At 46.5% G+C, this 71219-nt stretch overlaps 2 protein-coding genes across 7 annotated transcripts in view; both read right to left on the bottom strand.

Moving 5' to 3' along the window:
• Window positions 1-7278: 7278 nt before the first annotated feature.
• Window positions 7279-41701, bottom strand: LEMD1 (LEM domain containing 1). 2 transcript variants are annotated; one of them, XM_012459337.2, is made up of 5 exons: window positions 41620-41701; window positions 40410-40532; window positions 37105-37169; window positions 10022-10098; window positions 7279-7760 (listed from the first exon to the last, which is right to left on the bottom strand). In XM_012459337.2, exons 1-5 carry the CDS (start codon window positions 41699-41701, stop codon window positions 7562-7564), a joined length of 546 nt encoding a protein of 181 aa, XP_012314760.1. In that variant the 3' UTR covers window positions 7279-7561. The 2 variants fall into 2 exon arrangements, with proteins under 2 accessions (XP_012314760.1, XP_012314763.1); XM_012459340.2 differs by lacking the exons at window positions 10022-10098; window positions 37105-37169 and having other exon boundaries at window positions 7560-7760.
• Window positions 41702-57018: 15317 nt separating this feature from the next.
• The window catches only part of BLACAT1 (BLACAT1 overlapping LEMD1 locus), a 21711-nt gene continuing 7510 nt past the window's right edge, over window positions 57019-71219 (bottom strand). For 2 of the 5 annotated variants that reach the window (XM_064360280.1, XM_064360279.1), the window contains one exon: window positions 57019-63157. In XM_064360280.1, coding sequence (XP_064216350.1) covers window positions 63020-63121 — 102 coding nt within the window. In that variant the 5' untranslated portion in view covers window positions 63122-63157 and the 3' untranslated portion in view covers window positions 57019-63019. Of the gene's footprint in view, window positions 63158-65309; window positions 66854-67029; window positions 67163-71219 lie in introns of those variants that run through there. The other 3 variants (XM_064360283.1, XM_064360282.1, XM_064360281.1) reach the window with 3 other exon arrangements.

Consider the following 71219-nt stretch of genomic DNA (forward strand, 5'->3'; position numbering starts at 1 on the left):
CAGGAGAAATCTTGGCATAGCATGCTGTTTTGGAGTGAGGGAGATGTTTCTCTTTCTTTATATAGATCCAGGCAGCATTGTGTCTGAGACCAGCACTATGTCTGCCTCATTGTGAGCTGCTGGGAGGGAGGTATGACTATGCCCTGCACAGGGGTCTCAAGGTGGAGAATCACTCTGAAGAATTACAGGTGAGGGCCTTGGAAAAGGATGAATCCTGAAGCAGGAAGCAAAGCTAGTTGCTTCAATGTACTTTTGATGGGGTTAGCACTTTGAACTTTCCTAGGATTCTGGGAGTGATTGATTTAGCATTTGGTGTTAAGGTTCTTCTCTCCCCACATTTCAATTTCCTATACATTTTCCCTGCCATGTAAAATGTCAGAAAAACCTGTTACATGTAACACAGCTTGTGTCACTGTATTGTGGAGAATGTAGGGACAGGGCAGCAACAGGAGAAGGGGCCTGGCCTGTATCAGATCTCTGCAGAGGTCCGCTTGGTGGCAGTGATCCTGGGACATCAGTCAGCCCCAGTCCATTTACCTGTTTTCCCCAAATTACCAGGGAAAGGTGAGCCTTAAAAAGAGGATCACGGATGCAGTGGCTCGCATCTGTAATCCTAGCATTTTGGGAGGCCGAGGCAGGTGAATCACCTGAGGTCAGGAGATCAAGACCAGCCAGGGCAACATGGTGAAACCATGTCTCTACTGAAAATAACAAAAATCAGCTGGACGCGGCAGTGCATGACCGTAGTCCCAGCTATTTGGGTGGCTGAGGCAGGAGAATCACTTGAACCCGGGAGGCAGAGGTTGCGGTGAGCCGAGATCACGCCTCTGCACCCCAGCCTGGGTGACAGAGCAAGACTCTCTCAAAAAAAAAAAGAGTATCATGAAACACTTGGGTCACATCACAAATACTAACAAAACAGGGCAAGTGAAATCTTAGAGTTTTCTAAGCAGAGAGGTTTTAACGGTTCCCCGTCACCCCCAGTTCCCCTGCTCTATTTGCACTGGGCAATTGCAGCCACGCTGGAGCTATTTCAGCCACCGGCAGGCAGCTCCTCATTCCTTCTCTGCTGCTTTTGCTCCAGTAGCATTGCTCCATTCGCTGCCCGTGTCAAAGGCACCCACATTGGGCTGCCCACATCTGTTGCTGCCAATACACTGCAAGAGGGGAGGGACCTGCCTCTCCCCTGCCCCAAGTCCCTCAGGGCATTCAGCACACAGCTCCTTGGTTTGGCCCCTCCTTAGAAGCCCGCCTCTCCAGCTCTCAAGCAGGAGCCTGTGGCCACTGGCACGGTAGACAATCAGGGAGGCAGATATTGTTAGTCCTTAGAAGAGTTCCTTTTCTTATGCATTGGCCTCCATTAAAGTTCAAACTTTTCTTTAGCATGGACCATATTTTCCTTCCTATGGTCCCAAGACCCTCCGTGATCTGAATCCCACCTTCTTTTCCAGCCGCATCTCTCCCCACCCCCTTCACTCTCGTGGCTCACTAAAACTGCCATGCTATCTCTCACATACCAGTCTTTGTAAATACTGCTCCCTCGCCTGGCAGACTTTTCCTTTAGCCTCGCCCACTTTTCCCTTATTTGGACTGAGTCCTACTCATCCTTCTGGTTTCAGCTGTGATGACACTTTTTCTAGGAAGCTACCCGTGTCTACTCCCAATATCGAAGAAGGTTGCTCTTTTGTGCTCCCAGGGTGCCCTATGCCACCATCAAAAGGATGTCACTTAGCACTGTAATGCCTGCTGACTTTTCCATCTCCCCTGTCAGACTGTGTGTTCCCTGAGAGCAGGAACTATATCTTATACTGATTAAAAATTTTTTTTTTTTTAGAGACAGGGTCTTGCTCTGTCACCCAGTGGGAGTGCAGTGGCACAATAATAGCTCACTGCAGCCTCCTGGAAATCCTGGGCCCAAGCAATCCTCCGGCCTCAGCTCCTGAGTAGCTAATTTTACTTTCATAGAGTCTTGCTATGTTGCTTAGGCTGGTCTTCAACTCCCAGTCTCAAGTGATCCTCCCACCTCTGCCTACCAAAGCACTGGGATTACAGATGTGAGTCACTACGCCTGGCTGGTTTTGTCATTTTATTACAAGGGAACAAGGGGTGCTAATCAATTGTATAGATTTTGACACATTGCCTGGGACCAAACTTGTATGCCTTAAGTCTCTTCTCTTTTTTTGAGACGGAGTCTTGCTCTGTGACCAGGCTGGAGTACAGTGGCACGATCTTGGCTCACTGCAATCTCCACCTCCTGGGTTCAAGCCATTCTCCTGCCTCAGCCTCCCAAGTAGCTGGGATTACAGGCACACGCCACCACACCCAGCTAATTTTTGTATTTTTTTTAGTAGAGACAGGGTTTCACCATGTTGGCCAGGATGATCTTGATCTCTTGACCTCGTGATCTGCCCGACTCGGCCTCCCAAAGTGCTGGGATTACAGGCATGAGCCACCGTGCCCGGCCCCTGAGTCTCTTCTTTTAAGACAAGGTTTTCTCCAAGAGGGAACGCGTCCCCATTACACTTAGGTTCCTGATAGGCTTAACTCATTGGTCCTCTGACCTGAGTTTTAGAGATTCCTCCTATATATGTATCTAGTAGAGATAGGGAAAAAACAAAAGATTTTTTGTGTGTGTTTATTTGTTTGCTTTTTTTTTTTTTTTTTTGCTGCTGTTGTTTTGTTTTTTTTGAGACAGGATGTCACTTTGTCACCCGGGCTGGAGTGTAGTATTGAAATCACGGTTCCCTACATCCTCGGCCTCCGGGGCACAATGATCCTCTCACCTCAGTCCTCCAAGAAGCCAAGACCACAGGCACGCACCACCACACACGGCTAATTTTTGTATTTTTTGTAGAGACAGGGTTTTGCCATGTTGCTCAGGCTGGTCTCAAACTCCTGAGCTCAAGTGATCTGCCCGCCTCAGCCTCCCAAAGTGCTGGGATTGCAGCTGTGAGTCACCACACCTGACAACCAAAGTGTCTTTCCTACTCTCACCCTCCACCACACTTCTGACACCAGATGTGTGGGTTTTGTCCCTGCACACCAAGCAATTCTGACACCAAATTCTCCATCAGACACCAACAGGATGCCCTATAATTTAAATTCGATTCCAACACCGTCTGCCTGGACACAGCATCAGATCCCACAGGTTCAGAGCTCAGTCTCAGAAGAGTGCCCCCCACTTCCGATGCCAGTTACGAACCTCACATTGTGACCTGTCCTTCTGATCAAGCAGCTATAAATCAAGGTTCCCAGCACCCTCTCCTTGGGTTAGATTAATTTGCTAGGGTGGTTCACAAAACCAAGGGAAATACATACACCTTCCCTGCATGTATTGGTTTAATAATAAAGGATACAGATGAACAGCAAGATGGAAGAGACACACAGGGCACAGCATGTGGGAAGGGGCGCGGAGCTCTGTGCTCTCTCCAGCTCTCCACCCTCCAGGCACCTCCACAGGTTCGGCTATCCAGAACCTGCTTCTGAACCCAATCCTTTTGGGTTTTTATGGAGGCTTCATTATGGAGGCATGATTGATGAAATCATTGGCCTTCGGTGATCCACTTAACCTTCAGCTCATCTCCCTTTCCTGGAGGTTGCAGGGATGGGACCGAAAGTTCCAACCCTGGGATCCTGCCTTGGTCTTTCTGGTGATCAGTCCCCATCCTGAAGCTGTCTAGGGGCCCCCAGTCACCAGTCATCTCAAATAGCATACAGAAGACACTCTTATCACTCAAGGGATTCCAAGGGTTTTAGGAACTATGTGCCAGAAACCAGGGGCAGAGACAAAATATGCATTATTTATTACATCACTATATCACAGCATCTGATAGGGACAGGCCACCACAATGCTTCGCAAACTTTAATTTGGGTAGGAATCACCTGGGATCCTGTTGAAATGCACATTCTGCCTCAGTAGTTGGGACAGAGCCTGAGATGCTGGTACTGCTGGCTGGGGACTCATACCTTGAGTGGTCAGACACAAAAGTAATTGTATTGTGCAGTCTCTTTAAACTGATTCCAAGATTCTGACATAAAAGAACTGGGAAAAGTTGAAAATAATAGAGGAAACTTTCTAGGAGTTTTATTTTTTATAATGTTTGGTTTTATTAAGAACAGACGTTTCGGTGGGGCACAGTGGCTCATACCTGCCAACCCAGCACTTTGGGAGGATCACATGGGCCCAGGAGTTTGGGACCAGCATGGACAACATGATGAAACCCTATCTCTATAAAAAATACAAAAATATTAGCGAGGTGTGGTGGCATGGGCCTGTAGTCCCAGCTACTCGGGAGGCTGAGGTGGGAGGTTTGCTGGAGCCCGGGCGGTGGAGGTTGCAGTGATCCACCACACTCCAGCCTGGGTAATAGAGTGAGACCTTGTCTCAAAACAAACAAACAACACAACACAACAGAGTTCCTTTTCTAAGCACGTGTGGCCACCACCATAGGTTGGTTCTGCTTAGTCCCGTGTCCAATCCTCTTCTCCCTTGTCTGTCTAACACAGAGGCTGCTGAGGCTCCAGGGCCCACTTTCTCAGCCTCCCCTGCTGCTCAGGATGAAATATGTAATGTAGAGCTGGAGAAGAGACGTGGTTAGTCTTAAGGTCCTGCCTTAAATGACAATGTGATGGCCATTATCTGGATTCTTCTTGGAATGTCAGTAGCTCCAAGGTGTCAGGCCAGTGTCTGGGATTCTCTTAGCCCAGATTTGTCCCCTGGGAGTAAGGCAGCTGCTGCAGCTCAGTCAGACCAAACCTCTCTGAATACCACCAAAAATCCTGTCAGTTTCACATCTTGTTGATCATAGTTTTTTCTGTAGTTGGTTTATTTGAATCAGAGTTATATTACATTTTTGGTAATTTTAAACAATATTGAACAACTTAAATTCTAGACTTTTTTTTTTTTTTTGAGACGGAGTTTCACTCTTGTGGCCCAGGCTGGAGTACAATGGTGTGATCTCAGCTCACTGCAACCTCCACCTCCTGGGTTCAAGCGATTCTTCTGCCTCTGCCTCCCATGTAGCTGGGATTACAGGCATGTACCAACATGCCCAGTTAATTTGGTATTTTTAGTAGAGACAGGGTTTCTCCATGTTGGTCAGGCTGGTCTTGAACTCCCGACCTCAGGTGATTTGCCCACTTCAGCCTCCCAAAGTGCTGGGATTACAGGCGTGAGCCATCGCACCCAGCCCTAGGCTTCTTTCCATGAGATAAAAATGAATCTCTATTTGTTTAAGCCAGCCTTATTAGAGTTTTATGATCCTTGCAGTCAAACTGTAATACAGTATGCAATTTTTCAAAAATTTCTTCTTCTTCTTTTGTTTTACAGACAGGGTCTTGCTGTGTTGTCCAGGCTGTTCTCAAACCCCTGGCCTCAAGCGATCCTCCCACCTCAGCCTCCCAAAGTGCTGAGCCACCACATCCAGACAGAATGCAATTTTTTAAAATTAATATTTATCTTTATATTCTTTCATTAGCAAACTGAAACACACTGCTTACAGAAATCTTTAAAAATATAAAAAAGTAGAAATGGGGGAAAAATTAGAGCCCCAGTCACCGAAGTACTCTTAACATTTCGACATATTTTCTTCCAATGTTGTGCAGTTTTGTTAATATGGTACAACAAATTTGTGTCCTTTTTTGTTTACCATTAAAATAAGAACCTTAAGGATTTCTTTTTGTAGTGATGAAAATGTTCTAAAATTTATTGTGGGAATGGTTGCATAACTCTATGAATATACTAAAAATCATTGAATTGTAACTCTAAGTAGGTGAATTGTGTGGGATATAAAATATATCTTTTCAGGCCGGGAATGGTGGCTCAAGCCTGCAATCCCAGCACTTCAGGAGGCTTAGGTGGGTGTATCACCTGAGGTCAGGAGTTCAAGACCAGCCAGGCCAACACGGTGAAACCCCATCTCTACTAAAAATACAAGAAAATTATCTGGGCCTGATGGTGGGCACCTGTAATCCCAGCTACTTGGGAGGCTGAGGCAGGAAAATTGCTTGTACCCAGGAGGTGGAGGTTTCAGTGAGCCTAGACCACACCATTGCACCCCAGCATGGGCAACAAGAGCAAAACTCCATCTCAAAAAAAAAAAAAAATTATCTCTCTCTCTGTATATTTTTTTTTTAAGAGACAGGGCCTCGTTCTGTTGCCCAGGCTGGAGTGAAGTACTGTGATCACAGCTCACTGCAGCCTTGAACTCCTGGGCTCAAGCAATTCCCCTGTCTTAACCTTCCACAATAAGACTATTTAAAACTTTTTAAAAAATGAGCATTTTCTATATTGTGATGTACTTATTGTTAACATTTTTAGCTATTGCATCATTATCTATCAGGAGGTTGTACTTCCATTTATTAAACTATTCCCCTACTGTTGGATATTTGGGTAGATTTTATGTTTTAGCTACCATAAGAATTGCTACAGTAAATTTCTTGCTTGCTTGCTTATGTATCTTGGTGCTTTTTATTTATTTATTTTTTTAAGACGGAGCCTTGCTCTGTTGCCCGGGCTGGAGTGCAGTGGCACGATCTCGGTTCACTGCAACCTCCACCTCCTGGGTTCAAGCAATTCTCCTGCCTCAGCCTCCCGCGTAGCTGGGACTACAGGCGTGCGCCACCATGCCCAGCTGATTTTTTGTATTTTTAGTAGAGATGGCGTTTCACCATGTTGACCAGGATGGTCTCGATCTCTCGACCTCAAGTGATCCACCTGCCTCAACCTCCCAAAGTGCTGAGATTACAGGCGTGAGTCACCATGCCTGGCCTCTGGTGCTTGTTTGTACCTAGAATTAGCTCCTCCCATATTGTGCCAAAGTGTAACATTGCTTCAGCATTTATTGAGTGCTTGCCACAAGTCAGGTGTGGACCACACTAAGTACATTGTGCACATTATTTCCTCAAATTCTTCATCTCCTTAAGAGGCCTATTCTACCCTGTTTTTGAAAGTTGAAATTGAAACTCAAGGAGGACAACTAACTCACCCAAGGTCATGGTGCTGATAAAGAGAGGAGCTGGGTGCCTATATAGCTCTGCCTGGTCCCGGAGGCCATGGTTATTACACTCCCTTGTCAGATTGTAATTTTTTAGAACCTTCCTAAGTTTCAAAGGCAAAAATGCTATCCTGTTCTAAATTGTTTTCATTATGTTGAACATTCCTTTCTGTTTGCTAAACTAGACACATTCCTCTGCTGTAAATTAGCTGTTTCCCAGAGTTGGTTATACAATTAGAAGCTATGGCTTGTCACCATAGTTAGAAAGAAAAACGCCAGACAGTTTCCTTGTTTGACACCTGCTCAAATATGGAAGCACCTTTAATGAGAGCTGACATGACTCGGGGGATTTCCTAACCATCATGCTCTTAGCACAGGTGCCTGGTTCTTTCGCTGGCTCCTTCCACCTGGCTGAGCCCAGACGCAGATCTGTGAGAGGAGCACAGAGCAGGGGAAGGCTCCCTGCAAGGGATGGCTGCGGGCTAGGCTTGCTCTTCGGGGTAGTCTTTTGGTTCTTGCCTGAAGTAGGGGGCCTCACTTGGAGCATTGCTTTGCTCCTAAATTACTTAACCAAATAACGACTTGTTTTCCACAGTTAGGTAGACAAACACCACAATGATGAAAATACCAAGCACAGCAAGCTTCATGCCCACTGGGAAACCTTCCTCCCTCCAGCTCTCCACAGTCTGGTCTTCCGTGCAGTAGTCTCTCTCCTTGGTGATAGTCCCATCTGTGATTCTGGTGCTTGGTGCTCTTGCAGTCCACCTGTGAAAACATCAGTGGCTCTTAGGATTGTGGACAGCTCCAGTACACCTGAGCATCCCCTCAAAGTGTGTGGGTCTTGAGGTCCCAGGGTACCGTCATGGTGGGGCTTTAGAGGTAGCCTCTCCTCACTAAAAACCTATGCTAATTTCTTTTTTTGAGATAGGATCTTGTTCTGCTGCCCAGGATGGAGTGCAGTGGTACAACCACAGCTCACTGCAGCCTTGACCTCCTGGGCTCAAGAGATCCTCCTACATCAGCCTTTTGAGTAGCTCACACCACAGGTACATGCTCCCACACCCAGCTAATTAAAAAAAAAATTTTTTTTTGAAGGCCAGGTGCAGTGGTTCGTGCCTGTAATCCCAGCACTTTGGGAGGCCAAGGCAGACAGATTGCTTGAGTCCAGGGGTTTGAAACCCTGTCTCTACAAAAAATATAAAAATTAGTTGGATATGGAGCCTGAGACGGGAGGATCAGCTGAGCCCAGGTGTTCGAGGCTGCAGTGAGTTATGATTGTGCCACTGCACTCCAGCCTGGGTGACAGAATGAGACCTCCAAAAAGATTAAAAAATATATTTTTTTGTAGAGACAAGGTATCACCATGTTGCCCAGGCTGGTCTCGAACTCCTGGGCTCAAGGGATCCTCCTACCTTGATGTCCCAAAGTGCTGGGATTACAGGCGTGAGCCACTGTGCCCAGTCTCTAATTTCAACAAGTGGTATTAACAGGGTATTGGGGGATGTGAGGTCTCTCAAATCCCACAAAGCATTTCTTCATTGTTTCTCCCACTTGAGTAACACTCTCAATGCCAGCATCAAGCCTAACTTGGCATGGGCCTTGTAGATCCCCAAGTCCTTGCTGGGAAATTGCACAAGTGGATGGGAAGCCTCAGTACTCAGGCCCTCTCCCTCCTCCCTTCTCAGGTACAAACACCACCTTTCAGGGTGGAGAGAAAAAGCACCTTTGCAATCTGCTTATTTTACACTTCAAAGGGCAAGAGTACTTTCTGAAACTTTTTAGCGAGAGCCTTATGTTACCATTAGTCTAATTCTGCAAAACCTGCCGAAGTTTATTCAGGAGCTAGAAAACTCTCCAGAAAGGTTTACTTTCTTTTCTTTCTTTCTTTCTTCTTCTTCTTCTTTTTTTTTTTTTTAGTAGAGATGGGATTTCACCATCTTGGCCAGGCTGGTCTTGAACTCCTGACCTTGTGATCCACCCGCCTTGGCCTCACAAAATGCTGGGATTACAGATGTGAGCCACCGGACCTACCCAGAAAGCTTTACTTTCTAACTAATACAATTGCCTGTCTTCAGTTTTTATTTCAATTACCTACTCTTTTTATTCCTTTTGAAAAATTGATACATAATAGATGTACATATTTTGGGGAATATGTTATTTTATATTACATATGTATTTTTTGAGACAGGGTCTCACTCTGTCGCCCAGGCTGGAGTGCAGTGGCACGATCATAGCTCACTGCATTGCAGCCTTGAACTCCTAGGCTCTACTGATCCTTCTGCATCAATCTCCCAGGTAACTGGAACTAAAAGCACATACCACTATGCCTGGCTAATTTTTTAACTTCTCTGTAGAGACAGGGTCTATTTTGCTTAGGCTGATCTTAAACTACTGGCCTCAAGTGATCCTCCTACCTCAGCCTCCCAAAGTGCTGGGATTACAGGCATGAGCCACTGGCCCAGCCAACATGTGCTATTCTACTACCTTCATATAATGTGCAAAGATCAATCAGGGTAATTGGGATGTCTATCACCTTAAATATTTATCTTCTCTATATACCAGGAATGTTTAAATTATTCTCTTCTAGCTATTTTGAAGTATATAATAGGTTATTGTTAACTAAAGCTACTCTACTAACCTATTGAAACCCAGGTCTTATTTATCCTATTTAACTGAATATTTGTATCATTAAAAAAAAAATTTTTGCCTCTTCCTCATGATCCAAGACAAAAATTGAAAAAAATGTTTTCAAATGGTTACACATCAGGAAACCTGGGCTGTGGTCTCAGTCCATTGTGACTTTTGCCCTGTCCTTCCAGTTCTCCCGGGCCTATTTCCTTATCTCTAACTATGAGCAATGAGCTAGAAACTCTGGCTTTGAAATTGTTGGATATTACAAATCTTTCTCCTCTCTCAACAGATTCTTTTCAGGCTCAACCCTTCACAGAAATCTGAATAATGAGTTTTTTCCAGGGTTACAGAATACAATAATATCAATTTCCACACATGCTAAAAAACACCGTTACCTTCTTCCCTTGGAGGGCTTGTAATCCAGGCAATAGGTATGTACAGCTTTGGGTTTAGTGGTGGAAGCCTCGAGCCTCTGATAAACAGAAAGAAAATGTCAAGAGGAATTTATTTCCAATGTCTTGTACAAATAACCTTAGTTTTTGTTCTAGAAAAAGTCACATAATCCAAAGACCGATAAAAGTTTTTGGCACACAAGGTAGTTTAGCACTTTATAATACAAACTTCAGTTTGTCTTTATTCAAGAATTAGCGAAAACATCCACGTTCCATGGAGTAATATTTTACTTTAGTGACTCACAAGAGAACAATACACATACAAGTGACTAGGGCCACATGATGAGAACAGCACTCTGTTCTTAAATGTCAACTCTGTTTTGCTTCTTTGCTTGTACTTTATTGCTTGGAACTCTTCTTTTTTTATGAGCATGCATCATTTTATACAAAGAATAAAGTAATTTTAACAAAACAAGTTGACTATTAGCAAGAACTAGAAACTAATTTAGGAAAACGAAATGTCGTTTTGTAAAAGAAGTAGAAATTGTGGGGGAGTCCCAGGTGTGTGAAGATAGGGTGTCAGATGATGTTGCTAATTCCATCGATCAAGCGCTAAGCCCCATTTACCCATGAACTCACTGAGGCTTTCTAGTGAGCGCCACCTGCGAGGGAGCACGCCACCCATCTAGTAAGCACTATTCTGCTTTGGAAATGAGTCTGAGGCACAGAAAGGTTAAGTAACTTGCTAGAGGCCACACAGTATTATCAATGGAGAACTATGTGCTTGGACCAGTACACTAGACTCCTCTCTACCCTTCAGTTTCTGAAACTAATTTCCCTCCTGTAGGAAATCTTTATTACTCTCAGCCACTCAGATCCTCTTCTGTGCTATATTTCTTCAGCCCTAATATACACATATTGTACTGTAGTGTTTTGTTTGTTTTTGGAGACAGAGTCACCCAGGCTGGAGTGCAGTGACACAATCTCAGCTCACTGTGACCTCTGCCTCCTGGGTTCAGGCGATTCTCCTGCCTCCGCCTTCTGAGTAGCTGAGATTACAGGCACGCTCCACCACGCCTGGCTAATTTTTAAAATAATATTTTTAGTAGAGACGGGGATTTGGCGTGTTGGCTAGGCTGCTCTTGAACTCCTGACCTCAAGCCATCTACCCGTCTCAGCCTCCCAGAGTGCTGGGCTTACAGGTGTGAGCCACTGCACCCGGCCGTTATGTTTTATTTATTCATTTAACAAACATTTGGTGCACGCTGCTGAGTGCCAGGCCTGAAGCCTGCTGTGAAGATTTCAGAAGGGCCTGCCAAGCCGTGCCTGTCCTAAACAGCTCACTACCAAGCATGCTTATATTGTAAGTATTCTGCACTGGCTTCCTTCTTCCCTAATCAGACCATCTGTTGGATCTCATGGAGCTGTCTCCTATTTCTCTTTAAATCAAGCCACAGTATCTAACATGTGGGGCCATTGGTAACTTGCCATCTACTCCCCTGCTGGAAGCCCAGGACCCTTAGACATAAGAGGCGCTTTCTGACATAATATCTTCTGTAAGACAGACAGTGAGTCAGGAGCTGGAGAATTCCCAGGAGTGGTAGAAGGAGCTGGGACTGGCATCAGATAGGGAAAGGACTGATCAAGACCAGGACAGAACCAGAAGCACAAGGGAAGTGAAGAGGAGAGTAATGACCGCAATCCCAAGGTAGACTGGACTGGAGCGTATGGAGAGTCCGACAGGGGATGGGCACTTGGGCATCTGAGTTCATCATGGAGCTACCAGGAGGAAGGAGAGCCTGGGTCTCGGCAAGGATGTGGTCAGTACACCACAACAGAGCACACCCCTCCAGCGAGTGTGGACTATGACCTACGGCAGGCCCAAGGGTCCCAGCCCAGTGGGCATAGCTTGCTGTAGCGTCATGCACTGCCAGTCACCCTCTACCAAGCACAGCTACAGCCTCCTCCCCTTACCCCGCACTCCCTGTGCCCCCTTCTTAAAGACGTTCTCAACAGTGGTTTAGCGATACCCAAGCAAGGTCTTTGCATATGTGGGAAGTCGTGCACAGCACAAGAGCGCCACATGCAAGGAAACGCCTTTCCCCGTGTAGACAGCAGATTTACATACCCTTACCACATACCCTTCCAGGAACAGGGAAGTTAAGGCTCTTGAGGAAGAGGTACTTTGAAATTTTCCACAAAGGTGCCATGTGGGCTAGTGTTGGCATGCTCACCAAGAGATATTTCAAGCTATTTCCAAGGGTATTGGAAAAATCATTTATAAGCAAATTCTTTGTTTTTAACCTTTTTACTTATGGAAAATTTTAAGCATATACAAAAATAGATGATAGACCCATTACATACTACTTCTTTTTAATTCTCTTAAATTTAAAAATAGATAAGTGAAATAAAGCATTTGGGGTAGAAGTCTGTTGCAAAATCAAATGATAGAATTTCGCAGCCCCTAGGCAATCAAATACTCCCCTTGTGCCTTAAGGAGATTTAGGTCTTTTACTTTCTTTTCTTTTACAATTTGTTTTCTTTACTATCATTCATATGTAGAGTTCTCCTGCAGTATGTGGAAGGTGGACATTGTGAGTTTCAAAAATGGAGTAATTGTGGCCTATCTACCTGACCCTGCAGCCATCAATAATAATTACTATTATAAAGACCATATAACAGAGAAAAGGGTTATCGATTAGTGTTAATAAATAGGGCATAAAATTGTACACACACAGTGATGTCTACTGTGCAAACATATACTAGATATGCACGTAGACAAAAACTAGAGGTAAACCGAAAAAATAAAATCAGTTTTTGTATCAAGTGGTGTGTTTGTAGTTGATTTATATTTCATCTTTTAAACAATTCCATTAACGCTGTTATAAGATGATTTTCACTATAAACAACATTTACAGTGGAGCTAAAAAATATTGGTGTTTATTAAAGCAGTGGCTCAGCGAGGGTAAACGGCACCCAGGAGACACATAATATCTTTGTCCTCTTCTCCTTAGGCCCAGAGCTAAAATCTGCAAAGATGGCTGTTTTAGCAAAAGCATTTGGAGCCCAGAGCTGAGGAATATGCGGCTCCTCTGCTTTTCCACCCTCTTCACCATATCCTCGGCACTGAAGGCCAAAAATTCCACCACAGTCCCTCCCAAGACCTGAAGGATACTGCTGGCCACAGCTGTCGTTAGTTATAAAAGTAGTGTCGGCAGGGTGCAGTGGCTCACGCCTGTAATCCCAGCACTTCGGAAGGCCCAGGCGGGTGGATCATGAGGTCTGGCGTTCAAGACCAGCCTGGCCAATATGGTGAAACCCCATTTCTACTAGAAATACAAATTTTAGCCAGGTGTGATGGCACTCGCCTGTAGTCCCAGCTACTTGGGAGGCTAAGGCAGAAAAATCACTTGAACCCGAGAGGCGGAGGTTGCAGTGAGCTAAGATCGTGCCATTGCACTCCAGTCTGGGCGACAGAATGAGATTCTGTCTCAAAAAAAAAAAAAAAACAACAAAGTAGTAAGTCAGAAACATGCCAATACAACAAACCGTGAGTGTCTCACCACAACGCTAGCTAACATGTATATGGCATTCCCTGTGCGCCAGGCACCATTCTAAGCATTTTACATCAATAAACTAATTTCATTCTAAAAACCATCCTATGAGAAAGGTACTTTTATTATGCTCATTTTACAGATGAGAACGCTGAGGCATGGAGTGTTTCAGTAGCTTGCCCATGCTCGCGCAGCTGGTGAGGCAGTGGGGCTCCACAGTCCCTGCCCATAATCATCGTGTGGTACTGCAGCATGGTAGTGGAGGGAATGAGAAGTATCGTGTTCTGAATATCCGTTATCTTTGGCATTTAACATACTTCAATTCACTTAATCTTTATTTATTTTTTTTTGAGACAGAGTCTCGCTCTGTCACCCAGGCTGGAGTGCAGTGGTGTGATCTCCGCTCACTGCAACCTCCACCTCCTGGGTTCAAGCAATTCTCTGCTTCAGCCTCTCAAGTAGGTGGGATTACAGGCGCCCACCACCATGCCTGGCCAGTTTTTTGTATTTTTAGTAGAGATGGGGTTTCGCCATCTTGGCCAGGCTGGTCCTGAACTCCTAACTTTTGTGATCCACCCACCTTGGCCTCCCAAAGTGCTGAGATTACAGGCGTGAGTCACCGTGCCCAGCCAACTCACTTAATCTTTCTAACAACTCTAGGAGTTTTACAGAGGAGAAAATAGAGGGATAGGGAGCTAAATTATTTGCCCTACATAACGCAATTCATACAAGGCATAGCTGTAATTTAAACCCAGATATCCTGGCTCCAATACTTTTAAAAAAATATATTTCTATTATTATACAAGAACTCATCATTGAAAATATGTCAAAACATATTGAAAAATTGTTCATTAACTAATAAATTATCAAAATCATTAATTTCTTATGGAAGTAAGTATTTTAGCCAGTATTTCTATTCTTAAATATCTTGGATGAATTGGCATTTTCATAAAATTTTTTTCCAGGTGAACTATTTTCTGATAATTCTGGCTTACCTAGGTGTATCATAGTCAATCAGAAAGAATATTGTGTATGATATTTTATGTCATACTGTATCACATTATAGTTAACTACAAAACAGTGGGCTAACATCCAGAGCCAGAAAGAACAATAATCATTTTGCGTTCTCGTTAAAATCATCAAAAAGTATATTTGTTTTTTGTTTTTTGGTTTTTTTTTGAGATGGAGTCTTGCTCTGTTGCCCAGGCTGGAGTGCATTGGCGAGATCTCGGCTCACTGCAACCTCCACTGCCAGGGTTCAAGCGATTCTCCTGCCTCAGCCTCCTGAGTAGCTGAGATTACAGGTGCACGCCACCATGCCTGGCTAATTTTTGTATTTTTAGTAGAGATGGGGTTTCACTATTTTGGCCAGGGTGATCTTGAACCCCTGACCTCAGGTGATCTGCCGGCCTCAGCCTCTCAAAGTGTTGGGATTACAGGCATGAACCACCACGCCCAGCCTACATTTGGTTTTTTAAAAATAATCTACCTTGACTAAAGCCATCACTAGCTGTCCATAAAGAAATACAAGTTTGTTCGCATTTCCACAGAATATATTTACCGTGTAGGCCTGAAGCTGGCCAAAATTTCACAGGCCAATTGTGGGTAGTCAAGAAAGGGGTGCTGAGAGCCCAGTTTCCTACCCTTTCTTTCTCTTATTCTCCCAAGACCCCTTACCCCTGGACTTGAAGAAGTCAAAAGGCAGGGATGTCCCTGAAACTTGGAGATGGCATTCTCTACAAACTGAAACATAATACATTCTCCAATTACTCTAATTCAATAATGCAATTATTTCTTAAAGGCCTACATGTAGAATTGGACACTTTTACAAATGACATAGCAAACTGGAAGTTGTGACCTGCTTACAGGCAGAAAAAAAAAACCCAACCTCCTTTTGATTTATAGATCTTTAAAATTGAGTTAATTCCAAATCCCTTTATTGACTAAAAATTATTAAGTTAATAAAAGATCTATAATCATAGCAGACTTTTACTTCATTGTTTTTACCTGAATCCTGATTTGATAAAGCTTTTATTTAAAATGTTGTGTTCTCTTTACCCAAGTAATGATTTTGAATTAAAAGGATTTAAAAATTATCTGCACCACATCAACAAAAGAAAGGTTACAAACCCATACAGCCAAGGAATGAGGTTTAAAATAAGATAAAAAATTATCCTAAAAATAAAACTTAAAATAAAAGGTTAAAAACATTATGATCATCTCCATTCCTGATTTTTAAAAAATCTTCTAGTAAGTAACCAGGCGAGGTGGCTCACGCCCATAGTCTCAGAACTTTGGGAGGCCAAGATGGGTGGATCACTTGAGGTCAGGAGTTCAAGAACAGCCTGGCCAACATGGTGAAACTCCACCTCTACTAAAAATACAAAAATTAGCCAGGCATGGTGGTGGGCACCTATAATCCCAGCTATTTGGGAGGCTGAGGCAGGAGAATCTCTTGAATCCAGGAGGCAGAGGTTGCAGTGAGCCAAGATCACACCACTGCACTCCAGCCTGGGCGACAGAGAGACATTCTCTCTTTCTTAAAAAAAAAAAAAAAAAAAAAAACTTTGTAAACCAGGAATAGGAACTCCTTAACTTGATAAAAGATATCTTCGAAACCCTACACCAAAAGTCATACTCAAAGGTAAAATATTAGAAGCATTTCCTTTAAAATCAGGACCAAGGAAAGAATGTCCACTGTCATCACTCTCCTTCACTATCATAATAAAAAGTCTTAGCCAGCACAGTAAAAAAAGAAAGAAAGAAAGAAAGAAAAAAGAAATTAAAGATATACAAACCAGGCTACAAAATAATCTGCAGAAAAAGTATTATAATTGCAAAGAGTTTATTGTTGTAAAATCAATATACAGAAGTCAACTTCATTTCTATATACCAATAACAATTTAAAATATGCTTTAAAAAAGGTCCTATTCCCAATGGAGGCAAAAATTAAAAGCCTACCTAGTAATAAAGCTAACAAAAGATGAGCATGTTCTTTACCAAGAAAATTATACAATCTTACCGAAGGACATTAAAGAAAATTTCAATAAATGTAGACATTAAAATACCCATTTACATCCACAGGAACACAAAGATGGAAACAATGAGCAGGGGATTCCAAAAGGGGGAGTGAGGAGGGCGAGGGTTGAAAACATAGTATTGGGCACTGTGTTTACTACTTGGGCGATGGGATCATCAGAAGCCCAACTCTCAGCACTGCACAATATGCCAGTGTAACAAACCTGCACATGCACCCCCTGAATCTAAAATTTTAAAGTAAAGAAATAAATAATCCATTAAAAAATATCGATGTAGGCTGGGTGCGGTGGCTCACGCCTGTAATCCCAGCACTTTGGGAGGCCGAGGTGGGCGGATCACCTGAGGTCGGGAGTTCGAGACCAGTCTGACCAACATGGAGAAACTCCATCTCTACCAAAAATACAAAATTAGGCGGGCGTGGTGGTGCCTGCCTGTAATCTCAGCTACTCAGGAGGCTGAGGCAGAAGAATCGCTTGAACCTGGGAGGCGGAGGTTGTGGTGAGCTGAGATTGCGTCATTGCACTTCAGCCTGGGCAACAAGAGTGAAACTCCATCTCAAAAAAAAAACAAAAAACAAAAAACAAAAAACCCGATGTATATATGGAAATTTGATATATGACAAGAGCTAACATTGCAGTTCAGAAGCGAAAAAATGGACCCTTGGAAAATGGTATTGGGAGCAAAGTGGGGTAGATGTACTTCTCCCAATTTATTCTGCTAAGTACAGCCAATCTCCCTGGAAATTTTACCTAAAACAAGCCTATGAAGACTCTGGAAGATATAGGGAGAAGGCACACGGGCCAAGAAGCTCGAGACTCAGGGAAGACAAGATGGTGAGGTCCCGAGGTTTTCTTTTTACCTTATACATCCTGGATGGGGTGCTGGAGGAACTGATAACCTGGAAACACCAAGGGATACAGATCAAAAAAAGCTCCCAGAAAAGCCAAAAGACAAGAAAAAGGACAGCCTAGTAAGAAAAAAACTTTTTGACATTAACTGCCCTATGGCAGCCAAACAGCCCACCTCCACCCCCACCAGGCAAGGTGCATGAGAAGCCTGGACTTTCACCCTCATGTGGGTTCTCATGCATCTTTGGTGGTGGGGGTGGAGGTGGGCTGTTTGGAAACAGAAGCCCAGGAGGTGGGCATCTGCTTCCTGCCTGGGTGTTGTGAGAGGAGGCCACGTGGGAGTCCCTCCCAGCAGCCCAGCAGTAAGGAGGCATCCCCCGCCTCCACACACACCCCAAGATGTCCCCAGTGGGAGCCTGGACTTCTACCTCCACCAGCAGAGAGGCAGTGCCCCTCTTTTCCCACCAGCATAGAGTCAGAGGATGTCTGCTAAAAGAAGGTTTAAAAACCACCCAAGGCCAGGCAAGGTGGCTCACACCTGTAATCCCAGCACTTTGGGAGGCCGAGGTGGGTGGATCACCTGAGGTCGGGAGTTCGAGACCAGCCTGACCAACATGGAGTAACCCCGTCTCTACTAAAAATACAAAATTAGCTGGGTATGGTGGCTCACACCTGTAATCCAAGCTACTCGGGAAGCTGAGGCAGGAGAATAGCTTGAACCCAGGAGGCAGAGGTTGTGGTGAGCCAAGATCATGCCATTGCACTCTAGCCTGGGCAACAAGAGCAAAACTCCATCTCAAACAAACAAACAAAGCACCCAGAAGGCCAGATGTGGTGGCTCATGCCTGTAATCCCAGTACTTTGGGAGGCCAAGGCAGGTGGATCACTTGAGGTCAGGAGTTCGAGACCAGCCTGGCCAACATGGTGAAACCTCATCTCTACCAAAAAAAGAAAAAAGAAAAAGAAAAAAAAACAAAAAATACAAAAATGAGTCGGGCGTGGTGGCAGGCACCTGTACTCCCAGCTACTCAGAAGGCTGAGGCAGGAAGATTACTTGAACCCAAGAGGCAGAGGTTTCGATGAGCTGTGATCACACCACTGCATTCCAGCCTTGGTAACAGAGTGAGACTCCATCTCAAAAAAACAAAAAAACCACCCATAGTCTTGTGGGAGGAGACAATAATAGACCCTGACACCAAGATGACACAAATGTTGGAATTATCTCACCAGGATTTTAAAGCAGCCATCATAAAATATTTCAATGAACAATATGAACATGTTTGAAACAAATGAAAAAATATAAACTCTTTGCAGAGAAGTAGAATATATAAAAAAGAACCAAGTGTAAATTTTAGAACTGACAGCTTGCGAAGTAAAGCGAGATCTTATCTCTAAAAATAAAAAATAAAAAAAATTAGCCAGGCATGATAGTGTGTGCCTGTAGTCCCAGCTACTCGGGAGGCTGAGGCAGGAGGATCATTTGAGCCCAGGAGTTGAGGTTACAGTGAACTATGACGTGCCACTGTACTCGAGCCTTGGTGATGGAGTAAAATCCTGCCTTAAAAAAAAAAATTTAGAACTGAAAAAAAACACAACCAAAATATGGGCTCAACAGCAGAATAGAGAAGACAGAGAAAAGGATCAATGAATTTGAAGATAGAGCAATATAAATCACTCAAGCTGAATGACAGAGAGAAAATAGAAAAAAATAAGCAGTGTCTCAGGGACTTATAAGACTGTAATGAAAGACCTAACATTTGCCATCAGAGTCCCTAAAGGACAGAAGAATGAGGTGGGGCTAAAAAAGATATTTGAAGAACTACCCCTCTGGCTTCCCTAAGGCACGGCTCAAACCTTCCTTGCAAAAAAGAAAAAAAAAATGGCTGAAAATGTCCCAAACTTGTCAAAAGACATAAATCTACAGATCAAGAAGCTGCATGAACCCAAATCGGATAAAACTAAAGAAATCCATGCCAAGACACATCACAATCGAACTTCTGAAAACTTTTGTGCAATAAAGGACATTATCAAGAAAGTAGCCGGGCGTGGTGGTGCAGGCCAACAGTCCCAGCTACTGAGGAGGCTGAAGTGAGTGGACTGCTTGAGTCCAGGAGTTTGAGACTAGCCTGGGCAACATAGTTTAAAATTTTTTTTAAAAGGCCAGGTGTGGTGACTCACGCCTGTAATCCCAGCACTGGGAGGCTGAGGTGGGTGGATCGCAAGGTCAGGAGTTCGAGATCAGCCTGGCCAGCATGGTGAAACCCCGTCTCTACTAAAAATAGAAAAATTAGCCGGGCATGGTGGCGTGCATCTGTAATCTCAGATACTCAGGAGGCTGACGAAGGAGAATCACATGAGCCTAGGAGGTTGCAGTGAGCTGAGATCATGCCATTTCACTCAGCCTGGGCAACGGAACAAGACTCTGCCTAAAAAAAAACACCTTAAAAAAAGAAAGTAAAAAGACAATGTATAGAGTGGAAAAAAACTTGCAAATCATATATATGTGGTCTGTTATCTAGAATATATAAAGAGTTCTTCCAACTCAAAAACAAAAGAAAACCCAGTCTAAAGATGGGCAAAGGACTTAAACAGATATTTCTCCAAAGAAGATATAGAAGTGGCCAATAAACACATAAGATTCATTATAATAAGATAATGACGTATCCTGACATAATGATGTCATAAGATGATGACATCTTTAATTATTAGGGAAATGCAAATCAAACTACAATGAGCTATCACTTTATACCCAGTAGAATGGCTATTGAAAAAAAAAAAAAAAGGCCGGGCATGGTGGCTCACCCCTGTAATCCCAGCACTTTGGGAGGCCAGGTGGGTGGATTACTTCAGGTCAGGAGTTTGAAACCAGCCTGACCAACATGGTGAATCCTCATCTCTACTAAAAATACAAAAATTAGCTGGGCACGGTGGCATGAGCCTGTAATCCCAGCTACTTGGGGAGCTGAGGCAGAAGAATTGCTGAACCCAAGAGGCAGAGGTTGCAGTGAGCTGAGATCGTGCCACTGAACTCCAGCCTGGGTGACAGAGCAAGACTCTGTCTCAAAAATAAATAAATAAACAAATAAAAAGGAGGAAAATAGCAAGTGTTGGCAAGGATGTGGAGAAATTGGAACCCTCATACGTTGCTAGTGGTAATGTAAAATGGTCCAGCCACTGCGGAATGGAGCACAGTTTGGCACTTTCTCCAAAAGTTAGACAGAATTACCGTATGACCCACCAATTCCACTCCTAGGTACCTAGCCGAAAAAATTGGAAATCGGGTACTCAAATCCTTGAACATGAATGTTCATAGTGGCACTGTTCACAATAGCCAAAAGGTAGAAACAACTCAAATGTCTATCAATGGATGAATAAATAAATTATGGTATATACACATAATGGAATGTAATTCAGCCATAAAAAGGAATGAAGTCCTGACACAAATCCACGGACAATATGGATGAACCTCAAAAACCTTATACTAAGCAAAAGAAGCTAGGCACAAAATATCACACATTGAATGATTCCATTTACGTGAAATGTATCCTATCCAGAAGGAAATCCATTAAAACAGAAAGCAGATTGATAGCTGCTGCGGGGGTGGGGTAGGGTGGCGTGGGGGGTGGGGCAACTGGGGAGTAACTGCTTAATGGGTGTTGGTTTTATTTTAGGGTGACAAAAATGTTTTGGAACTAAAATAGAGGTGGTGGTTTCACAGCATTTTGAACGTACTAAATGTCACTGGATTGTGAGCTATATTATTTGTTTATTAATTTATTTAAATGTTTTTTTTTTGGAGACAGAGTTTCCCTCTTGTTCCCCAGGCTGAAGTGCAATGGCTCGATCCTGGGTCACTGCAAACTCCACCTCTGTGGTTCAAGAGATTCTCCTGCCTCAGCCTCCCAAGTAGCTGAGATTGCAGGCACCCGCCACCATACCCAGCTAATTTTTGTATTTTTAGTAGAGATGGGGTTTCACCATGTTGTCCAGGCTGGACTCGAACTTCTAACCTCAGGTGATCCACTCATCTTGGCCTCTCAAAGTGCTGTAATTTGTCCTCCCAAATTACAGGCATGAGCCGCCAAGTCCGGCTTATTTATTTTTTTTGAGACACAGTCTCACTCTGTTGTCCAGGCAGGAGTGTAGTGATGCAATCTCGGCTCACTGCAAACTCTGCCTCCCAGTTCAAGTGATTCTCATGCCTCAGCCTCCCAAGTAGCTGGAATTACAGGCATGCACCACCATGTCTAGCTAATTTTTGTATTTTTAGTAGAGACGGGGTTTCACCGTGTTGGCCAGGCTGGTCTCGAACTCCTGTCCTCAAATGAACTGCCTGCCTTGGCCTCCCAAAGTGCTGAGATTACAGGCATGAGCCATTATGTCTAGCTTAAATTGTGTACTTTAAAACAGTTAATTTTATGTTGTATAAATTTCATTTCAATTTTAAAAAATCTTGATTCTTGTCATTGTACTGTGATTATAAAAGTGATATTATGTCTTTATTTTAATGAAATACTGAAATTTTGGGCAGAGGTTAAAAAAAACATGATGTCTGTAGTTTGAACTCAAATAGGTCAAGAAAAAAACATACATAAAATTCTAAAGCACAGATGGAAAAATCTTAACCACTGGTGAATTTGGGTATGGTTAGATTCAATATGACCATGTAAGAATTCTTTGTTGGAAACTTGTTTCAAAATAGGCTGGGTGCAGTAGCTCACACCTGTAATCCCAGCACTTTAGGAGGCCAAGGCAGGTGGATCACCTGAGGTTGGGAGTTCGAGACCAGCCTGACCAACATGGAGAAACCCTGTCTCTATTTAAAATACAAAGTTAGCTGGGCATGGTGGTGCATGCCTGTAATCCCAGCTACTCAGAAGGCTGAGGCAGGAGAATTGCTTGAATCCAGGAGGCGGCAGTGAGCCGAGATCATGCCATTATACTCCAGCCTGGGCAACAAGAGCAAAACTCTGTCTTAAAAAAAGAAAAAAAGAAATTGCTTCAAAATAAAAACCTCAAATATAAGCACATTTAATTTTAAAAAGGCACTAAGAAGAGAATAAAAAGACAAGCCCAAACTACTAGAAGATATGTGCTACAATATAGCTAACGAAAGATTGGTGTTCACAGTATATGAGGAACTCCTATGAATTAACAAGAAAAAGATGAACAACCTAATAAAAAATGGGCAAAAGACACGAATAGGCATTTCACAGATGAGAAAACACAAATGACCAATAAATGTGAAAGGATGCCCAACCTTATTAATAATAAAATACATAAAATTACAATAATAAAATAGCATCTTACACCCACCACACTGACAAAAATAAATCTAGCAATGCTAAATTTTGAAGAATATTTAGAAAAATGAAGCTTTTTTTTTTTTTTTGACAGGATCCTGTTCTGTCGCCCAGGCTGGAATGCAGTGGCAGGATCAAAGCTCACTGTAGCCTTGAACTCCCAGGCCAAGTCATCTTCCTGCCTCAGCCTCCTAAGAAGCGAGGACTGCAGGTGGGCACCACTATGCCCGGCTAATTTTTTTCTTATATTTTATTTTTAGAGACAGGATCTTGCTATGTTGCCCAGACTGGTCTTGAACTCTTCACTTCAAGTAATCCTCCCACCTTGGACTCTCGAAGTGCTGGGATAATAGGCATTAGCCACCATGCCCAGCCCCTGGAGTTCTTAATATATTGCTGGGGGAAGCATAAAATGGTGCAACCATGTTGTAGAGCAATTTAATATGATCTCTTAAGTTGAAGATGTGTAGACCTCTTCAATTTAGCAGTCCTACTCATAGTAGGACTCTAATGAGTCCTACTCATTAGAGATAAAAAAAATTATCTCTAATAAATCATTCCTGGACTCATGAATTGTAATGAATAGTGCCTAGTGCTTACGAAGCCTTGACAAAGCTCGAGAGATTCAAAGTAACTCAGGTGTGCTCACATGAGAGGTACAACGGGAAACTCCTGTCCCTAAAATGGAGACATAGAGCCATACTCACAAAGTATAATTTAGCTAAAGTCACTATGGGTACATTCATGCAATCAGAAAAACAATTCTTACACATATACACACTGGGTCCTGTACCACAAAGTTTGTAACAGCATTGCTTGTGTTAAAAAAAAATTGAAAACAATCCAAATGTCCAACAAAGAGGGAATGAGTAAAAATACGTCTCCAATGATTCTATATGGCAGTGAAAATGAATGAACTAAAGCTACCAATAATGACCATGTAAGCTCACAACATAATGCTGAACGGTAAGGGAAGCTGGAGAAGGAAACTTGCAGTAGAGTATCACTTAAATAAAATACAAAATCATGAAAAACTGAACGAAAGTTTGTGGATACTATAAAGAAAAGGGAAAGAATGGTAAGTAGAAAATTCAGGATCGTGGTTACCATGGGGGAAAGAAAGAAGATGTCCCAAGAGGGATACACTGGGGGCTTCAGCTGATTCAGCAACGATTTATATTTTTTAATCTTTGGGGTGGGAATTCAACTTCTCATTACAAAATTCTTTGTTTCTTTTCATGTGCATGATATATTTTATTTTAAAAAGTCAAAAAAATGTTCAGATACATTTTTTCCCCCCTACCTGGGCAAATTCCAGCTACCAATCTGCATATGTCAGCCCATTTCTAACTGCGCTGATTTCTGTGCCATGGTTTTAGTTTGCAACTGGAAGCGTCATTAAGAAGTGCCTCCCATGGACTCTCACTAGGTAGCAATCATCAGAAAGACCTTTGCTTCCATGGAAAACAGATGTCCCGAGTCCTTCTGTAATACCATGGAAAGGACACGGAGGGGAGCTATTTCATCACTCAGGTGCCTGGTTGTTTTTCCTCCCCTGTGGCCATTTGAAATAACGGAGAGGGCAATAGAATGGAAATTCAGAGACTAGATTTCTACTTCCAATTTTTCTCTACTCCTCTATGTGATCTTGGGCAAGTCATATTCTCTTTCTGCCTGTTTCCTCATCTGTAAGATAAATCACATGGCCTCCTCCAAGAAGCCTTTCAAATACGAAATTCCATGATCCATAGTTATCTACAGGCCGGGCACAGTGGGTCACATCTGTAATCTCAGAGCTTTGGGAGGCCAAGGCAGGAGGATCCCTTGAGCCCAGGAATTTGAGACTAGCCTGGGCAACATAGCAAGATCTCATCTCCACAAAAAATTTAAAAATTAGCAGGTGTGGTGTCACACACCTGTAGTCTTAGCTGCTCAGAAGTCTGAGCCCAGGCGGTCGAGGCTACAGTGAGCTGTGATCACACCACTGCACTTCAATCTGGGTGATGGAGTGAGACCCTGTCTCCAGAAAAAAAATTATCTCTAATAAATCATTCCTGGACTCATGAATTGTAATGAATAGTGCCTAGTGCGTACGAAGCCTTGACAAGGCTCAAGAGATTAAAAGTAACTCAGGTGTGTTCACATGGGAGGTACAACAGGAAACTCCTCTCCCTAAAATGGAGACATAGAGCCATACTCACAAAGTATAATTTGGCTAAAGTCACTATGGGCATAGTCTTAGATGAAAAAGAAAAGAAAGCTGAGTTTTCTAAACAAATCCATGTTTTCAATACAGAGGAACACCACTGCTCATAATTCCATTTTATGAAAATAAGTAAGTTTATCTTTATTATCTTGGGATCATTATAATCAGGGTGTGTTTCCACTGTTTCCTCCTGCTGCTCTTGAATCAAAAACTGGGTTCTATTACACAGAAAAGAAATCAACGTTTAATCAGTAAGATCAAGCTATATTGATCATATCTACAAGGAGGTCAATATTTTTACAGGAAGGACGTTAAATTACATTCCTTGTAGAGATGGCATCTATCGGCCCCCTTAGCACATCTCAAAGGTAAGAAGAAAGGGCTTATTAAGTAGTTAGAGACTACGCAATTTTCTCTTCACTTTGACCCAACTAGAATATACATCTACTGTTGGGAATAAGGATGTTTTCCAATTAATTAAGAAACTATTAGAGAGGTGTTTAACATCAGGTCTTCTAAAACCCATATATGCTACTTGAACCACACACTATTTAATTGTAGTCCTTGAATTCCTTTAATTCCCCTGATACACCAGGCCTGCGGGCGGCAGCCTTTGGGATGGGCTCTGCGCATGCTAATGTAGGCTTACAAGCTATCTCATAAGCAACAATAGAAATTGAGGCACAGAGAGCAAAAATCCTATTAAAGTTTTGGCAGAAAGACATCTAAATAAACTTAAAATTTAGGAGCAAAAATGAGACACGATGTTTTCCTTCCCTTCCTTATCGCCCCCTGGGGTGTCAGTATGCTCTGCACACGAGAAAGGAGGCAGAAGGGACAGGGACACAGAAGTGTCCTGGAGGCCAAGAAATGGAGTGGTGAGGGTGTGGAGGGTTTCAGCCTGCCTGGTGGTGGGATTAGAGCAGTAGGAGGGGTAAGGGGACTAGGATGGAGACACTAGTGTGCCCTGGGGCAAGGAAGAGGACCAGTGAGGGGAAGGAAGAGGGCCCTCCTGTAGTGAGGGCTGCAGGGAGATGTTGCTATGCTCCACGGTCAAGGAGGTAGTGATGGGTGATGCAGAGAAGGAGGTGGCTACTGTGATTGGGTAATTAGTTATACTGGGAAAATTCGAAAATTGAGGCTGAGTGTGGTGCTCATGCCTGTAATCCTAGCACTTCGGGAGGCCAAGGTGGGTGGATCACCCGAGGTCAGGAGTTTGAGACCAGCCTGGTCAACATGAAATTATTTTTGTATTTTTAGTAGAAACCCTGTCCCTACTGAATTTCCACTATTTCCTCCTGCTTTAGTAGCAACCCTGTCTCTACTAAAAATACAAAAATCAGCCAGGCATGGTGACACACGCCTGTAGTTCCAGCTACCTGGGAGGCTGAGGCAGAAGAATTGCCTGAATCCAGAAGGCAGAGACTTCAGTGAGCTGAGATTGTACCACTGCACTCCAGCCTGGGCAACAGAGCAAGACTCTGTCTAAAAAAAAAAAAAAAAAAAAAAAAAAAAATTTAGGAAAATTGAGTGAAAATGTAAATACACCGAGGCTAATGGAATCTATAATCAGAAGATAACGGAATCACTGTCAGAGAAGTGATTTTATAAATGTGCATGATGAGAAAGAGCACTGGATTGTTAGACTGCAATTGGAGAAAAATACGAACTCACAGTTTCTAATTTTATGTATACATACATAAAAACAGAGACGTGCGTGTTTATACGTACATAGATACATGCATTTATTTTCTAGCTCTGTCCTCTGAAACAGACCTGGAAGCAATGATACCCAGTAGAAAGGCGCTCACTGAAGGCCCGGGTCTTGGTTTCCAAACACCATCTTGTGAAAGGAATCAAGGCTCCTGGAGGGGTGGGAAGTACAAGATGAGTCTGAAACATGTTTTTAAGCCAGAAACCAAGGAAGTGCTCAAATAATGATGAGGACATGTCACAAGGACACAGTATCTATCTGGCTCCTACTAGCCAAATCTGGGAAAATTTGAGCATGAAAAAAATGATGTCAATGGATATAATCCATTGGATGAAAAGAAATCAATGAATTCATACTTACATGAGTGAGTGAGTGAGTTAATGAATGAATAGGGAGAAAGGAAAATGCTTCTTACAGTAGAATGCCAACTAATAAATGTATAAGGACTGATAGAAATGCAGAATCTCAATAGACCATCAGCACCGTGGAAGCTGATTCAGGCAGAGTATTCTATAGATGCTAAGGCTAATGAGTGAAGCTCCATAAGGAACAATATGTTGGTGTCATTTCAGAATATTTCCCCACAGAATGCTGCTCAATTACAAAGGCAAAAATAATGTTTTGAGTTTTTTGTTGTTGTTTTGACACAGGGTCGCTTTGTCATCCAGACTGGAGTGCAGTGGCGCAGTCTCAGCTCACTGCAGCCTCCATCTCCCAGGCTCCAGCCATTCTCCCACCTCAGTCTCTCGGGTAGCTGCGACTACAGGAACATGTCACCATGTCCGTCTAATTTTTGTGGTTTTTATAGAAAAGAGGTCTCACTATGTTGAACTCCTGAGCTCAAGCGATCCACCTGCCTCGGCCTCCCAAAGTGTTGGAATTACAGGCGTGAGCCACTGCGCCTGGCCAAGAAACCTGACAAACATCAACTTTTTCCGGGTAATTATGGTTAACGTTACTAGCAGTGGGACACAGTGACGTTGTTTGTCCCATGGCGATGTAATGAGAAGAGCACAGCACCATTCCTAAAGAATTCCTGCCAAGAACTTGGGGCCTCTAATACTAGTCAAAAGGAAAAGTCAGACAAATTCAATTTGAGGGTCACCCTTGAGATGTTACCGTACAATAAGAAATATACACCCGGTCTTCTGTCCCTTCTCCTGGCACAGAGCTCCTGAAACCCTTGTAATTTCCTGAGTGATAGGTGTGATAGAAGCATCTTATTATAATATTTGGTCTTAGTCCCAGGTTCCTGACACAAGAACTTCTAAGGACCCTTGGAATCTCTGGAACTACAGGAGTTATCTTTTGGTATGCTAATGAGATGACTGGTGCCGAACACCCTTAGATAGCTTCAGGATGGGGTCTGGTCACCAGAAAGACCAACCATGTGATTAGAAGATTTGAACCTGGAACTGGGCACGGTGGCTCACACCTGTCATCCCAGCACTTTGGGAGGCCGAGGTGGGTGAATCGCGAGGTCAGGAGTTCCAGACCAGCCTGGCCAACATGGTGAAACATGTTTTCTACTAAAAATACAAAAAGTAGCTGGGCGTGGGTGGCACTCGCCTGTAATCCCAGCTACTTGGGAGGCTGAGGCAGGAGAATTGCTTACACCCGGGAGATGAAGGTGGCAGTGAGCCAAGATCACACCACTGCACTCCAGTCTGCGTGACAGAGCAAGACTCCATCTCAAAAAAAAAAAAAAAAAAGATTTGAACTTGGAGCCCCGCCCCCTGCCCTCCAGGTAGAGGAGAGGAGCTGCAGTTTGAGTTAATCACCAATAGCCAACGATTTAATCAACCATACCTAAGTAATAGAACCTCCATAAAACTAAAAGACAGAGTTTAGAGAGCTTCTGAGTTGGTGAGCACATTAAAGTACTTGGGGGACAGAGCGCCCAGAGACGGCATGGAAGCTCTGCGTCTCTTGCTCCAGACCTCCCGACTGCGTCTCTCCCACTGGCTGTTTCTGAGCTGTATCTTTTAAAATACACTGGTAAATATAAGTTAAGAGCACTCCTGAATTATGTGAGCTGTTCTAGCAAATTAGCAAATCCAAGGTGTTGTGGGAACCTTTGATTTTTAGCGAGTCAATCAGAAGTATGGGAGACTCAGGACTTGTGATTGGCATTTTAACTGGGGGGCCATCTTGAGAGACTGAGCCCCTTAACCTGTGGGCTCTGATGCTAACTCCAGGTCTACAGTGTCAGAATTCTACTGAATTGTTGCACACTTGCTTGGTGTCTGGAGAGTTGGAGAACTGATTGGCATGAGGAAAAACCCACCCATTTGGTGTCAAAGTGTTCTGTGGGTAGAGAAAGTTCCTAGCAACCCTGCAGAATGAATGCACTGTACCCTTGAAAACTGTCGAGGGCAGGAACGACGGAAAGATTGAGGCACCGTGGCTCCAGATTGAAGGAGAAGGAAGAGACGACAACTAAAGGGAATGTGTGTTCCTGGAGTGGTTGTGGATGAGAAAGCAAAAAGACAGCGTTGGGACAGTTGGTGAAACTTGCATGGGGTCTGAGTACTGGCTGGAAGCATTGAATCAGCGTGGATTCCCTCATCTGGAGGGTCATAAGGTGGTTATGTAGGAAAGCGTCCTTCGATGGGCAGAATACTTGCTGGGGAGCCCAGGGGCTTCATGTCTCCAATTTGCTCTCAAATCATTCAGAAAGAGACAATGGTAAAACACACACACACACACACACACACACACACACTCCTCAAATGTGATACAAGGTACCAGCTGAGGAATGTGAGTAGAAGAAATGTGGGTGTTCTTCGTACTATTCTTGCAACTTTCTGTAAGTTTGAAACTATTTACAGAGGTGAGAATGATTTAAGAACTTTTTCTTTTTCTTTCTTTTTTTTTTGAGACAAGATCTCATTCTGTCTCCCAGGCTGGAGTGTAGTGGCGCCATCGCGGCTCACTGCAGCCTCGACCTGGACTCAAGCCATCCTTTCACATTGGCCTCCCACGTAGCTGGGAACACAGGCGCACACCACTATGCCCAGCTAATGTCTTTCTGTAATTTTTGTAGACATGTGCTTTTGACACGTTGCTCAGGCTATTTCTGAACTCCTGGGCTCAAGTGATCCTCCCTCCTTGGCCTCCCAAAGTGCTGAGAATAAAAGAGTGCTCCATTGAGCTCAGCTGGATTTAAGTATAAGATTAAGAAGGAGGAGCCCCAAATACAGGGAAGGCACATATGACTTAAAACAAGACAAAACAAGGCCTCTGTCATCCAGGCAGGCGTGCAAGTGGTATGATCCTGGGCTCAGGTGATCCTCCTACCTCAGCCTCCCGAGTATCTGGGACCACAGGTGTGTGCCACCATGCCGGGCTAATTTTTTGTATTTTTAGTAGAAACAGGGTTTCACCATGTTGCCCAGGCTGATCTCGAACTCCTGGGCTCAAGCGATCCACCTCACCTCAGCCTCTCACAGTGTTGGGATTACAGGCGTAAGCCACCAAGCCTGGCCGGCATATGATTGTTTTTTTTAAAGCTCAGTCTGCCTCATTCAACACGCAGGGCTTACAGAAAGTAATCTTTAAATATATTTGTATATTTACTTCTATAAATATATCTGTAGGCACTTGGTAAATCACATTCTGTAGAACTTAGAAGTTCAATACTAAAGATTCATTTTCCATTATGTTATTTTTCACTAAGTATGTTGTTTTGTACTGCAGGTAATTAAATAGCATCGTTTTTATGTAACAATAATGTTAATGATAATAATAGCTCTTATTTGTACTTGCCTCTTATCACATATATGTATACTACTCTGCTTTGCATATCTTTTTTTTTTTTTTTTTTGAGATAGAGTTTCGCTCTTGTTTCCCAGGCTGGAGTGCAATTTGCAATCTTGTCTCGCTGCAACCTCTGCCTCCAGGTTCAAGCAATTCTCCTGCCTCAGCCTCCTGAGTAGCTGAGATTGCAGGCATGCACCACCATGCCCAGCTGATTTTATATTTTTAGTAGAGACGAGGTTTCTTCATGTTGGTCAGGCTGGTCTTGAACTCCGATCTCAGGTGATGCGCCTGCCTCAGCCTCCCAAAGTGCTGGGATTACAGGTGAGAGACACCGCGCCCGGCCTCTGCTTTGCATACTTTAACTCAAACTTCACAACACTCTGTGAGGTTGAGACTTTTTTGTTTGTTTGTTTTTTGAGATGGAGTTGCCCTCTTGTTGCTCGGGTTGGAGTGCAATGGCGCCATCTCAGCTCACCATAACCTCCGCCTCCCGGATTCAGATTCAAGCGATTCTCCTGCCTCAGCCTCCTGAGTAGCTGGGATTACAGGCATGTGCTGCCATGCTCGGCTAATTTTGTATTTTTTAGTAGAGATGGGGTTTCTCCATGTTGGTCAGGCTGGTCTCGAACTCCCGACCTCAGGTGATCCACCTGCTTTGCCCTCCCAAAATTCTGGGATTACAGGCGTGAGCCACCACGCCCGGCAGTTGAGACTGTTCTTAACCTTATTTTAAAAAGGAGAAAACTAAGACATAGAGCAGTTGAGTGTCTTGTTCAAGTTAGCAGTCGAGCTGAGATTTGAACCCAGGCAATCTGGCTCTAGAGTCTTTTTTTTTTTTAAGAGAAGGCCTCACTCTGTCGTTCAGGCTGGAGTACAGTGCCATGAACCTGGCTTACTGCAGTCTCAGCAGTAAGGCCTCAGCAGTAATTGCCCAAACTGGTATTGCACTCCTGGGCTCAAGTGATCCTCCTGCCTCAGCCTCCCAAAGTGCTGAGATTACAGGCATAAGCCACTGTACTTGGCAGAGTCCATATTTTTGATACATATGTTCTTTGTTTACAGAGCTCATTTTCAAGTTTCTTCATGATAGGATCTATGCCTCTATCTACATTTATTTTCTTCCTCAAGAAAATCTAGCACAATGTCCTATATTCAATAAATAGTTGTTGACTCACAGGCTGAGACCCAGGGGTGGAAACTGTGTTGCAACCATTTCCTGAATGGTCATCCATTCACAACGATCTAAGCATCATCTCTCAAGAGACTACATCAAGGTACGTGTAAGAGACAAAATATATGGTACAGAATAGGAAGTCAGAAAGAGAGAGACCATCAACATCAGTAGAGGAAACCTTTCAGTTCAGCCAACAGGGACTGAGTAACTCCCCCGTCCCCACCCCCAAATGCCTGGCATGGAATTCAATGCAGAGGAGTCAAAGCATGAGTTTTCACCCTCAACATTTTACAGCCTGCGGCAAAAGTTCCTAGGCAGAGAGTGGGGTGGAGGCCCTGTGCCTGTAGTCCCAGCTACCTGGGAGGCTGAGGCCAGAGGTTAACTTCAGCTTAGGAGGTCAAGGCTGCAGTGAGTTATGATGATGCCACTGCACTCCCACCTGGGCAACAGAATGAGACTCTGTAAGAAAGGAAAGAAAGGGAAGGAAGGAAGGAGGGAAGGAAGGAAGGAGAGGGAGGGAGGGAGGGAGGGAGGAAGCTGGCATTACAGGCATACACCGCCACACCCAGCTAATACAAATTAGCTGGGTGTGGCGGTGTATGACTATAATCCCAGCTACTTGGGAGGCTGAGGCAGGAGAATTGCAGGAGAAAGAAATAAAGAAAGAGAGAAAGAGAGAGAGAGGAAGGAAGGAAGGAAGGAAGGAAGGAGAGAGAGAAAGAGAGAAAGAAATGAAAGAAAGGAAGGAGAAAGAAAGACAAAGAAAGGAAGGAAGGAAGGAAAAGAAAGAGAGAGAGAGAGAAAGAGAAGGAGGGAGGGAGGGAGGGAAAGAAAGAAAGAAAAATTGATTCTTGGGCCCAGACCTGCAGAATGTGCAGGATGGGTGGGTGGGAACATAAGAAGAGAGCATGCAGGCTGGGAGAACAGAGTAAACTGAGAATCTGGCAGGGATGAGCATGTTGTGTCTGGGAGAGGGTAAGGAAACACCCAGGTGGCCCAGGGGGGCTCAGGAGCACACGCCTCCCAGGGCAGCTGCCCTCTGGTTGTTGGATGCAGCAGCCTCTGAAGATGGGGCACAGATACAAATACTTCCATCCTTGGAACCACTCCCAAACCCAGGACCCTATCGCCCTGTTTGCCCCCCATTTGCCCAAGATAGTCCCAGTTTACTCCTGTTGTTCCAGTACCCCTTCTGGTTAGTGTCCCTTTTCAAAAGCACACTGGTCAGGATGATAAATTATATGGTCACCTTACTCAAAGCCCACTTTATGTAGCCTGACATTGTAGATTACTCTGCCTCCCTACCAACCAACCCCAAATCCCATGTTCCCCTCTTTGCTACGTAGAAGGGGACTTAGAGATGGAGTCACACATATTCACTTAATGTCCCACTCCATGGTAACAGAAGCTGTGTCTAGTGTCTTTCTGATGAAAAAAAACCCATTTAAAAAAACTTTGACTTGGCTTAATGAGCGGCTTTAATGACCAAATCCAATGGGTTGCATACGTGATTTGATACATCAGACACATACAGTGTTAAACAGAGTCCAGAAATTGTATATTCCAAATCTCTAAGTGGCTTGTATTCCACTAGAAATCAACTAAAATGAAAGGAAAATGTGGTATTTCAAAGAAATGCAAATATTACCTATCTAGGCACTCAGAAGACTGCTAGGTACAAACGGATGCTCTTAAGTAATTAAAGTCTACAGTGTTAGAGAAGCGTCTCCATAAACACACCTTCTACCACCTTTTACATGGAAATGCGAATGCTTATTTGCATTTACTTTCAGATTTAAGGATGAACAGATGTCTCAGGCCCTTCTGAGAATGAAAATGGCTTATATAAATCCTTCAAATCAAAACATTTTATGCCATCACAAACTTCCGATTTAATTCTATTGCCAATTTAAAATATTGATGTGGTTTTATTTCAGGTTTATGTAAAGTGGAAGAAGAAGGGCACTGGTCCTACCTGATGCATTTTAAATACTCAGGTTGCTTTTTCTGCTGGAATGTCTTTGCAGGAACTATACTAAAGGGTTTTCTGCAGAACTGAGGTTTACCAAATGGAAAGGATTCCTTTGATGAGCTATTTGGAAGTTAAAAAATACTTTTAGAAAATTTGGTGTGATATCGGAATCACTTCATCAAATTTGAATTATGTTTAAATGGGAAGCCGAAGCTATGGCATATTGCAGCAATGTTTACTTAGAGATTTCTTTTCACTTATTTCAACTTAGCAACTGGTTCAAATAGTAGACCATGTCTGCAAACTAACCTTTTTGCCACTGGAGCTGTTTGGTAGGTTTGGTAAGATGAGCTTGGAGCTCCTACTATGTGCAAGACCCTGTGACAGCTACTGAATGAGGATACAATGCCATTTTATTTTTTTTACTTTATTTTTTATTTTTATTTTTTTGAGACAGGGTCTTTCTCTGTCACCCAGGCTGGAGTGCAGTGGCGTCATCACAGCTTACTGCAGCCTCAACATCCTGAGACTCAAAAGATTCTCCTGCCTCGGCCTCCTGAGTAGCTGGGACCATAGGCGGGCATCACCATGTCCAGTTAATTTTTACAATTTTGTAGAGATGGAGTCTCACCATCTTTCCCAGGCTGGTCTCAAGCTCCTGGGCTCAAGCCAGCCTCCTACCTCAGCCTCCTGAGTAGCCAGAATCACATGTGCATATCACCATGGCCAGCTAATTTTTGTAGATAAGACACGAGGTGTTGCCCAGGTTAAAATGCCTTTTTGTGTGTGTGTGAGAGAGTCTCCTCTCACTGTCACCCAGGCTGGAGTGCAGTGGCACAATCTTGGCTCACTGCAACCTCTGCCTCCCGGGTTTAAGTGATTCTTGTGCCTTAGCCTCCTGAGTAGCTGGGACTACAGGCACATGCTACCATGTCCAGTTAATTTTTTGTATTTTTAGTGGAAACAGGGTTTCACCATGTTAGCCTGGCTGGTCTTGAACTCCTGGCTTCAAGTGATCCACTCACCTTAATGTCATTTTAAACGGACTCACAGAAGTGGCTATTGAGATATTCCTTAAAAGATCACAGGGTTTTAGCAGGAAGAAAAATGGGGTAGCGGGTGGGAAGAGTGAAAAGAATTTCAGGCATGAAGAACAGTTGAAGTAATGGTTCACAGGAAGAGAGCATGAGAGGTGCAGAAACAGGGTAAGCATCTGCTGGGTTGGACGATGAGGGAGATTAGGTTGCAGGAGACACTGGGGTCACCTCATGGGATGGCAAGTTTGCATCTTGTTTTGAAAGTCTCTGGGCAAGTGAGTGACATGATTAAACCTCTGCTTATAGATCTGAAATGGAATCGGGAAAAGTTAGAGGCAAACACAGGAGGATTTTGCAATTGTGCAAATAAAATAATGATATGGAGGCTGGGCGAGGTGGCTCATGCCTGTAATCCCAGTGCTTTGAGAGGCCAAGGCAGGAGGATCATTTGAGGTCAGGATTTCGAGACCAGCCTGGGTGACAGCATGAGACCCCTGTCTCTACCAAAAAAAAAAAAAAAAAAGGTTTTTTTGAGATGGAGTCTCATGCTATTGCCCAGGCTGGAATGTAGTGGTGTGATCATGGCTCACTGCACCCCCAACCTCCCAGGCTCAAGCAATCCTCCCACCTCAGCCCCCCAAGTAGCTGGAATCACAGGTGTGCACCACCACACACAGACAATTTTTAAATTTTGCAGAGACATGGTCTCCCTAGGTTGCCCAGGCTGAGTTTTAAACTCTTGAGCTCAGGCAATCCTTCCACCTTTGGCATCCCAAAGTGCTGGGATAACAGGGGTAAGCCACCATGCCTGGCCAGAAATTGTTGTCCAGTTAGCCAGGTGTGGTGGAGTGTACCTGTAGTCCTAGCTACTCAGGAGGCTAAGGGAGGAGGATCACTTGAGCTTAGGAGTTTGAGATTACAGTGAGCTATCACGGCACCAGTGAACTCCAGCCTGGGCAACAGAGTGAGACCCTGTCTCTAAAATAAATAAATAAGTAATATGAGTGCAAGCTAGGATAGCAGCGGTGGGAAGAGAGAAAAGGGATGGATTTTGAAAAATCATTCAAATCCCAAAGACTTGGTAGGTCTTTGTGTGTGAAGAGCTGCAGCGGCTGGGGGTGGGGTGGGGGGTGGGGGGTGGGGTCATTCCAAATAACTCCAAAGCTTCAAACCTGGATAGTGGGGAGGTGGTGGAACCATCAGGATAAACCCAGGCCACAAATGCAGGTTTAGGGTGAGCTGAAATGTGTTTGGTCAGTCCTGGACATCCTGAGCCTGAGGTACGAGTGGATAACCATGGGGAGAAGCATGAACACGTATGTGTAACCCACAAAACATTCATGGTGTTAGGTAACCATTTGTCAAATGAATGCAGGAAGAAGGGAAGGAAGGAAGGGAAAGAGAAGGAAAAGGGAGGCGCTTCCCAGCAGGCAGCTGGATATGCAGCCCTGTGCCTTAGGAGAGAAGCCTGTGCGGAGCCACCACACGGAGGTGGTGAGTGAATGAATGACCCAGAGCAGAGGCTGAAGGAGGGGATCTCAGGCACAGGCATGTCCGGGACCAAGAGGAAGACAAAAAGTCAGAACAGAAACAGAGATACAGAACCAAGAACCGAGGGGTGGCAGGGTTCCAAAATCCAAGGAAGGCAGGTGTCTCCAAATAAAGAGAGTCAGAAGTCAGAAGACAGAAAGAGTCACTAGAGTTGGCTCCCTGGAGTTCATTACTGAGCACTAAGTATGGGCTGTGTTTTATGCTCAGAGCTTTACCTGCCTTTCACTTGACATTCGCCCTGTGAGGTAGGCACTGCTGTTTAACTGTGCTAGGAGGCTCAGATCTGTTCACTGACTTCCACAAAGTCACACTTCCGGGAAGCGGAGGGCAGAAATCCTAAGCCAGTGAGGCCTCACTCCAAGACCTGCAACCCTGACACACTTGGCCTTTTGCTTCAATATGGTGCTGGGGGTAGAAGCCAGATCTTGGGGGCTGGAAAAGCGAATGGGATAGAAACTCCAATTTCCATCCTGTGTTCACTGTGGACCCAGAACTGAGCTCAGTGCTATATGTGAACACAGGCAACAGATGGTGAAAGCGGGGAGTGTGGGTGACAGCTGGGGTAAGCAGAGTGGTGACTTTTTCAAGAAGGGGCAGGAGGGACCCTGTCATTCTGGGTTCTCTGCTAGATCATGGAAATCGTTTCACAATACAGAAACCTGCCTTAAAATGATCCTCTTTAAAGTAGAATTTTACCACGATAACAGAATGTAATGATTGCCCTGTCATTCTGGGTTCTCTGCTAGATCATGGAAATTGTTTCACAATACAGAAACCTGCATTAAAATGATCCTCTTTAAACTCCAATTTTACCACTATGACAGAATGTTGCGATTTGCTATCCCCTTTCTTAATACAGATGAACAGAGCTACTTCCTGTTTTTAATATATGGGTATAAGTATTCAGGCATTAGAATGGTACATACATTTTTGAGTTTCTTGCTTTTTTCTCTTGAGAATATGATATTTCCTTGAAAAATGATATTAAGCTCTGGATCATGGGAAACAAAAGGAAAATAGGCCATGAGAACATTTGAGCTAGCAAAGGGAATAAACATAAATCATCAGGGTGAATTCTCTCAATCAGGGGACATTTTTGCCAGGGGACAAAAATTCAAGTGGCCCTTCTGATGGAAAAGAACATTTCTCCGGAGCTGCAGCAGCCTTCATGAAACAGACTTAGGCCTTCCTCTGGGAATAAGGCCTGTCATATTTGCATGCCTCTGAGAGAAATACACGAGCTGGCTGCTTATCTGGGCGTCTGTTTGCAGTCTAGTCATTGTCACTTTGAACCAGCTGTGAGCCCCGTGCCTCCCTGAATGCCAAGACAGAACGGGAAGATTTTCTTCTTCTGTATCCAAAAAGGCACACAAGGAAAGGAAGGCCAGACCTGTGCTAAAAGCCTTTAAAAACTGCTAGGGATGGAAAAGGATGTTGTTAACCTGCAGAGAAGCATTTTGATAAACCTGGAGGAACTGTGTGGAGTTGCACATTCATTTTAAATGAGTTCTCTAAGTCAAAAACATTTGGGAAGTTTGAAAGTGGTTAGATAATTAAAGCTATGTCTGCCGGGTGCAGTGGTTCACGCCTGTAATCCCAGCACTTTGGGAGGCCGAAGTGGGAGAATCACCTCAGGTCGGGAGTTCGAGACCAGTTCTGACCAACATGGAAAAACCCCATCTCCACTAAAAATACAAAATTAGCTGGGGGTGGTGGCGCATTCCTGTAATCCCAGCTACTTGGGAGGCTGAGGCAGGAGAATCACTTGAACCCAGGAGGCGGTGGTTGTGGTGAGCCAAGATGGCACCATTGCACTCCAGCCTGGGCAACAAGAGTGACACTCCATCTCAAAATAAATAAATAAATAAACAAATAAATAAAGCTATGTCCACACACTGACAAGACAATCAATGAGTGAAAATGAGAAAAATCAAACCTACTGACTGTTTGGATAACCTGATGCTCAGCCTCGGGTCTAGGACTCCATGTACTCCCACTCCCTGCACCCCACTGCCACTACAAGCCCATTCCAGGACTGGGTGTTTTCACGAAAAGAGAAGGCTGAGTCCACAGGATGTCCCCTCCAGTCCATTATATAACAACTCCTCCTCTCTAGTGGTACCAGGGGCTATGAGACTTTTTCAATAAGCAAATTCAAATGTCTGTTTCAAACCTAACTTGGAGACCCAGGTTTGCTACTTTTAACAAGGGTAGGACTGAATCAGCACTTCCACCTCTGACCTGGTGGCCTGTAGTTGGCTTAGACCAGGTAGGCAGTCTAAAGCAGTGGCAAACATTACAAACTGAAGGACCAGTTTTTCTCCTAGCCCTAGCATAAACACATTTCTGTGGAGGGCTACATGCTGGGACCCGGGACGGCGGGCCCGAGACCACAACAGCTTGGTGTTGTAGCTTTAACCCGAAGTCCCGGGCAGTTGTGAGCAGTTCTGAAATCTTCAACCTGGCATTGCTTTTCCTCAGGTGCTGGTCTGGTCCCTTGAGGCCCTCCCCAGGGCAGGAAACAGAAGCAGGCCTGGATCTGGAATAGGACTCTGAACACATTCTACAACCAGGAGAGGTCTGGGGCAGCCTCTTTCCCGAGGTCCACCCCCACCCATGCTAACTGCCTGCTCAAAGACCAGTGAGGTTTATCCCTAAACTTTGCCATCCTTTTCAAGTGAGGCCAACAGTGCTAAACCCCTGGGGAAAGTTTTCAGTATCTGTGCCGCCTCCAATGTCGGGATTACAGGATTTTTCAGAGGGCCCCAGGCACTTGCATGGTTTATCCAGTTTTAAATTTGAACTATATAATACTGTCCTTTTTTTGGTAGATCAGACTCTGTAAAAAAAAAAAAAAAAAATGTAATGTGTTCATCCTCACAATAGAAATTGTGAGAAAAGTATATGGGGTGGAAAGAGCAAAGTTTGGAGAGCCAGACAGTGTCCAAATCCCAGTTCTGTCCTTTTCACCCAACAAACGTACACTGAGTTCTGCTATGTGCCTGGAACTGTTCCGGGAGCTGGACACAGAGTGGTGATGAAGACAGATGGGTCCGGCTCTTCATGGCGCATGCTAATGTATGCTTATCGTCTGGGGCTGCTTCTGAGCTCAGTGATGCTGGGCCAGTCGCTTGGCCTCTCTGAGCTTCTGCTAAGTGCTATGAGAGTTAAATGGGATGATAAGGGTTAGGCCCAGGATGCACTGGTGGCCTTCAGTTAATGGTAGTTCCTGTCATTTTACTGTGGCTCATTGAGAACTCCTGATAAATATTTGTTGAATGAAAACGCCTTGGAATGTATTGTGGGAATCTCCAAGCCTTTCCCCTAGGAGCCCTGAAGCCAGAAAGCACTGCAGGAGAATGGTATACATGTAGCAGGGGCCACTATCAGCAAAGTTCAGAGATCCTGGAGACCCCTGCTCCCTACCCACTCTGTGACCTGAAAGAGACCAGCTGCTGTCAGCTCTCATATAAATCAAGAGAGCAGTCAGCATAGGAGGGATTTCAGGGAGGTGTAATTTGGTTCATCTTTTTTTTTTCCTTTTTTGAGATGGAGTCTCACTCTGTCCACTAGGCTGGAGTGCAGTGGTGCGATCTCAGCTCACTGCAACCTCTGCCTCCTGGGTTCAAGTGATTCTCCTGCCACAGCCTCCCGAGTAGCTGGGATTGCAGGTGTGTGCCGCCACGCCGGGCTAATTTTCGAATTTTTAGTAGAGATGATGTTTCACCATGTTAACCAGGCTGATCTCGAACCTAACCTCAGGCGCTCCACCTGCCTTGGCCTCCCAAAGTGCTGGGATTACATGTAGGTGTGAGCTACCAGCGTGGTTCATCTTTCTTAATAGGCATAAAATAATTTAATCCCCCCAAAATAATGGTCAGATGTATCAACTGAGGCAAAGCAGAGGATGAGACCTCAAAGGAGGCCCAGAATTTACTTGTAGGAATTTCTGATTTTAAGGCATCACCACACATTTGGCTCTAGTTAGCCAAAGGACATGCACGTTGAACCAATCATTCCCCAACTTTCCACCCAGTCGAGTCACTGGCGTGAATACAGATGTGAAGTTACAGATTCTTTTGACAGCCCAGGGGCCTATTTTCCAGGCTCTCTGTGCAAAGAGGCTATTTCACAGGTCAGGCTGCACACTGTTTAAAGCTGCATAAATCATGCTAGACAAGGTATTAATAAGTACAAAGTTGCTATCTAGCAGCACAGCTTATGACGGTACCTTCGCTGTCATCACTGTCCTGAGCTCCGTCCAGCTCTCTGGGTCCATTCATCACAGGTGGTGCACAGGGAGGTGAGATCAACAATTGTACTAACTTTTTTTCATACAACTTTCTGGTGGAAGCTGAGGAAGAATTTGGAGAACAAATTAAATTGTTCTGTTTTCGTATATGATCCTACTGGGTTCAAGGTATTTCATAACTCAGACTTTTATTCTTATCCCTTACATTATGGCTTTTTTTGGCAGAGTGTGACAGGGTCTCACTCTGTCTCCCAGTCTGGAGTGCTATGGCACGATCTCAGCTCACTGCAGCCTCTGCCTCCCAGATTCAGTGATTCTCCTGCTTCAGCCTCTCCAGCAGCCAGGACCACAGATGTGTGCCACCACACTCGGCTAATTTTTGTATTTTAATAGAGATGGGATTTCACCATGTTGGCCAGGCTGGTCTTGAACTCCTGACCTCAAGTGAATCACCTGCCTCGGCCTCCCAAAGTGCTGAGATTATAGACGGGAGCCACTGCACCCTGTCTGATTATGGCTTTTTAAATGAGGTGGACTCACAGCTATTCAACTCACACCTTCCTTTCCACAAACACTTAGGTGATACCTGTATGGATTAACCACAGAGTCAGGCATTGGATACATCTGAGAAGACAGACAAGGCTGTGCATCCTATCCATGAGGAATATAGATAATAATTACATAGTTAACAGAGTCTACATACTAAAAACAAAACAAAAAATCGGACAATATAATAAAGAGTAACTGGTTTTTCACTGATGAAAAACACCCAATCCATGGGCTGGGTGTGGTGACTCATGCCTGTAATTCCAGTACTTTGGGAGGCCAAAGCAGGTGGATTACTTGAGGTCAGGAGTTTGAGACAAGCCTGAGCAACATAGTGAAACCCCATCTCTACAAAATACAAAATAATTAGCCGGGCATGGTGGTGTGCACCTGTAATCCCAGCCGCTCAGGAGGCTAAGGCAGGAGAATAGCTTGAATCTGGGAGGCAGAGGTTGCAGTAGGAAAAACACCCAATCCTAATCTGTAAGTAGGATTTGAGTATATTTATTGCCTCTTCCTTCTTTCTGGTTTTCTATTTTCCTGTTTATATTTTAATGGTTTTATTGCACATGTTCCTTCTATTGTAAGTTGTTTACAAACAATCAATGACTAGTCTCTAATATTTGCTGCATATTGTACATACGTAGTATTGGGCCAGGTGAAAATCCAAGCTTCTCAAGTTGGTTCTGCAATTTACAGTCGCTCAGAGACTTGGCATCCACCATGGTGATGGAAGTTTGGCCTCTTTTCTGATGGTGGAATTCTTGAAATAGCAAAACATTAAGTTCACTAAGACAGCCTTATAAATAAGTACTAAAATGTTACCAGTCCACATAAGTGTTCACAACCCTATCTCCCAACCTCTTAGGTGCACAGGCAATAAAGCAAAAATCAACCCTTTCTACTTCTGCCATAAATCCCTGCTGGGATTAGTTGCCTCCAATGTAAAACTTTGGATGGGTGTCATTTTCCCCAGTATGTTTAGGGCTCAATTATTTATAACTGTTCTGTTCAACGAATATGAGAAGAATCTTCTGGACAAAATAAACAGATATTTCCATTACTGCTCAGGAACTCTGAGTAAAACCCAAGTTCTGAGAAGATAAGAAGTTAATTAAATATGAAAGAGCTGAGAGAGATTTTTTAGTGAGTTAAATAAAAGTTATTCATCCCTGCCCTCCTTTTGATGACAGTACAGAGTACAGAGCATTCAGTTATTGCAAACAGTAGTAGTTTTCACACTTGTAATTTAACTCTGAACATAACAAGATGGTAGTTTTTAATTAACTGCTTGGCAGACTTAGTAATTTCTGAACTGGCATTTGGAAAAAAAAAAGTTAGCTATTCAGTCTCTGGCACACAAATTGATTCATATAGATTTATGCAAATCTTGATATGGCCTTTCCAAATCTGCACAACCTCAAGTTCAATCAGTTTTATCCGGTTGATCCCTTAATTTCCCAAAATTGACCCTTCTACCTACGTAACCAAATCGGCAAAAAGAAAGAGCCATCTGTCAAACCTTTTAACAGAGATTTTTAATTTTGGAGTTTATTGTACCTCATTTCTATCACATTTCAAGGCTTTTTAATATTGCAATGAAAACAACAGCAAGATAATTACTCAGCATAGGAGGATGTAGACCAATTTTAAATAATGACTTTGCTTTTGTGGGTGATCAATCAATGTCCAATTAGGAAGAACATTGTATACAAGCTAGAAAAAGTCATGACTTGTTATGTATAATAGTGTTGTTCTGGAATATCTAGTTTGACAGTTCTCTAAGGCGATGCTTTAAGGAGAGTGACATTCTAGCACACATAGTAGGTACCTCGGAATGCTAGTTTCCTCCTTTTCTGTGTGTTTGGGAAACTGACTTAACACTTTTAGGCCAGTGGGAAACAACCAAAAGCTAGGAAGAAAAAGGACAGTGCACCTCAGCACCTCGTATTTTCTTTCTTTCTTTTTTACCGGAAGCGAGCTTCGGCAGATCCTGTGACATTTGTTCCTGAGAACAGCTGTCTGTTGTTTCACCAACGTCCCAAAAATAACCTCCAAAAGAGCCCTCATCAATTTCAAGTGACACTAGACAATTGCCTAGAGGGAACACACATATGGAAGAAAAATATTCAAATGGAATCCAACTGGATGATTAATCCACTTACCCCTTCACATGGTTCTCGAAAGTCTGTGCAATGGAGTTGGTTACTAAAGCTGAGTGAGTTTTACCCTAAGGTTTCCACTAGCAACCAGTTCCTTTTTGCCTGTTAGATATTATGGTAATCATAATACTGACAGTGTGACATCAGTAACCCCCCTAGCAACAGACTGATGTGCAAATCAGATGATTAATTTAACCTAAGTTCAAACAGAAAGAGGTGCTGGTCGACTTCATAGGCACACTGCCATGATAAAATGTCAAGAGATGCAGAGAAGTTATCATTATGCACAGGAAGTAAGGAGCTGCTACCAAACCAAATGGGTCAGGAAACCAGGAAGAGAAAGCAGAAATCAAACAAACTCAAGTTCTAGACCACCCATCAAAAGGCCCATACTGCTAGTTGGGCAATTTGACCATATACTCCAGGGAAAATAGGAAAGTGGAAGAAACCTGTATTAATTTGTTAAGGATTATTCATTTAAGAAAATAAGAAATCAAGATGGAGCGCAGATAAATAACAATACATTGCAGAAGTTTGACGGTTTTGGCCTTTTCAAAGCATTTTTATATCATCTCATTTCATCCTCTGGACACTCTCATAAGACAGCTGAGACAGATATTATCCTCTATGCTGCAAAAGGCTACTTGTTGTTATTGCCTTATTTTGTTTAAGGAAAGATCTGTGAGCCTATTAGCCTGCATCTTCCAAGAACGACTGCTTAGATTTTAAAGACGTATGCAAGACAAACTGTAACTGTGAGAAAACGCAATGCCTTCATTAAATCGCAGGGATAGAGGGACTGAGCCGAAAGGGGTGATGAGGACAGTGGAGCCAGCCTGCATAGAGTCAAATCCCAGTTCTGTCATTTATCAGCTGGGTGACGTCACATCGGGAAAGTTACTAACTTCACTGTGTCTCCCCTTTGTCCATAATGGGGGATAATAAAAACGGTCTCTGCTTCAAAGAGCTATGTCATTCAATGAGTTATAATACACATAAAGTGTTTGGCACATAGTAGGCATTATATAAATGTTTTCCATTATTCTACTCATGAGCCCTGCCCCCAGAAAGTTTCCACATCCAGTATCTTCCTCAGGAGGCTTCATCTCATTTACGCTTGCCCACGGGAGTCTATAATTTCAGTCCTTTCCAGATTCTGGGAGAGAGCTGAATATCTTTGGGTGGGTGGTTATTAAGGCTCATGGAGTGCTCCCAGGCTGTGCCTCCAAGGGCTATGGTTCCAGTTTCTGAATAGACCATCAGTTTCCAAACAAACATGTAATGCAAACATTTACCAACATCCAAACATTGCATTCACCAAACAAAGACTTTGAAAATTGACACATTTGTTTCAATCAAAGCAAATAAATGATAGGCTTGGGTTATTAGGATGCACAAGCATTTTGTTTACATTTCCCAGAATTGCTTTCAACAAAAAAGCAGCCAGCAGGTGGAACTGCTTCCATTTAAGCTGTTAGACTATTGGGATGAAACGGGCATTTCGGAAATATTTTCTTGGTTAAACCGCTGAGGTTTAAAACAAGCTAGGTTGAGAAGGATTACATCAGATATTTCAATCAACATCTATGGGTTGAGCTCCACATTATGTGCAAACTATTCTGCTTGAAATTATTCTCTTGAAAATCCACCAGCATAGTTATGATTCTTTTGTGAACATTATTCGGTGTATGAATTCCTGTACTCTGTGCTATCCTGAAATATCTGGTTTCATTTTTGCAGCATACCATCTCCCTCCGTTTCATCTGTGCAGTCCTGGGCATTAGCTTGTTTTTTTGTTTGTTTGTTTGTTTGTTTTCTCCCCGTGGCTGCAAAGATATTTTATTCTATTTTTTGAGGGAAGCAAGTTTTAATTGCCAATTGACTAGGTATTCAACATGATAAGGTATCTAAACCCTGAGAGCTTCCTCCTTTCATTAAAATGTAGATCCAGTTTCTCTTCCCTTAATGCCACATGCTGTTATTAAACTGAAATAACGGAAATAGTAAAAGCCAGATGTCACTTCAGTCTCAGGTTTGACGTGGGGCACAATTTCCTCTCCTCAAATTTAATCTTTGAGTTATTTACTAACCCCATTCTTTGGAAAAATGCACAATTTAAATGTAAATGCAATTTACATAGCGGAGAAGATAGTAGATTTGCAGTTTCAAGTGCCAATAACCATTCGTAAAAGGGGAAATCAACTAAAGGAAAGATCAGCAGCTGTCAGTCTAAAGGCTGCATCACTCACCATTCTCAGATGACTTTCCTCCTGAAGCCACCTGCCTCTGAGCCTCCACTCTGCAGGCAAAAGGAAGTGGAAAACGAAGGCATTTCCCCAGATAGTTCAAGCTGAATTGACTACTGACTGGAGGGAAAAGGAAGAAGCTTGGGTTTCAGTGAGCCGATCTGGTTGGCATCATTGTTGAAATCATTAGCTCACCAATTTCTTTCAAAAATTATTTACTGATCATCTCCTATAGGACAGGAGTTGTGCTTGCCCTAAATCAAGGAAAGGTAGAGGAGAATACAAAGATGCAAAAGCTATATGGCCGGGCGTGGGGGCTCACGCCTGTAATCCCAGCACTTTGGGAGGCCGAGGTGGGCGGATCATGAGGTCAACAGATCGAGACCATCCTGGCCAACGTGGTGAAGCCCTGTCTCTCTACTAAAAATACAAAAATTAGCAGGGTGTGGTGGTGCATGCCTGTAATCCCAGCTACTCGGGAGGCTGAGGCAGGGGAATCACTTGAACTCGGGAGGTGGAGGTCGCAGTGAGCCAAGATCGTGCCATTACACTCCAGCCTGGGCAACAGAGTGAGACTCTGCATCAAAAAAAAAAAAAAAAAAGCTATAGTCTCTCTTTCAAGGAGCTCACTGCTGTCTCTTTAAAGAGAAAAGGAAACAATAGCTATAAAAAAAAATAATAAAATCAGAAAAAGAGTTAAAAGAACGCTGCAGGAGCCCAGAATCTGAACCGTAAGGGTCCGAAGGTACACTTAAGCTGAGAATTCCAGGATGACCAACGGTTTGCCCTACAAACAATTATAGACATTCTAGGGTGTGGTGAGCGAGAAGAGAAGTGAGCCAGGTTGAGTAGGTGGATCCCTCCAATTTGTGAAGAACCTGGTGGGCCATGCTAAGGGCTCTGCCTTCACCTCTGGGCACACGTGGAGGTTTATAAGTGGCCCACGGTATAATTATACCTAGTTTGATACCAAGTGGAGGATGAATTGGTAAGGAACAGTCTGGAGGCTACAGGACTCCTCGGAGGTTATTATAACAGTCTAGAAAAGAGTCTGGGGGAGGACTAGGGAGGAAGACGCACGATTCATGAATGATTTAGAAGGCGGAATAGCCCCAACAGGATGGCCGATTACGTGTTTCCTCTTTGCTTCACTGGCATAGGCACCATCTCAGTACAAATCTTTTGTCTCAGCCATGAGCCTGCTTACATAAGGAACCATATGGAGTTTGGTCTACACAGCACTGACACTTTAAAAATTATTCTGCACTTGTCTAGTCAACCCTTGATTATCCACACTACTTGAAGGCAGCAGCAATGCAGATAATCCATAACTCTCTTCTCTTTGGCTTCGGAATTAATTACACCTTTTAGAGCAAATTTGCTTTCCTAATTAATCTTTCCCAGGCTAACATTAAAATTAACTAATATTCTCTGAGCCCACGCCAGCTGGGCAGGGGAAAGGGGATGTGGGGAGGGGGAGAACAGGGAGGCGGCTCAGGCTTAAGCTGAGCAGCAGGAGGAAGCCAACGCCACATTAAAATTCACCATGGATCATCCGCAGAGCTCAGGAGCCGGGTCTAGCTCATTGAGAGGTGGCTGTATAATTAAAGACTCAAATCCCTTCGGAGTTCAGTTACTGAGCACCTACTATGCACCAGGCACCCTGCTACGGCTGGAGATGAGGAAAGGAGTAAAGCGCAGTAGACTCCACTCTCCAGGAGCTGCCGGTGTGGTCGGGAGAATGCAAGAGTAAACAGAGCCGTCACTCAAATGCAGTGAAGGTTCTGGCAGAAGCATCTTCCCTTCAAAAGCGTGAGGCATGAACAAGGTTGACGGAGGAAAAACAAAACAGTAAATGTGTATAACGAAGAGGAAAACGCTGCCTAATTGCCATTCTATAAACACAACAGCAAATATGATTTTAATAAAATGAGTGCATATAATTTCTTCTTTCAATAATCCAAATTAGTAAATTCTTTTAATACGGAGTAAAATGTGATCTTTCCCAGCAATTTTTGAAACTATGATACTCCAGTTCCAAGGTTTCCTTGGTGGTGCCTGGAGCTGCCACGGAGGGGCGGGGGACACGGAGCAGCCCCACTCCAGGGGAGCCAGACCAACTCCACCCTCACCTGCTTTACATGCTGGACTCCTATGAAGAGTACACTTAAAGGAACACTACCTGCTATCCAAAGTTAGGAAGCTATCCATCTACCCTGTTTTCTGAGCTGCTGCTTAAAACCTAAATGGTCCTAGTCTCCGGTCCTGTCACGAAGGCAAACCAGTCCTTTGACGCTGGTAAATCATGAGCTTAGGGGCTCCCTTCCTGGTATCCTGTGAGTCCTGCATACGGAGATTTATGACACATAAACCACATGCAAGAAATTCTGGACAACCCATGGGGACAGAAAAACATAGATGCAGTTCTTCAAAGAGATTACACTCTAGATGGAGAAACAAACCAGAAACACACATGGGCAAAGATAAGAAGTCAAAGTTCATAATTAAATACCAATACAGTAGTACCCATAAATACCCAAGAAGGTCAGAAACAGAGAAAAATCTCCCCTGGTTGGGGGCAGTGTTGTTCAGGGAAAGCTTCCTGGAGGAGGTGGAACTCAGAGTGGGACCTAAAAACCAGGTAGGTCTGGATTGGCAGGAAGCGGAAGGATGGGCATTGTAGGCAAAGGCATTATCATGAACAAGACTTATGGGTAGAAGTGAGGATGAGACCAGGTTGGCTTCAGCAAAGGATGCGCTTTAGCTAAGCGGATGGATGTGGTTGAACTAGCTTGCAGAAAGCTCCAGGAGTTCCCTGAGGGTGTTTAGGCCCCCAGGTCCCTTCAGTTCCAGGATCCTTCCAGTCTGGGGCCCTCTGTAGCTGACAATGGGTTGCCACCCTGGAGGCCTCTGAAAGAGGGTGTTCAAGGCTGTCAGGAAGAGTAATCTAGCAGGGCAGGGCAGGATGGGAGAAAGAAGTCAGGGAGAGAGACCAAGTGGGTTCCTCACCCCAGTCGCTGTGTGAAAGGATAATGAACAGTAGCGGAGGAGATGGTGGGAGGCTTTAGATTATTGGAGTCACCAACCGGGAGCTCAGGAAGCCCCAGGGGACCTTAAGAGGCAATTTCAGAGTGGTTAGGAAAACAGGCTCCCGGGTCAGACCGCCTCTGGTTGTATCCTGGATTTTTGTATCACTGCCTCCATATGTGTCGCTTACTCGCTGGGCCCTGGCTTTCACGTCTATGAAATGGAAATGTAGTCGGAACAGTACATTCCTCCCAGAATTTTTAAGGACTGAGTTAACACATCTCAAGAGCTGAAAGCACTGTTTTCTATAAATGCTTACTGTAAGTGCTCACAAGCGTGAGCTGTGGGTAAGGCCCCAGTACGACACCATGGCTCTGGGGTCCTGTACTGGGATTCTTGCTGAAGAGGGGACATCACTCATGATTGGGGCATCTCCCCATCTCATTTGAGATCATAGCTTACCCCTTTACCTGGGAACTCAGGAAAACTGAAAGAAGCTTCACGTAATAAAGGCCACTCAGGATCTGCTTTTTCTCAAAGGAACATTTGAGAGAGAGAGAGAGAGAGAGAGAGAGAGAGCGAGCACACGCTCAAGGGAATGGGTTTCCACCGCAGTACAAATGGTAAGGAACAACATCATGAAACAGGAGACCACACAAACCAAGATGGCGAGGACGTTATGGGACGTCCATTCCTGTCCTTAAAATCCAGGAGTGCTGAATTCCCATGGCTTAAAGGAGACTCTGTACCAGCAGGGATCTGAAGACAGCCACAGAAAGATAATAAAAGTGGAAGCAAAAGAAGACACGAAAAGTAGCAGCATAAAATGGAGAAGGAATGAGGCTGAGATGGAAACCCTCATGGCGATACATTGACTGTACCTGGAGGAGGATCTCCAATTTGACCTGGCTTTCTAGCAGCCATACAGAAAACTCTAGTCAATTCCATACTCGTGAAATAGAAATAAAACAACTGTTCCAGGGCATTACAATGGTTCCTGGTACTAAGGAGAAGTGTGAATGTTTCCTGAGGATCCCGTGTGGAAGACAACTGGGTGACTGACAGTGGGTGAGGCTGGAAGACTGGCAGGGGGCCAGACAGCCAAGGGCCTCGGAACCAGGATAAGGAGTTCTTAGGCTTTATCCTAAGGACAGTGGGAGACACTGAAGGTTTGATAGTGGTTTTTTGTTTCCATAATTTTAAAACATTTTCAAACAGAAGTCAATTACAAGCAAGTAAAGTGAAAGCATAATACCCCTCACCCTGCTTCAACAGTTGTCAAATCCTGTTACCAAAAAGTGTTGAGCAGGGGAGTGATGCCAGGACAGTTATCTTTGAAAAAGAGCCCTCAAGGTGCTGTGGAGTGGATGAGAGGAAGGGTGTAGGACTGGGTACATGGGTATCGTGAGGTTGCAGCAAACCATTCCTTCATTCATTCAACAAATATTTCCTGAATCCTACCACGTGCCTTGCACTGTTCTTGGTGCTGTGAACTCAAGGTTAAATAAACAAATGAGGTTCCTGCCCTCCTGGAGCTTATGCCCTGGGACAGAAAAGCAGACAAACAAGCAAATGGAGTGAACAAGCACCTTTCAGAATGTGATAACGAGGCAGACGGATGCGACAGGGAAGAGCTTGGGAGGAAGGGGCTCTGATTTAGACTGGATGGTCAGGGAGGACCATTCGAGTGTTCCTGGAATGGCAAGAAAGTCAGAGAGGGTGGTGGATGAGAGAGGGTGGTAGAATGGAGAGCAAGGTGAGAAAAGATGCTGGCTTGGACCAAGGTAGTAACTAGGCGGGGACAAAGAGAAACAGATTTGAGGGAGATTTAGGAGGGAGAGCCAATAGGATTTGAGGATTTGGTGACTGATTGGAGGTGGGGTGGAGAGTGTCAGGAATGAGTCAGATTTCTGATTCGAACATCCTGGTAGGCAGAGGTGCCCTTCCCTGAGACAGGGAAGAGAGGTAATGGGAAAAGTCCAGATTGCCACATGGCTCCCTCACAGCCTTTCAAAGTGAGGGCCTGGCAATGGGAAGCCACTTCCACTGCCAGCCCCAGTCAAGTAACCAGCTATCCACGAAGCTTCTGGATCAGACAGTTGCCTCGGACAATTCCAAGTGATCAGCACCACCATCCCTTACCCTCCACAGTTGGCCCCAACCCACCTGCAGCCCCAATGACCTAGAGAGTATGGAAGGACACTTCTGGTCCAGTTTAATTTGCTTGGGCAGCGGAGGAGATGAAGTAGATGCTACAACTATTTTAACACAGCCTTGTGGGGAGGGTGGGTGTGTTGAACTGAACCACGGGAATGTGATATCCACGTCGGTGGCGTGTTTCAAAGACTGATCGTATCATGATGGTAGGGGTCCTCTGAAGCCCTGTCAATGTCTCAGGACATTTTGTGCCTCGGCTCATTTCAATGCCCCATTGTGTCAGGCAGATATGAGGGCTGAGATTTAAAAGGATCAGGATTTTGCTGGGAGGCAATATCAGGTCTGAGCTAGAGGGAAATCTCGAATTAGAACATCCATTATGCCCTCACACTGTGACTTTTGCATGGTGGACAGATTTATTAGAAAAAGGATAAAAGGTGGCCTGTGGAGATAGCTGGGGTGGGGGAGGAAGAGACCCCCAAATGCAATCTAAACCGGAGATCACAGTAGCTAGCGCAGGTCTCTGTTTCTGGAAATGACTCCTCTACTCTCCTTAGCATGCTTTTTAGCTATTATCTGTCCTTGCCGCACCTTGCCCGAGAAGGGCATTTTTCTCGGCCGTCTATTTTGATGTTGGGGGGTTGGGGGAGCAGGGACAGGCATTTGGGGTCATTGTCTGGGAATGAATCCTGGACAGCAGGAGGCTGCTGCTCTCACTCCTCATCCCCATCATCTGTCACCCAGCGAGGGCAGCCGGCAGCCAGGCATCGGACTGCCTAATGAACGCAGAGAGGTGGTTCCGGCTGTGCACAGGTGCCGCTGCCCCATTAACAGAGGTGACATTCCGAAACACTACTCATTACAGAGCAGACATTGAACAGGGCTGGGACACATATTAATGGCAGCTGGGCCAGCCAGCGTCTGTCTCAAATCCCACTGCCCCTGAGAGAGAAATCGAGAGAGCAAGAAAGAAGCATCCTGAGTGTCAAACCAGCAGGCTCTTCACTTTGCAGAGAAAAATGAATTCTTGCCGCATAGAAGGCCGAGTCATTCTCTCTGCTGCTTGCACACCTAAGGGTCCTCAGCTTTAGGCCCGCCCAAGCGCTGACCAGCTCCCGTAGAAGCCCCCAGCTACTTCCCTCTTAGAAAGGGCTGTGCTGCAGATGGCTGGGCAGGAGGGGCATCCTCAAATCAGACCTGGATCTGGGCGGTGCCCATGAAATCTTGTTTTAGAGACGGGCATGGACCCCAGTTGTAACTAGGAGGTACAGAGGGAGGCTATGGAGAACTTCCAGGCGGAGGGTTGCCAGGGACGGGGTGGGACAGTGGGGTAGGGGTGGAAACCAAAGTCATCCAGAGGAGGTAAGAACAGGATAGATCTCCCTCCTGGAATGGGATGCGTGGTTCCCCTGAGACAAGAGAAAGCCGCCCATCACCGTGGAGAACCAGGAAGGGCAGACCACGTGGACGCCAACAGTTTACGCAGCTCCCAGCTAGGTGCAAAGTGGCCAAAGGAAGAGCCGGTCTTCCACTCGCACACCCCCGCGCCCACACAGCCCCAGGAGCTTCCCTTTCGGCTGGGGACCCCAAGCAGCCGGCGAGGCGCACTGCGCACGCGCACTCAGGCCGCCGCTCCCGCCGCCCTCCCTCCGCAGCGGGGCGCCCCCGCCCCCGCGCCGCTCAGTTTTAAACCCTCAGCAGACGGAACTCGACTTAAAAATAACTATTTTGACAGTTCGGATGTAAATATGTGAGTGACGCGTGGGGCTGTTTTTCCTTCACACTTCCCCTCACCCCTCGCTTCCTACCCCAGCCCGACTCTGCTGAGGCTGAGATGATGGGAGAGCGCCGTCTGCAGGATGCTCCCCAAACTGCAGCAGGAAGAAGAGACTTGTCCTCGAGCGCCCAGCCAGCTTGGGGGCGGGGCGGGGGACCCCAGCTCACTTTCACTGCACACATCACACGCCTTTTGGGGATAAGCATATTTACACACGATTTGTCTTAAAAAAGGAGACGTTAGCCAGCACACAGCTGAACTAATGTAATTACTCCTAACTCCTCCACAGCCTGTGCATATTGACTGATGTCTACTTCATACCTGACCCTGTACTACATGCAGTGGAACACGTGACACGTGCAACATGCACACTTGCGATTCCTAATTTTTGCAACGAACCTTCCAGCTAACTCATATTGAATACCTGCTTTGTGCCAGGACTGGAGCTAGGTTAGCACTTGAGCACAGGCTATCTGACTTGACCCTTGCAAAAACTTGTGGGTATTATTATCTGCATTTTACATATGGAAAACAGAAGTCTAAGGAGATTGAGTGACTTCTCTAGGCTAGTAAAGAGAACAAGTCTTGTGCTCTTCCCTCCATAGTCAATTGAGTGGAAGGGTGGTGGAGGCAGAGTTCCACTCACTCTGTAAGTAGGGGAAACTGAGGCCCAGACAGACAAAGCTGCGTGTCTGTCTGGTAACCAATACGCATTTCAGCTGGGGCAGAGCCAGGACAACAATACAGAAGCTTAGGACTGCCAGCCTGCACATCCCTTCCCAATCTTCTGGCCCCAGGCAACGTGGTGGGACAGAACAGACACCATGTAATGTCTTTGAGATTCCCACTGTCTGTTTGGAAGAAGGGTAGGGAAAAGGTAGCAGGAGAAGAGTTAGAGAAAGGAAGAGGAAGGGAAAAGGAGGGAGGAGGGCTGGAGAGTGGACAAGCATAAGTCCGTGTAGACATGCATGGCCTGGCCCAGTACTGCAGTGAGACGGGGAAGTTCAGAGAGCCCCCAGCCACTCCTCCCTTCTGTGCTCCTGTTCTCCCACTGGGTGGTGCCTCTCCCTCCTTGACCGGGTGCACACTGCTCTCATGCTTTTTCCCCTCATCCTAACAAAACCTGCTGTAAGAGGGAAACTGAGGTAATCACTGATGTTGTGGGACAAGTGCTTGATAGCTGCCAAGTGTTTGCTTCATTTCTGGATTACAAACCCCAGGGGATCAAAACCTGAAGTCAAAGAGAGGAAGCACTCTTGAAATTTCAGATATCAGACTTGTGGAGAGGAGAGGAATTTGGGAACAATATGGCCCATTTGTGACAGAAGAGGCTTCCGGTCATCTCCACTGGGAAGGTCATTGCTAGCTCTGTCCATGTGTACATACAGCCATGGGCAGAAGTCTGTAGACATTGGCAAAGAAAAGAGAAGGGGCCGGGCACAGTGGCTCACACCTGTAATCCCAGCAATTTGGGAGGCCGAGGTGAACAGATAACCTGAGGTCGGGAGTTTGAGACCAGCCTGACCAACATGGAGAAAACCCGTCTCTACTAAAAATACAAAAAATTAGCCAGGCGTGGTGGTGCATGCCTGTAACCCAGCTACTTGGGAAGCTGAGGCAGGAGAATCGCTTGATCCCGGGAGGCAGAGGTTGTGGTGAGCCAAGATGGAGCCATTGCACTCCAGCCTGGGCAACAAGAACAAAACTCCGTCTCAAAAAAAAAAAAAAAGGAAGAGAGAAGGACCCCTGGGATCTGTGCCCTGGACATGTTTTCCATCCTTCAAGGCTCAGATCAAATTCCACCTTGGCCAGGCACAGTGGCTCTTGCCTGTAATCCCAGCACTTTGGAAGGCCAAGGTGGGAGGATCACTTGAGCCCAGGAGTTCAAGACCAGGCTGGGCAACATTATGAAACCCTGCCTCTACAAAAAAACACAAATAACTAGCTGGGCATGGTGGTATATGCTTGTAGTCCCAGCTACTCAGGAGGCTGAGGTGAGAAGATCGCTTGAACCTGGGAGGTTGAGGCAGCAGTGAGTCATGATTGCACCACTGCACTCCAGCCTGGGGAACAGAGCAAGACCCTGTCTCAAAAAAATAAATAAAAGTAAAAAAACTCCACCTCTTCTGTGATGCCTTCCCTGATTCTTCCCCACTCTACAGTTGTGTTCTTTCAGGCCTCTGAAGCCCAGAGCACTTTACTTATACTCTGCCTGAGGCGTTTTTGAGCATGGCCATATATATATTTTTTTTTTGAGACAGAGTTCCCCACTTGTTGCCCAGGTTGGAGTGCGATGGCATGATCTTGGCTCACTGCAACCTCCATCTCCCAGGTTTAAGTGATTCTCCCACCTTAGCCTCCCAAGTAGCTGGGATTACAGACATGTGCCACTATGCCCTGCTAATTTTGTATTTTTTAGTAGAGACGGAGTTTCTCTATGTTGGTCAGGCTGGTCTTGAACTCCCGACCTCAGGTGATCCACCAACCTTGGCCTCCCAAATTGCTGTGATTACAGGCGTGAGCCACCGTGCCTGGCCACCACATTGTTTTTTAAATTATCATTAAATTGTGAGTTCCTCCAAGGCTGGAGCAATGTCTGGCTTCCCTGCATTTCTCCTGCAGCCCCTCCCACAGGGCTTTGCGTAGGGCCAGGACTCAATATTGATTGAATAGATTCAGTAAACAGCAGTGCACAGCATACATTTCCCCATGCAAGAGGGTAAAGGCTGGGGTGCAGACAGCAGAGGGGCTGGGGCAGGCATCTCGGCTGACTCCTGAAGACGGACAGGATCGGGGTCGTATCTGCCCCAGACCATTCAACAAACACTTAGTGAGCGCTTTGTGCTAGGTGTCATGGTGGTGAGACTGCAGAAGAGGCAGCCAGCTCTCTCAGGAGCAGCCAATCCACTGCTCTAAACAACAGCTGCCTGTGTGATAACTTGAGTCTCCTCCTGCCCCAGATCACTTATTGCCTTACAGGAGGCTGGCTTTGGGGTTAGACTTGCTGGCTCGATCTCTCTACCCTCTCTCAGGGCTTTCTGCTTCGGAGATTGTTGGAATCTCTGTCCCCCAATCCAAGTGGAGTTATGACATAATAATTCTTTTTTAAACAGCTTTATGGATGTATAATCACATACATAATATAATTCTTGTTCTTAATGTTATGCCATCTTATAGCATCTTTCTTTCTTTTATAAGTCTGAAAATTCCCATGTGTTCTGTGAACATAGTCTTCAGTTCTGAGAAGTCCAACTAAAGGTTCTTATCTTCCTTCCTTTTTTTTTTTCTTTTCAGACAGGGTCTCACTCTGTTGGCCAGGCTGGAATGCAGTGGCGTGATCTCTTCCGAAGCTCAAGGGATCCTCCCCACTCAGCCTCCCAAGTAGCTGGGACTACAGGTGAATGCTACCAAGCCTGGCTAATTTTATTTTATGCTTTGAATGGAGTTTTGCTCTTATTGCCTAGGCTGGAGTGCAATGGCGCGATCTTGGCTCACCCCAACCTCTGCCTCCCGGGTTCAAGTGATTCTTCTGTATCAGCCTCCTGAGTAGCTGGGATTACAGGCATGCACCACCACACCTGGCTAATTTTGTACTTTTAGTAGAGATGGGGTTTCTCCATGTTAGTTAGGCTGGTCTTGAACTCCTGACCTCAGGTCATCTGCCCTCCTCAGCCTCCCAAAGTGCTGGGATTACAAGCATAAGCCACCACACCCAGCCTCTAAAAAATATATATATACACATATATATGTGTATATATTTTTTTATGTATATATTTTTATGTATATATATGTGTGTTTGTGTATATATGTGTGTGTGTGTGTGTGTATATTTTTTTTTATATAGTAGAGACGAAGTCTGGCTATGTTGCCCAGGCTGGTCTTAACTCGTGAGCTCAAGTGATCCTCCTACCTTGGCCTCACAGGCATGAGCCACTGCGCCTGGCCCTTTCTCTTTCTTAAAAACATCTTTAAGACTATGTGATTGATCAGCTGGGCATGGTGGTTTGTGCCTGTAATCCCAGCACTTTGGGAGGCCAAGGCAGGCAGATGGTGAGGTCACGAGTTCGAGACCAGCCTGGCCAGCATGGTGAAACTCCATCTCTATTAAAAATACAAAAACAAACAAACAAACAAAAAATTAGCCAGGGTGCACCTGTAGTCCCAGTTACTTGGGAGGTTAAGGCAGGAGAATTGCTTGAACCTGGCAGGGAGAGGTTGCAGTGAGCCGAAATCACGTCATTGCACTCCAGCCTGGGTGAAAGAGTGAGACTCCATCTCAAAAAAAAAAAAAAAACTATGTGATCATATTGTAGTCCTAAACCACCTTCCCTGTTCCCCCACCCACCCACTCTAGCTGGCTTTATCTCACTATTATTTCTGAGATGGTAAGAGGCAGGAGGCCTGGCTTCCTTCAGTTTAGAGATAGTACACGTGAGGCTCACAGAGTTCCAGGGGCCCGGAGTGTCTCCCAAAGCTTCCTTCTTGGCCCCAACACCTCACTTTATGTCCATACTCCTGACTCTTCCTCCCAGTCTCCAATCTCCCTCCTCTCAGCAGAGTTGATGGAAACAAATGTTTAGCTTCTGCTGCTGTAGTGTATTACAGTGCGAAATAAACACGGATGCCCCATCTACCCTGACAACATAATTCATTTACTGCAAAGGGATATAATAAAGTCTGTTTATTACAGCAATTAACAGAGCAGCGTTTGCCGGCATGCTTTTCAGTGGCAACCAGAAAAGTGCTTACTCCAGGTGCATAGATTCAGGAAACCATGCAACTTGAGCCAAAATGAAACCAATTAGAGTCTTAGTAAATGGGTCCCAGCCACCCCAGGAAGATTAACCATCCAACAGTCAGTTCAGCCGAAGTAGAACCTCAGTGCAGGAGTTTAGCATGATATAGATTGCTACTTCAGAGTTAATCCAGACCTGTCTCCAGGGTCATGGTCTTGAGGATGTGAAATATACCTACCCAACACAGCCACCCCAGATGCTGGGTTCAAATCTCAATAAACTACATAGGGGTACAGGGGTATATAGGTGGGGAACGTTAGCACCATTGACTCTCAGGGGTCTCCTGCCACTGCCATGGATTGAGGACATAAGGAAAGGACTAGAAGCTGGGCCAGAGAGAACAGACAGAGAAAGAACAGAAATCCTTTCATTAGACCCTGTCTTCAAGAGCCTCGAGAGAAATGTGGCCATCTGAGTAGATCTGCTTTTCAACTTGGAGAATATGTGCTATTTTGCTTTGGGCAGAAAGGCTGGACAAAGATGTGGAGCCATTTGTTCCAGTTCTTTGGTGGGGGGACAGAAGAAAGGGAAGTGCTGGTTTTGACTCCCCAGTGAATCTGATTGCTAATTAATCAAACTTAATTCTCTATCTCCTTTAAAGAGGTCAGGGGTCAGCTTAAACCAACAGGACATTCTTGAGAATGAAATCTCATTTTCCCAAGAAGGGAAGTGGCCCCAGTGTCACACCTGTGTAGGAAAAACTCATCCTGAGTGGCAGCTCTTTTTTCTCTGGAACAGTCTCTCAGGGAGACCATGGGGAGTTTTGATCTCCTAGAAAACATGAACCTGGGTGCCTAAGCCAGGTAGAAAACCAAAGGATCAAAAGGGCAGAGACAAACCCCATCAAATAGTTCCCCCTGGTTGAGGGGTGACCTGGTGGGCTCCCCTTTTCTCCATCACTCTTTCCCATCCTCAGACCTCTAGGAGAAGATGCTGTGTTGAAAGATGAGGGCAGAAGCCAGCCTGGCCTCTCTGGAACAGAAAAAGTTAGAGCTTTGAGCATCATGAACAACGGGATAAAAATAGCAGTGTTGCCGTGGCAACAGAGGCTGGGAGAGTCCTGAGGATCTGTCTGGGTCCTGCCATCTCCCCTTCCTGCCTTCCTCCCGCCCCTTGGATGGAACACAGGAATGAGCTAAAGGAGGAGAGATGGCTGTCCCAAAAGGGAAAGAGACAGATCAGCAGCCCATGAGGAAAACCTTTGAACTCCAGACTCGAGGGTTTCTGCCAGCTCCTGAGTTGCCCGGGTCTGGGAGCTCTTGGCTTTTGCAATTTCTTCCTTGGCAAGACAACTTCCTTCAGGGATGCCCTGGGCAGCCACCACTCACCCTCCTGATGCATGGTCCTGACCTCCTGGGCTCCCCTGTGAAGAGCCAAGGTTTCTGTTTCCTTTTCATGATTATAGTTCTGATCCCATGGAAATTTAGAGAAGGGAACCCAGGCGGGCTGGCCACCACAAGCCTGACACAGCGGGCACTGACTACTCCAGGGATGGCCTGAGGGTCCAGAGGATTCACTCTGATGAGCCAGATACCTTTGTCAGCCACATGGACTTGGGGGGCTGTGTTTGTGTTGGGAGCAGGGTGATGGTGGCGACGGCTCTCTCTTGTTCTTGCTTTTGGGTCAGAGAGACAGAACGTTCATTCCTTGGGAACAGATTCTGGTTCTTGTAGTATTGTCAGCTTGATCACCTGCTGGGCACAGCAGCCACCTTCAGGAGGAACACCAGACTTCCTGGGCCAGCCTGGAGGGAGCCCACTGAACTCAGCAGCCCAAAGACTCCTTCTCTGGCGAAAGCCCATCTTCGCGGTTGTGAACCAAGTATCTGTCTCCAGAAGTTCCAGGCATATCTGGGCACATGTGATAAGTGTGCCCTTTATAATGCGTGCCTTCCTGTCAGATAGGGAGGGCATAGGACTCATTGCCACCTGTTATGGAGAAGGCTGGGAGAGAGGAGGCAATTTGCTAAGGTCAGGAGTCAGCCACGGCAGAACACTGGGGGGCTGTGGCTTTCCATCCAGAAACGATCACCAGCACATTCCACCACCAGCACTCCCAACCACTGGGCAAAATGCACATTCAGTCTGTAGACAGGACATATTCCAGCCTGAGGCACTTCCCCTTGCAGAAGGCAAGGAATGAGGTGTGGTGGTTTGATCAGCATGGAGATGGGCACATAAGGAGCTGGGCAAACAGAAGCCCATGGGTCACATAACTGGAGCAGGGCACCGGTCCATGAGATCTATAAAGAATGGCTTAAGCATCTATCTGCAGGTGGTGGTGGTGGTGATGGTGTGTGTATGTGACAGAGAGAAAGCGAGAGTGTACACAAGAGTGGCGCCTGTGATGGGCTAGACAGGACCTCGAGTCAGAGTCCAGGCCAACAGACGTACTCCCCTGGGGCCTGGCTGTAGGAGGGAGGAGAGGCAGAGCTGGGGGTCCGGGCCCTGGCTAGGGGAGGACTCTAGCAGAAGCTCTGGGGGACTTGCCTTTCCCTTTCACTCCCCCGTCCCCCTCACTTCTCAGAGCCTCCATACCATGTCTGCCCACCTTCCCCACGCATTTGCTGTCTGCACAGAATGCATCTGTGAGGGCACAGGAAACCTGCGACCCTCTGGTTCCACAACCCTATGCCCCACTGAGGCTCAACTTCCCAGACTCACGGAGCCCTGGAATCCAAGGGGGACTTAAGAGGACATTCATGTAATCCCCAATTTATAGTTGAGGAACCTGAGTCTCAGAAATAAGATGTGACTAGCCTAAGGTCACATGGTCATTAGTTTCCAGGCAGGGCTAGAACCCAGGAGACCTGGCTCCCAGCTCAGTGTTCTTTACATCCCACTCTACTACTTATGTCTATTTCAGTTAGTTAATTATTGCTCTTTTTTTTTCTAAAAATAACAATCTCCCTATATATTTCTATGAACCCATATGCTACATTCAAAAAGCCCTTCCCTGGGATCAGAGAAGGAAATGACATTCTAATAAAAAGGTTTCAACCTGAGACAAGAAGCCCCTTGGGTCCTGTGAGCCAGGGTCCCAGACAACACTCAAGTCACAAAGACCCTTCACACTTCTGGATGCTCCATTCAACAGCCCAAAGCCCAAGAGGAAATGTGGGCGTGGGAAGTCCTCCCTTTGCAGATGGGGAAAACTGAGGCCCAGGGAAGCTAAGACCCCCCGCCTGCCTGCAAGGAAGACTCAGTTTCACGCAGCAAGAACAAGAGGCCTGACGTTCTCCACAGAATCATCTGCCCATGCACCTGAGCGCAGGACCCCCACCTCAAGGTGGAGTCTCTGGGAGAGAACCATGGAGAGAGGATGGGAAGGCAAGGCAGCCAGGCCCACCCCAGAAGGAGCAGAAGCCTGGCCAGAAGTCAGAGCCCCAGGGTACAGGGTCTGTGGATGTTGGAGCTGCTCTGGCCTTCCCTGTACCAAGGGCATAGAGGTGGGCACAGGTGTCCAGACTGCCTCCCGAGATGTTAAAAGGAGCAAAGTCCCCATTTCTCTGAGAAGGAAACTGAGGGACAATAGAATGTGGGGCTGGGGTGCAGCTGGCTAGAAGCTGCTACCTCCTACTCAGATCAGCTGCAGTGCTGGCCCCAACCTCAGCCCTGGGTGAAGAGGCCACCGGCTTGGAGGCAGAGGACAACTGGACCTCCACTCAGAACACTTTGACCTTGGGACTCCACCCATGTTCCCAAAGCCAGGGCTCAGGATATCCAGTATCCCTCTGGAGCCAAGGGAGTTCTCCCAGGGGAAGAAGCTCTCTGGATGGGCTCACTGCCAAAGGCCTGCAGCTGCAATCCCTGCCAAGTTCTGAGAGGTGCACGTGGGGGAAGCTCTCCTCGGCCACCTACTCCCCAGGACGTTCGTTCTCCACTTTCCTGACCTTTCTTCCCGGTGAGCCCGTGTGGTCAGGACGGAACACCCAATACCTCTGAATCTCCGGGGATACAATTTCATCCTCTGCCACAGGAGTGACTTCTCTAGGATTGCAGCCTCGCAGGCGACCACTAGGGACACATATGCCCTCCAGGCGGCTCTACGGCCTCTGTATCAAGGTAACTTTTCTGCCCATCTCTTTGCCTCAGCTAAGGCCTCTGCTATCCAAGAGGACAAAGAACCAGGGAGTTTTTCTCCTGTCCTTTGTGACCCCACTGGCCTTTATTGCTGAATCTTGCTGTTCCCTTGAGGGAAGGACTTCTGTTTATAATTCTTTGGATATAAAAGGAAATAACAGATTGTAGAAGGCTGGGGCTGGGAGGTAGGGGCAAAGGAAGGGGTTGGAGGATGCAAGGAGGAACCCAAGCTGTGCTCAAGCCTTATAAAGACAATCTGGATCCCACCAAATCTGCCCAAAGCACAGGAAAGGCCCCTGAGTATGGGCATGAGCTGGGCAGGCAGAGGCTGCCGGCGTAGAACATGCCCTTGCTTCTCCGAGGTTCTGGGTTAAGCTGCCAAGGAAGCCTCTTGTTCTCCTTAATTGCCCAGAGAGGCCCAAAGTGGAGCCCAGACTCTCCTGTCTTGGGGCCCTGACCTCTCTACCCAGGTCACCTGCTTACCTGTCAGAGGGCTACTCCGTCACTGGGGAGCTAGAGGGGATCTGCCTTTGCTCCTTGGCTGAGAAGTTCCCTGATGAGGGAGAACAGGCTTACAGAATCTGCCTGAATCTGCCTGAAGCATCTCAGCCGCCGGCATTCCTGTCTGCTCGTCTTCTAGCCCTGAGAACTCCAGGATCAAAGACAAAAGGCTAAGTTATGCCAAAATGGGGGGAGAGAAGAAGGAAGAAGGAAGGAAAGAGGGAAGGAAATGTTTTTTTCTTTTGCTTCCTACCTCCTGGAAATGGGCTGCGGGTAAGGGCAGAGATTGAAGCTGGAAGGTTGGCGGGGGTGGGGAGATGAGGGAGAAAGCCAAAGAAAGTCCTAGAGATCCTCCTACCCGAAGAATTTCCCCTGAAGGCACCACATACGAGAACGTAGTCCCCTCTATGGCTTCTGAGGAGAGAAGAAAAAGGCAGGGGAGATAGGAGAATGGAGGGAGGGCACAGCTCAGTCCAGGAAAGGGGCCCCTTGGTCTGGCTGCAGCAGGAAGTCCCTGAGGAGGGGAGTCAGGGCCTGGGGAACAGGCCTCTGCACATCTGTGCCGCTGCCAAGGAGGCACAGGGATCGTGATCGTGATCACGGGTGGGTCAGGGCCAGGGCTGGAGGAAACACTGCTTTCTGGAGGGCAAGAACAGAGGGAGCCATGGAGCCGCTGGCCGCCTCTGCCCTCCTCCTCCCTGGGCTGGCCACCTCAGGCCTGGCTCCACCTGGCCCAGGAGGATGCTGGGAAGGGGCTGGAAAAGGACATGTCCGAGGTCCTGGAGTCCCAGGAGAGTCTCCATCCTGGGATTGGGCGGTTGTCTCACACTTCCGCCCCAGGCCTTCTCCCGGGTCAGGGCTGCTGGCGGTTCTCTTCAAGAGCAGCCACTTTCCCGTTTAGCAGCAGCTCTCCTAGCCCAAGGCGGCACATCCCTCGTGCGGGTCACCCTAAGAAGAGTCCCCCGGAGCTCTCAGGGCAGGAAAGAACTTTCGCTCCTTGGCCTCCCTGGGGCTTCTCCATCTCTGGAAGGCATGCCGCAGGTCCTGGGGTTCCCCTGTGTGGCCGGGGCCTCTCTCCAAGGAGGTCTGAGAATTGCAAGCTACTGGGTGTGGGCATGAGGAGGCTGGAGGCACACGGGAGGCTGATGCCCTCAGGTGAGAGTCAGGCTGAGAAGAGCACCAGCTAAATCAAGACTTAAGATGTACACACGGCTTCCTGCTCCAAGCCCCAGCCAGAAGTGGGCACTGTCAGGCCTGGGACCTGCTGCGGGCTGATGGAGGGGCCCTGGTTCTGCTCACACCGCCGTCTCCCGCTCTCTGTGAACTTCTTCCTTCTTCCTCTTCATTTTGCAGAAGCCATGGAGACCACAGAAGCAGGCGAAAGTGAATTGGGGCATGCCCTACGCCAGGCTGGGGGAACACTCACCAGAGATCTGCAGGGAAAGGCAGGGGAGGGTGAGGGGCAGGAGAAAGGCAGGGAGAGAGAAGCAAGCTGGGGTTAATGCTCCCAGAACCCTCTGGGTCTGGCCCAGTCCAGGCCACTCCCTGAGGTGGCCCTGCCAGGTCTCTCACACCGGCTGGGGGAGGAGCCCGGCCTCCAAACAACAGCTCTTTGAAACTTCAGTGTTTCCTGATCTGTGTGGAGCTGATGTCACGCCTCACATTGGAGACTGGGTGAGTCCAAGGGAGAAAAGAGAAAGCCCAGCTGCTGCCTCCTTTGTTCCCCTCCCACCCACTCTGCCTCACCTCATCCCCACACACCTGTGGTTGGGGAACAGGAAGCCAGCTGGCTTAAAATAGGCTCTGGCTTGTGCCACCTTACGCAGGTTCCATCTGGGGGCGTCCACTCGCTTCTGCAGGCCACACACACACAAGCCCGCCTCCATCCTTCATCCAGGGTAGCCTTCCTTTGACACCTGAGACTGAGTCAGATTCCTCCCCTCCTGAACAACCCCGTGTTGTCTGATACCCTAGGAACGCCTGTAGGGAGTGACCATGCACTTCCGTCGATTGCTCAGAGCAATGCAAATCCCAGTCCTCCTCGCGGAGAGAACAGACAGCAAAGAGAGTTCTTTTAGCCAACAGGCTCTTTTATTTAGCACCTATGTTGGGCAAAGGGGTTGGGAGGTAAATACAAAAGGGCAAAAAGACATGGTTTCTTCCCTGGCATATAAGTAAGTCTGAGGTAGAGGGTGAGGCTAGATCTGCCCCAGCTGGACACGTTGTCCCTCACCTCTGGCTGACCCCGCCCTCAGCAGGAGCCAGGGGCCACTCTGGTATCTGTGGCAGTCTGGCTGGGGAAGAGAGGGAGCTTCGGGAGCTCAGCTTCAGTCTGCAAGAGTATCCCTTTCTCCAAAGGCTCATTTAGGTTCCCTAGCCTTAGCCACCTGCAGACTCTTCCAGTTCACCTCTCTGCCCTTCCTCTGCCCCGGGCCTGTTAAAAGGGAGCAGAAGTGCATTCAAGTCACTCAAGCAGAGAAGCTGAGAACAAAGGAACCAAAGCGCCCTGTGTGGAGGTCAGGCCCCGGCCTGGTCTGAATCACTCCTCTCTCCAGGAGTAACACTGAGGGCAAGCAGGTGAGTGAAGCCCAAGTGCTGCGGGGAAGGAGGGAGGCACAGGGCTATGCAGGAGGGGTTTGGCATAGGGAAGCATGAGGCGCCTCCCTTCTCCATCCCCTCATGCAATGGGGATTGCATAGAATGCCCTGGGCCCCCTAGCAAGGCACATGCATGTGCAAAGTGATTTCACTGCCTTTGAGGAATGTGGCATGGCCCAGGTGGTGGCTCTCTGGACAGTTCCACTGGTCTGGCCAACCTCATCCTTTTGGGAAAGCTTCCTTCGTGTTTCTCCAGGCAGAACCGAGGCCCACACCAAGCACAGTGCCCTATGGAGTCCTGTCAAGATTCTCCCCTCCCTCAGCCTCTCCTGGTAATACAGCTAATAGCTGTAATTAATAGGTGCAATGCATTTCCACTGGCCAGCTGGATGGGCAGGAGGCCCAGCTTGAGTCAGCATGGGTAGGTAGGCTGGTTATTTAATAACCCGATTTCCAGCACCATTTACACACCCACTCTGGTTGAGTATATATAGTTAGCACAGAGCAACCTCCAGGATATATATAGACAGAGCCGAGACACAACTACTATATTTCTAGATCTATCTACTGCAGCTATCCCTGGATCCCTCCTGTGACAAACCTAGAGAGAGACACGGATCCAATTTAGGACTTAGGTGGCCTGGGTTCTATTCCTGGCTCTGATGCTGACATGCTGTGTCATCCTAAGCAAGTGGCTACATCTCTCTGGGCCTTCATTATCTCATTTCAGTGTACCGGGAGGTTAGGCAAGGTTTAACACTAAGACCCCAAACCTAAGGGGATGGAAGGCATTCCGAATTCTAACTTAATCAGGAAGAAGGGAGGGAGGGTGGGTGGATTTCCTCGTAATCAGTTATTGTCATGCATGCACTTCTCTTGCTGGGGGTGTAAGTCAAGGGTATGATCAACAAAGCATTCCCACGATTATTGAAAAATATATGGCTAGAAATTGACAAGCACAACAAGGCTGATCTGGGAAGGAACTCACAACTAAAACAAGCCAGGCAGGTGGCAGCCCCACAACAGGTCTAGGTCTCTGGCCCCAGGATGCATTGATCCTCTTCCCTGTAAAACAACAAAGTATGCCCCCTTAAGTGACCGTTCCTCCCCAGGGTCCTTTGGGGAGTTTAAGAAAATCCTGTGGGGTGCGGGGTCAGAGGAACCAGGACCTACACATCAGAGGAAAGGAGAGTGAATGAAACCGGCCAGGAGCTGGGCTAGGGCTGCAGCCTGACTCCCGAGAGGTGTTCAAGGGCTGGCTGCCTCAGTGGGATTCCTGGGTCCTTGTATCTAAGGGCAGAAAGTATAATAAAGGGGGCCTGTCTGTTCTGTTCAGATCTTTGCTTTAAGGTGCTCTGGTTCTCCTTCCTCTTCTCTAACAGGGTCTCTAAAAGGGTCCTCATTGTAAGGCGCACAACTCCAAGCCCCAGAGGCTGCCTGGGCTTTGTCTGCAGCACACAGATCGCTGGGCCAGCCCCTGAAGTGGGGGGACATGGGGCAGAGAATTCCAACCCATTTCTGTGTCCCTGCCCGCTATGAATCCCACTCCTCCCTCAGAGTCCCCAGCAGCAGGTACCTGGGGAGTCCCTCTGCCAGGCTGTGGTCTCTGCTCCTCTCTGCTTTGCCCAGGCAGGAGTCCTGTCGACTCTCTTCCCTGTCTTTACCCCTCACCCTTGGCAGAGGGCTCCAGTACCAGCTGGAGGCTCCCTGGGGAAGTCAGGTCCCCTTGCTGCATCTGTTTGAGGGAGAGGAGTCTGGACCAGCGCCTGGGTCCACTCCCCACTCATCAGTGCTCATCATGGGAACTCCCCTTCCACCCTCCCACTCCATTTCCACGCCCACAGTGCAGGAGGGACTAAGGAATGGAAAAACAGCCCCCAGAAGCCCAGAATAGGACGGAGAGGCGGGGAGGACACTGGACAAACCTCCTGCCATCACACAGTTGGCTGCAACTGACTGCAAGCTGTTGGCCCTGGCTTCTTCCCCATCCTCCTCTCTGGTTTTTCCCCAGCTCAGGTCCAAGATGGTTTGGGGTCTGGGGCATAGACGATCCTCTGCCCAGCCACCTTTGTGGAGCGGAGCAGAAGAGATGCCAATCCACAGAGCACGCGTCCTCCCCCACCATGAGGAGGTTCCTCGGCCTCCCTGCTGATCTCTTTCCTTGGCCTGACCCCCACATCTCTCTGTGCCAAATACTCTCCAGGGTCCTCCAACTCTTGCACCTCTGGCAAAAATGGGGCGGTGAGTCAGAGGCAGCATGAGCATGTGGAAGAACCAAGAGAAAGAGGGGACTCAGAGCAGGCCAGAAAGTAAGGTAAAGAGAAATCAGGGCCCCAGGCGTGCAGACCACAAACTCCTAGGTGTCTCGAATTTTGGCAATGTCCATCAAAGTGGGAGGCAGAGGGGTGGAAGGGTAGGAAGCTATTTAAAAGTGTTGGGACATGCCAGGAATTCTCTGACAAACAAGAAAAGGGATATTGAGCCCCCCACGACCCATCCCCTCATCTCCCAAGGCAGAGAGCAGAGGCGCTCTCAGCAAGGCAACCCCCACCTTCAATCCCCGCCACCCCCCACCCCAGGTAAAGGGCAAAAGAGAAGTGACCCAGTAAGGAGGGTGTGCCCTCGGCGCCTCTAGAACAAAGCTGAGCCCTCCACCCCCTCCCCGGCTCCCTTAGCACCGCGCCTCAGTAATTAAAATATGAATTCACCTTCCCTCCCTGAGCCATTCATCACTGCGAAGGGAAGCAGCTGCGGCTTAGGAGACCGGATTTGGGGGATTAGCTCGGGCGGTGGAGCAGACACACCAGGAGAAAGAATTAAAAAGGAAGGGGGTGAATTGGGTTTTCTCTCCCCACCTCCTCCCTCTCCCTCTCCCTCTGGCCGCCACGGAGCCTCCTACCCCACCCCTTCCCCCAAAGCCTAGCCTCTGCAGGTTTCTGGGAACTGTAGTCTACAAGACGGTGTTGATAAACAGGCAGGCCAGGGGTGGGTGATGGCACAAACTACAGATCCCAGGACTTCTTCCCAGAGTTGGCAGCAGCAAAGCTGGGCACAGGCTTCCAGTCTGGGAGAAGCTGGCATTCTCCTTGGAGGTTAACTCCTTCTTGGCCTGCTTGAGCCTGAGCTCCAGCCTCTGGCTCAGCAAGCTCCCTGGAATCACAGGCCAAGGCCCTCTCTGCCTCCAATGGCCTTCAGAGGCCACAGATCCTAGCTTGCCAGGCCAGCCCCAGTTGTATCTCGCTTGCCCACCTATGGAGAAAGCTCCCTCCACTTTTTCAGACTGCAACGGCAGCCAAGCATTCTCAGTGGTTCTGAGGTTCTTGGGAGCTGGAGGGGTCAGAACAGCAATGGTCCTAAAATGTCTCTGTGGCCTGCACCCAGGGTTTTCCAGCCTGGCTTGGCAGAGGCTGGCCCACCCTAAGAGTGGGCAAAGTGACAGGCAGCAGCAGCAGCTGGGAACCTGGTGGACGAGACTGTCAGTGCCAGAATGAACCCCAAAGGTCAAACTTTAGTATCAAACTTTCCAAAGATGGGACAGAGACTTCCCCCCCCCGCCCCAATAGTCTTTATATTTAGAAAGGACTAGGGCTTAGCAGTCAAACTCTATTTCCACTAAAAATGGAACAAATACAATAAGAGAGAGTCATCTGAATTCAGTGTTGTTAAACATGGGCCCACTCTCCCAAGGGAGGCCTTATGCTGGGTATTTCTGAGGACTGTAAAAAGGACTTCCAGGCACAGTGGCTCACGCCTGGAATCCCAGCACTTTGGGAGGCCAAGGCAGGTGGATCACGAGGTCAGGAGGTCGAGACCATCTTGGCCAACATGGTGAAACTCTGTCTCTACTAAAAATAGAAAAAATTTTTAGTAAAAGCATGGTGGCCCATGCCTATAATCCCAGCTACCTGGGAGACCGAGGCAGGAGAACAGCACGAACCAGAGTCGGAGGTTGCAGAGAGCAGAGATCCTGGCCCTGCACTCCAGCCTGGTGAAAGAGTGACTCCGACTCAAACAAACAAACAAACAAACAAAAAGACTTAGATTGCTGGGAATAAAGTTTCAGCCGTCTTCAGGCAGGGGGCAGGACACACACAGTCCTCTGATCTGTGGACCCTCCAGGGAGAAGGGGCACGAGGGCAGCTTGCTTATTCAATGCAGTTGCACAATTACGTGAAATATATAATTGCATATCTTCTCCACGCCTGTCCCATTGGCAGTAGGCAGAGACAAAGAATAGAAAGGAGATCCACCTTTGTAACCTCAGAAGCATCCCAGGCCCAGCCCCAGCAAAGTGAGGACTGTCTTGGGGGAGTTGCTGAGCTGTGGGCTTGCTCCATGTCCCTGCTAGTGGCAATTTACCTCTTTTACCCCATCCCTCTTTCCTCCCAGTTCACACTTCAACAAACATTTACTCAGCCATCCCTACAAAGTGCCTTGCCTTGCTGGAGCTTTACAGAGGTATAATCTCTGGAATGGTTCATCTGTACCCTTGCTCCCAGGCCCAGCCCAGTGCTGGGGCCTACCTGGACAAAATGTACAGGATTCCTGGGAAAGGCCCAGTTGCAGGAGGCAGGAAAGGGGCATGGCTGCAACTTGACTTTTCAGCTAGGAGATCAGGAATTAAGGGAAGCAAATCAGGTGCCTGAACAGCCTCCAAGCAGGGTAGGGAATAGGATAGGCTCACTCTGGGCCTAGGGCAGCTGGACAGTGAGCGAGGGGGAGGAAGGTGCCAGTCGTCGCTGAACTCCAAGCGAGAGAACCCAGAGGGCAAGTAAGAAACCCTGGCCAATTCTCATGCCTTGTTCCTTTCAACATCTAAGCTGGGGCAGGAGGGGAAGTGGCCTGGATCAGCCCCAGCAAAAAACCAGCTGGCCTGGGCTTTCTCTTTGCTTCTCCTATTGTTCTGATCCCCCCCTCCTCCCCACCTCCTGTGGGAAAAGGAAAACCAGTGATGGACGAAGGGCGATTGGAGTTGGGCCACAGGGCCAATTTGTGGACGTGCATCCAGTAGAGACCTCATTAGAACCACTTCTCCTGTGAGTGCAGCACTCCCTGGTTTTCACAGCACTTCACCATGCACTGGTGTTGGTTCTCCCCATATGCAGCGTGATGTGCTAGGAGCAAGGGTTTTGGCACCAGACTACATGGGTTCAAATCCCAGTTCTGCTCCTTCCTATCCATATGAACTTGGGCCAATTTCTTAGCTCCCTGTGCCTCAGACTTCCCATAAGTAAAATAGGCTAATAGTAGATAGGACTGCCTTGAGGATGAAATGAGTTAGTACAGATAGGGTGGTTAGAATCATGGGGTACACAGTAGGTACCCAGTAAATGTTGGTTGGTGAAATTAAGGGTTCTGAGATAGTATAAGAAACTTGCCTTCTGATTGTCAATACCAAATCTAGTAGTCTCCATGATTCTTCAGTGGTCTGTCTTAGACTGGGGACTGGAACGGGCTGGGGCGGTGGCCAGAAGGCAGGGCACAAGGGTACTTCCTATTCCAACCCAGCCAGATTGCCCGCTTTATTTCCACCTGTTGGAATCTTCCAGGATGGTAGGGATAAAGTCAGGCTGATTTAAAAGGGTCAGCAGAGACAGGCATAGGGAGGAGCCAGGCAAGCTGAGTGACAAGCAGGATGGTGGTGGGGGGTGCGGGGAGAAGGGCAGGTGCCCTTCACACACCACACCGCAGGAGCGGGACAGCTCCTGGAGAGGGTAGCACACCAGGAGCTAGGGACCTTGGAGTCCAGCCTGCCACCCAGGGGGAGCTCCTGCCCTCCTAGTTTCACTCTGCAGATACCTCCTCTCCCCTCAGGGCCAGCATGGAGTGTTCCTGTTTCAGCCTCAGCCAGAGCCCAGAGGTCTCCTGACACGTAAAAAGGCTGCAGATTCCAAGCTGACCTTGGAGAAAGGAGTGAAGGAGTGAAGCTCTCCTGGAGGCACTGAGCAAAGGCCCAAGTCTTCATGGCCTGATGCCCTTGACTCCGGCCCCCAAATCTCTGGCCATGAACCAGGCCTCAGTAACTTGGCAAGGGGGAAGGAATCAATTCAGAAAGCTCGGCACACCCTGAGGGTCTCCTTCCTTCCTCAGAGGGAATCTCCCTCTGGAATAACCGGCCCAGTCTCTTCCTTGCAAAGTGAGGAAACATGGCCAGAGGGGAAGTGACTCGGCCAAGGTCACACAGCCTAGCCCCATCCCAGGTTACCACATCCCTTGATGCCCCACCCCTAAGCAGAGCCTCCTTCTGGTGCCCCTTGGTGGCTGGCTCCAAACCTGGTCCCACGGGAGGTGCAGCTGCTGCAGGAGAAGGAGCTTGCCCCTCACTGTAGCCCATGGCTTTTAGCCCTACATGAGTTTGGGACAGCAATCACATAGGAATGAAAAGCCATAGGCCACAGCAGAGTGGAGGGGTCCAGCGGCAGGAATCTCACAGGGAAGCGAGAATCTGGGGCACCTGAGAAGCCCTCACTCCCCTTTCTCAGCACTCCCCACTCCAGACCCACCCACACTGCCTCCCTCCAGGACAGGGCCCCCCAGGTTAAATTCTCTCACCATCCTCCACCACCTGCACTAAAGCCATCCCGGTAATGAGTTTCCAGTTCTTGCCCTACAAAGGCCTCACACAATGGTCCTCACTCCAGGGTATGAGGAGGGGTGGCTTCCAGGCCATAAAAGACCTCCTCAAATTCCCTTAATTAGCTTCCAGCCCCCAGCCCAGGGTCCTTAACTACCCCTCCCCTAAAGAATAAGGCCGGATCTTTTCATGGCCGCTGTTGCCAGTGCCCAGGATGGGGGTGGGGGGGAGCAGGTTAGGCTCCCTCCTTACAAGCTTAACCCTTTCTCATCCAGCCACTGGAAGCACAGAGGGCAAAGGAGGGTCTGGGCAAAGGAGGGCAGA

Source organism: Aotus nancymaae, unplaced genomic scaffold (assembly GCF_030222135.1).
Source record: "Aotus nancymaae isolate 86718 unplaced genomic scaffold, 86718_ANA_hifiasm-v0.15.2.pri h1tg000039l, whole genome shotgun sequence".
In the NCBI taxonomy this organism is placed as follows: domain Eukaryota; kingdom Metazoa; phylum Chordata; class Mammalia; order Primates; family Aotidae; genus Aotus; species Aotus nancymaae.

Coding starts and splice junctions, on each gene's coding strand:
- LEMD1 (XM_012459337.2), bottom strand. CDS start 41,701: ATGGTGGATGCCAAGTCTCTGAGCGACTGTAAATTGCAGAACCAACTT. Junction 40,533..41,619: donor TTCACCTGGCCCAATACTAC/GTATGTACAATA, acceptor ATTCTTCCTCAG/CTTCCACCAGAAAGTTGTAT. Junction 7,761..10,021: donor AAGCCCTCCAAGGGAAGAAG/GTAACGGTGTTT, acceptor ATGTTTTCACAG/GTGGACTGCAAGAGCACCAA.